General features: G+C 39.2%; 1 protein-coding gene and 1 pseudogene across 1 annotated transcript; both read left to right on the top strand.

Annotated features, from left to right (window-relative positions):
• Positions 1-17,125: 17,125 nt before the first annotated feature.
• Positions 17,126-38,476, top strand: LOC135429571 (uncharacterized). Its single transcript, XM_064683907.1, has 8 exons — positions 17,126-17,864; positions 34,018-34,114; positions 34,188-35,103; positions 35,164-35,670; positions 36,147-36,362; positions 36,416-36,568; positions 38,170-38,276; positions 38,442-38,476. Exons 1-8 carry the CDS (start codon positions 17,328-17,330, stop codon positions 38,474-38,476), a joined length of 2,568 nt encoding a protein of 855 aa, XP_064539977.1. The 5' UTR covers positions 17,126-17,327.
• On the top strand, positions 18,753-20,001 carry LOC135429561 (phosphate carrier protein, mitochondrial-like; annotated as a pseudogene).
• Positions 38,477-72,089: the final 33,613 nt, after the last annotated feature.

The raw sequence follows: 72,089 nt of genomic DNA, 5'->3' as shown, positions 1-72,089 counted from the left end.
TCCTAAAAAATGCAATGAGTCGCTGTCGCATGGCTCGCTGTCGTCTTCGATTTCGATTGCAGCGGCCTCCGCCGACTTTTGACATTCTTGCGAATCTGGAGCGCTCTGGACAACATTGTTCAGTCGCTGCCGCCTTGGTCCTGTTACCCTATCTGACGTGTTATGCCTTTTTTGGGCGTGTTCGCCACTAGTTAGAGGCTTCCATTGGCTCTGGGGCATGCCCTTGGTTTTCTTTTCATACCCTGAACCCATTAAAAATGGGTAAAAAGGGTATAATGTATTTGTGCAAATGTATGTAACAGGAAGCATCTCCGACCCCATAAAGTATATATATTCTTGATCAGCATCAACAGCCGAGTCGATCTAGCCATGTCCGTCTGTCTGTCCGTCTGTCCGTATGTATGAACGCAAGGATCTCAGAACCTATAAGAGCTGGAGACTTGAAATTTTAGTTTTTTTCGAAATCCAGTTTTTTGAGCAATTTTGGTAAAAAATAAGAGGTTGAGTCACCAAACTTGACATATAGCTTCTAGAATAGTATATACATATATATCAAGTATCTTTCATTTTATAGCTATCGCCACCTCCCCGCTTCCACCAAAAGCTATAAAACATGTTAGTAAACCAACTTGTATTGCCTACTTAATTTTTTATTTATTTTTAACATTTTATTTTTTAATTTATGTCTTAGACAATAAGTAAATTCAGTTAGCTATTATTAAAATTAACAGGAATAAAAAGTTTTTAGCGAAACCTACTATTATATTTTACAGGTATGTTAGGTTGAAGTTGTACTTATTTAATTTATATATCTGGGAGATCGAGAATATGCACTCTTTTAAGTCTTCTTATTGCTAGACCATTATCTGTTAGATTTAAGGCTAGGCTATTTTTGTGGTTGTGAAGTCTATCAATGTATTTTGTACTAATCTTATTTATATCTTCTTTTACATATGGAATTTTTAAGTCTTTGTGTATGTTTGCATTAGAGATGTAGATAGGAGCATTTATTATGAATCGCAATGTTTTTGTCTGGTAGCGCTGAAAAATTTCAATATTTGAATTGCTAGCAGTACCCCACAGTTGTAAAGCATATGTCCACACAGGCTTAAAACTTCGTTTTACCTGCCTAATTAAGCCACAATTTAAATGCAGTTGTCATTTTCAGAATATACGAATATTTCATAGTACAATAAGATCTACTACTGAAAATTTCATCAAGATCTGTTAAGAAACACGAAATAAAATGTGTTTTGGCCTGCAAACACGTGCAGCAACAAGCGCAAATTCCAAGAATTTCTGTATACATGCACACACACACATTCATGCGCGTCTTCTTTGAATTCTATCAACAGCATTCCAATTGCTATTTTATTGTTTTCTGTGCTGCTACTTTAATTCGTTTTTTTCTCATTAAGAATTAATTGTTGGTGTGGCTGTTGAGTAGAGGCGGCGGCAAGCAGCGAGATCAGTTACGAGTTCGAACTCTGCCGAGGGGACTACTTTTTTTTTTTTGGCTGGTGTGGCTATTGCGTAGACGCGGCAGCAGTAATGCGGTCAGTCGCGAATTCAAACCCTGCCAGGGGAACTTTTTTTTTTAAATTTATCTTTATTACTACTAAATCAAACGAGCGCGTAGCGCGAGGTGTATTTGGTGTATATAAGAATAAGAATTCAGGGTATCCCCTAGTCGGGAGCTCCCGACTAGAAACTCTTACTTGTTATTTCTTTAGTATGTTCGAAAATTATTTCTTGTGTGTAGGTAATATTATTTCTTACGTATGTATATACTTTGTGTGTAATCTGAGTTCAAATTGGTTATAGATATTTCATTAAGTATTACTGAGCAATTATGGATTTTTATTATGTTATTTCCCTCAATTAAGATATTATTATACCCTGAACCCATTGAAAATGGCTAAAAAGGGTATAATGTGTTTGTGCAAATGTATGTAACAGGCAGAAGGAAGCATCTCCGACCCCATAAAGTATATATATTCTTGATCAGCATCAACAGCCGAGTCGATTTAGCCATTTCCGTCTGTCTGTCTGTCCGTCCGTCCGTATGTATGAACGCAAGGATCTCAGAACCTATAAGAGCTAGAGACTTGAAATTTTAGCTGTAGGTCCTTCTAGTCCATGCGCAGATCAAGTTTGATTCCGATATTCGATAACTTGCCCCGTTTCCAAGTAATCGATAAAAATCGATATCGAAATCCTGTTTTTTGAGCATTTTTGGTAAATAATAAGAGCTAGAGTCACCAAACTTGACATTTTTGTTGGGATATTTCTAGTGTGCCTAAGATGCACATAAGGAAAACACACGTAGTGGTTCGGTTAAACGTTTAATAGAAACTTCAAAGCATGAGTACAAAAATCTGAACAAGTACTCAATTACAGAATGAGTACTATGCTGATACAATGTTGCCAGATTATAAAGATGCTTAACAGCTTATTGTAACTATTTTAACACTTGTTCTTAAACTAATTATTATCAGTTGCAAAATAACAAATTTAATTCAATCCAAGTGTTTTTACAAAGCCTACGTGCTTTTGCTTACTTAAACATTTTGTTAGTATATCTGCAACATTATTATTTGTAGGTACGTATTCTAATGCAATATCATTACATTGTACCTTTTCACGTATAAAATGATACCTTATGTCTATGTGCTTAGTGCGCTTATGATGGACTGGATTTTGCGCGCTTAGGTTGTCGCCACATATAGTCAACGGCTCTGTATCCTTTGACCACCCCATCTCACTAAGTAGCCTGCGTAAATAAACTGCTTCTTTGGCAGCCATGGACAAAGAATTATATTCTGCTTCAGTGCTGCTCAATGCGACAACGCTTTGCTTTGATGAAGTCCAAGAGAACGCACTACCTGCCAGGACAAATGCGTAGCCACTATAGGATCTTCTGTCCAGCCGATCGTTGCCCCAATCTGCATCTGCATAGCCTTTTGGTGGTTTGCCATTTTTACGGTATACTAATTTCATATTTGTACCCGCAAGATATCTTAGAATGTGCTTTGCTGCAGACTGGTGTTCTCCATGAGGATCAGCATTTCTTTGTGATAATTTGTTTACAGCATGCAAAATGTCTGGTCGGCTCAAAACTGCTAAGTATATAAGCGAACCAATTAATGACTGATATTGCGTTATATTTACCTTTACACAACTATCGTCGTTGCAGTCCACTTGAAAACCTGGGTCAGGCGGTGTGCTTACTGGACGGCAATTGCTCATGCCATACTTGTCCAATAGGCCTTGAATGTGCGTTTTCTGGCACAGCGAAACGGAGCCTCGATCGCCGTCGCGTTGGATTTCCATGCCTAGGAAATAGCTAATGGGGCCTCCATCGTGCATTTTAAAAATTTGATGCAATCTTCTTCTTAATCACGGCTATGCCTTCTTCGCTGGGACACACAATGATTAAATCGTCGACGTAGACAGCGATGTAGCTGAATTGTTGTTGCTTTTGCTTGACGTATAAGCATGTTTCATTTTTGCATCTTTTAAAATCCATGCTTCTTAATACCTCATCGAGCGTATTGTTCCAAACTCATCCGGATTGTTTAAGTCCGTAAAGTGCCTTTTCTAGTTTGAGGACTTTATTTGGATGCTGCTTGTCAATAAAATTCGGCGGCTGTATCATGTACACAGTTTCATTAAGCTTACTATTTAAATATGCGTTTGAAATGTCGACTTGATGCATATACAGCTCTTTTTCGGCAGCTATTGCGAATAACATGCGAATGGTTTCATATCGAATTACGGGAGAAAACTTTTCCCAGTAATTGACACCGAATTGTTGCCCACAACCTTGTGCAACTAGTCGAGACTTAAATTTTTCAATATTACCATCTTTATCTCTCTTGATTCGGTAAACCCATTTTGAACCAATGGCCTTTCGTCCAGGAGGTAGCTCACACACTGACCATGTCTCATTTGCTTGTAGAGCGTCGTACTCTATTTGCATAGACTTTTCCCAATCCTGCGCATTTTGGCCATGTAATGCTTCTGCAACTGACTGCGGAGTTTCAATGTCTTCAATCTGATTAAGACTATTGATCAATTGGTACTGCTTTCTGGGCCTGCCTGGCTGACCTGTACGTATAATTTTTGTCCTGCCACGCCCATGTTGTACTACAGCTTCAACTTGTGGCAGCGCTACTTGGTCGTTGTCGTCATCGTTGCTGTCTTCTTCTGGATCGCTTGCGCTCACAAAATCCTCCTATTCTTCTTCATTTGAGTCGCTGTTGTACTCTTGCACCTCTGCATTTTAACCTTGACGACTTCAAATTTGGGCAGCTCATCGCGTGTCTCAATCGCTATTACAAAATTTTCCCATGTGTCTGGTTAACTGCTCAAAAGCATGATGACCTGCAACTCGTCATTGAGTTTGATGTCTAATTCTGCCAACTTTTCAATTGTTTCAACAAATGAATTGACATATACGACCACATCGTCACCCTGCTGCATATTGAAACGTATTAATTTTTGATATAATTGGACCTTCCTAATCGGTCCAACTGAGACATGAATTTCCTTTAGTTTTTTCCATACGGCTGCAGATGTTGGGCATGACTTAATATGCATCAACTGTGTTGGCTTCAGATTTAAAATTATGTAAGCCATCGCTTTTTGGTCGACACTAACCCATTTTTCGATATCCTCACCATTTCCTTCTGGCTTAACATATTTTCCACACACAACATTCCATAGGTCCTCCACCACCAAGACACTTTTCATGGCCATATGCCATATGTCATAATTGTCCTCACCAAGTTTTTCTATTTGATGCGACATGTTCATTTTGACAATTTCACCACGTTATTCTTCGCACGAAATAAACTTTTCAAAATTTAACAAATGGAAGCTTTCAAAAACGTAGACACTTTGTGTACTTATTTAACCGAAACAACGAGACCTGGGCCCATTACCAATGTTGGGATATTTCTAGTGTGCCTAAGATGCACATAAAGAAAACACACGTTGTGGTTCGGTTAAACGTTTAATAGAAACTTCAAAGCATGAGTACAAAAATCTGAACAAGTACTCAATTACAGAATGAGTTCTATCAATAACTATACAATGCATAGACATGTCAAACAGCGGAATAATCGGATACCGATAAATCGTCAACGACTGAGCCCCATGGGTGTCCGCGACCATTTTAGTGTGCCTAGACAAAGTAAGACTGCTGAGAGTGGCAGCCGAACGCCGGCCTCGAAAGCCGAACGTTCAGTATGAAGCCGCATCTCGCTCAGCGCACAATGTCGCTGCGGCTGATGCCTTTTCATAATATATGTATGTTAGTTTTTAATTCCTTACATCCCAAAAACATACATGTGTGTATGCATGTGCAGAGTGTGCCTCGCTCTCACTTATTGATTTGCGCACTTGTGTGCATCTCCTTTTCCCTGCATAGCTTCTCAAAAACCCCGAGATCTACAAACATACATATGTTTGTGTTGTGTGGATGTGCGCACAAGTAGATCGCGGCGTTTGTCGCGAGCCAGAGATTTTTTCTTCAATTGTGTGCCCTTTCTGCCTGTGGCACACACATTCAAATGCTCTATCATGTATTTCTTCGTCCAGTCAGGCATAATGAGAAGAATCTGATATATTTATATTTATTAAAAACTTAAATGACCTAAATGATATATTTATACATTATATTTTAATTTTTCTGTTTACTGTATGACCAATTTTGCTTAAAATTAAAAAAAAAAACTAAGTCGTATTTCTGCAAGGGTAATTCTTCGTCGGCTTGTCGAATAATTTAAGAAAAGACCAAACATTGAAAATGTTCAGTTTTTGCGACTTGCTACTTGTACACACGCACACTCTTTCGAGTAAGCAGTTGGGTGACATTATTAAAGGGGTTGGCCTGTTCATGTGCAAAACTCCTATTTTCCATGCATGTTGTAAGGATAAGGGTACCTGAACGTTGGCATGTGTGCATAATAACTTTTTGGGCATGCCAAGCACACACACTTACACACTTTTCAATATGGATGGAAGCATTTATGCGTTTGTGTGCGTGTTGGTTGCCTGCCCCATGCAATTTGACAAGATTTGAAGTTTTTGGCATTTCTGAATTTCGAGCTCTACACACACACACACACAAATGTGTGCGAATGAGCCGATCAAGGGTTTGTCGTAGGACAGAGATATTATCATCAATGGGTGCGTAAATTTGAGCGACGGTGGGCTTGCGGCCGCGTAAGGCACAAATGTGTGAACAGGCAACGAAAACAGGTGAACCGCACTTGCCGCTCGTTTGCACTTTGATATGGATGCAGACGCATGCTAGACATTCTGATCGTTTATTGCCTGCCATAAAACCCTTTAACCCAAAATGTTTACAATCTCAAAAAATACATTAAAAGATCACTTGCATGCATTCGTATGTGAATACAAATTTGGGATAGGTGCATGATCAGCGCTAGAAAACTAACAAAATTGATTTTTTTGCCAGCTTAAGCCAGAGCTGTGAATAACAACACATTCAAATATGCTGTTATATGTGTATATTCACACACATACAAACATAATTGCTTGCACGGCTCTCATATTTTTAGCTTTTTGCTCTTTCGGCTGTGAGAGCGAATGATACTGATTTCTTTTTCGTTCTCAAATTTCAAAAAAGCAAGCTGCATAGTAGCATTTTGTTGTATGGCGTTATTCATCTTAGTGTTTATATTGTCTTTGGTGGTACTATGCTGATACAATGTTGCCAGATTATAAAGATTATCATTAATTAATTAACAGATTAACAGCTTATTGTAACTATTTTATTGTAACTATTTTATTTTGCTTCTAGAATAGTATATATATATCAAGTATCTTTTATTTTATAGCTATCGCCACCTTCCCGCTACTACCACAAAGCTATAAATCATGTTAGTAAACCAACTTGTATTGCCTACATAGTTAAGCCACAATTTAAATGCAATTGTCATTACACACGAATATTTTATAGTACAATAAGATGTACTACTAAAAATTTCATCAAGATCTGTTGAGAAATACGAAAGAAAATGTGTTTTGATCTGCAATCACGGGGGGCAGCAAGCGCAAATTCCAACAATTTCTGTGTACATGTACACACACACATTCGTGCGCGTTTTCTTTGAATTATATCAATCAAACGAGCGCGTTGCGCGAGGTGCATTTGGTGTATACATATAAGAATAAAGAAATAACAAGTAACAGTTTCTAGTCGGGAGCTCCCGACTGTATCCCCTAGTCGGGAGCTCCCGACTAGAAACTGTTACTTGTTATTTCTTTAGTATGTTCGAAAATTATTTCTTGTGTGTAGGTAATATTATTTCTTACGTATGTATATACTTTGTGTGTAATCTGAGTTCAAATTGGTTATAGATATTTCATTAAGTATTACTGAGCAATTATGGATTTTTATTATGTTATTTCCCTCAATTAAGATATTATTATACCCTGAACCCATTGAAAATGGCTAAAAAGGGTATAATGTGTTTGTGCAAATGTATGTAACAGGCAGAAGGAAGCATCTCCGACCCCATAAAGTATATATATTCTTGATCAGCATCAACAGCCGAGCCGATTTAGCCATGTCCGCCTGTCTGTCTGTCCGTCCGTCCGTATGTATGAACGCAAGGATCTCAGAACCTATTAGAGCTAGAGACTTGAAATTTTAGCTGTAGGTCCTTCTAGTGCCCGCGCTATCCGATATTCGATAACTTACCCCGTTTTCAAGTAATCGATTAAAATCGATATCGAAATCCTGTTTTTTGAGCAATTTTGGTAAATAATAAGAGCTAGAGTCACCAAACTTTTACACAATTTAAACGCAGTTGACTTTTTGATAATACACGAATATTCTATAGTACAATAAGATGTAGAAAATTTCATCAAGATCGGTTAAGAAACACAGAAGTTATTGAATACAGCATGTTATTGCTGGCCTCGAGTTTGGGGCAGCAAGCGCAAATTCTAAGAATTTCTGCATACATGTACACACACACATTCATGCTCGTCTGCTTTGAATTCCAGCAACAGCATTGCAATTGCGATTGTATTGTTTTCTGTGCTGCTAGTTTGATTCGGGAAGTGGTGCGGTTAGTTGCGAATTCGGACCCTGCCAAGAGAACAATATTTTTTTACATTTTAATTTTTCTTTATTACTACTTAAGCAAACGAGCGCGTAGCGCGAGCTGCATTTGGTGTTTGAAGAAAAGGGTTCGGGGTATTCCCTAGTCGGGAGCTCCCGCCTAGAACCTCTTACTTGTTTTACCTTAATTTGTTTCAATGCTAATGATATACCTTTTAACATACATCTACCTTTACCTTTCATATAAATCAGTATATTATATTGGTAATACACTAAAATTATTATTTATGTCATCCCACCATTGATTCTTTCGCTCTGCAATTTTGCTTTATTGAAGTAAATTTTCTAAGTTTTCCCTCTCACTGCACTCTTGTTCTTATCATTTCGCTTTCATTTTTAAAATTAGAAAGTTTCATTCAGTCTCCATATAGTACTACTAGGTGCTCCATCCTGCCGCTTGCTCCATCCTTAAGTGGCCCAGCAAGTTACAGCTAAAGTATTCCCGGCGTTACTGCATCGACCCCTTTTTCAGAATGTCGTCAGCTTTTTTGCTATCATAAATTTATCGAATGCCGCAAGCTAATGAGGGAGAAGGGGGAAGCGTTGCATGTGCACTTGGGAAATTGTCGTCGGGAATCCTTACGATTGTCCAAGCGAGACGAGCTAATACTTCGTTCTCTTTAGAACGCCGACTGGCTTCATAACGGTCATAACGTGGCACTGCTCCTTGCATATTCACTGGTAACTAGTAGTTGAGGCGTGCTGCCATGACGGCTTTGTTTGCGGTTCGTTTGGCCGCTAAAAAATCGTCTGCACCGATCATGCCTTTTCTGGTAATATGTATATTTCCTAAGCGATAGAATACCGACAATGTATGGATATCTTCGGCACGCTAATGATTCAATTCCCTTGCAGTCATTTCCGTTAATGAAGCTTGTAAATCCTGAATTTGATGAAAATATCAGGAAAGACGGAATATTTGTCATATTTTGCTATATCTACTTTTCAAAGCATTTTTCCTGTTTCTGCCTTTTGATATAGTGGTGCGATGTTAATAAGAGTTTACATATATATGAGGATCATATTGAAACTAATTAATCCGGAGTGTGGTCAAGATATCATGATAAACAAAAAAGTTTTCCATACAATAACCTAGTTTTGTGTCGATCGCTTCTATGGCAGCTATATGGTATAATGGTCCGATCTAGCCGGTTACGATATATGTACTATCTGCAACAGCAAAGCTGCTCAAAACCATAGCTTTAAAGCTTTAAAGCTCTAGCTGCATAGAAACAGCCAGACGACCAGACTGACGGACATGGATATATGACCACGGCCGTTGCTGCTGATCTAGAATACAAATAAATTACGGTGCGTCTACGATGAATCCAGTAATTAGCCGCAGGCGTCGTGCTTAATGTTTGTCATTAATTTAACTGTGACTGACTTCAGCAAGAGTCGATGTTCCACCTCATTTTGCGACATGTGTCTTGCCACTAACCATACAATGCATAGACTTGTCAAATGTCAAAATAATCGGATACCGATAAATCGTCAACGACTGAGCCCCATGGGTGACCGCGACCATTTTAGTGTGCCCAGACAAAGTAAGACTGCTGAGAGTGGCAGCCGAACGCCGGCCTCGACAGCCGAACGTTCAGTATGAAGCCGCATCCCGCTCAGCGCACAACGTTGCTGCGGCTGATGCTGTTTTGTAATATATGTATCTTTTCAGCCCAAATACATACATATGTGTATATGCGTGGGCAGAGTGCCCCTCGCTCACACTTATTGCTTTGCGCACTTGTGTGCATCTCCTTCTCCCTGCATAGCTTCTCAAAAACCCCGAGATCTACAAACATACATACATATGTTTGTGTTGTGTGGATGTGCGCACAAGTAGATCGCGGCGTTTGTCGCGAGCCAGAGATTTTTTCTTCAATTGTGTGCCCTTTGTGCCTGTGGTGGCAAAAGGCACACACATTCAAATGCTCTATCATGTATTTCTTCGTCCAGTCAGGCGTAATGAGAAGAATCTGATATATTTATATTCATTAAAAACTTAAATGACCTAAATGATATATTTATATAATATATTTTAATTTTTTTGTTAACTGTGGGGACCAATTTTGCTTAAAATTAAACAAAAAACTAATTCGTATTTCTGCAAGGGTAGTTCTTCGTCGGCTTGTCGAATAATTTAAGAAAAGACCAAACATTGAAAATGTTCAATTTTTTCGACTTGCTACTTGTGCACACGCACACTCTTTCGAGTAAGCAGTTGGATGACATTATTTAAGGGTTTGGCCTGTTCATGTGCAAAACTCCTATTTTCCATGCATGGTGTAAGGGTAAGGGTACCTGAACGTTGGCATGTGTGTATAATAACTTTTTGGGCCTGCCAAGCACACACACTTACACACTTTTCTATATGGATGGAAGCATTTATGCATTTGTGTGTGTGTTGGTTGCCTGCCTGCCTGCCCGATGCAAATTTAACCAAATTTGAAGTTTTTGGCATTTCTCAATTTCGAGCTCTACACACAGACACACACACACACACAAATGTGTGCGAATGAGCCGATCAAGGGTTTGTCGTGAGGCAGAGATATTTTCATCAATGGGTGCGTAAATTTGGGCGACGGTGGGCTTGCGGCCGCGTAAGGCACACATGTGTGATCAGGCAACGAAAACAGGTGAACCGCACTTGCCGCTCGTTTGCACTTTGATATGGATGCAGACGCATGCTGCACATTCTTATCGTTAATTGCCAGCCATATAACCCTTTAACCCAAAATGTTTACTATGTCAAAAAATAAATAAAAAGATCACTTGCATTTGTTCCATATCAAAGTGCAAACGAGCGGCAAGTGCGGTTCTCCTGTTTTCGTTGCCTGTTCACACATGTGTGCCTTACGCGGCCGCAAGCCCACCGTCGCCCAAATTTACGCACCCATTGATGAAAATATCTCTGTCTCACGACAAACCCTTGATCGGCTCATTCGCACACATTTTTGTGTGTGTGTGTGTGTCTGTGTGTAGAGCTCGAAATTCAGAAATGCCAAAAACTTCAAATTTGGTTAAATTTGCATCGGACAGGCAGGCAGGCAACCAACACGCACACAAACGCATAAATGCTTCCATCCATATAGAAAAGTGTGTAAGTATGTGTGCTTGGCAGGCCCAAAAAGTTATTATGCACACATGCCAACGTTCAGGTACCCTTACCCTTACACCATGCATGGAAAATAGGAGTTTTGCACATGAACAGGCCAAACCCTTTAATAATGTCACCCAACTGCTTACTCGAAAGAGTGTGCGTGTGCACAAGTAGCAAGTCGAAAAAATTGAACATTTTCAATGTTTGGTCTTTTCTTAAATTATTCGACAAGCCGACGAAGAATTACCCTTGCAGAAATACGACTTAGTTTTTTTTTAATTTTAAGCAAAATTGGTCCCCACAGTAAACAAAATAATTAAAATATAATGTATAAATATATCATTTTGGTCATTTAAGTTTTTTATTAAATATAAAAAAATCCGATTCTTCTCATTATGCCTGACTAAACGAAGAAATACATGATAGAGCATTTGAATGTGTGTGCCACAGGCACAAGGGCACACAATTGAAGAAAAAATCTCTGGCTCGCGACAAACGCTGCGATCTACTTGTGCGCACATCCACACAACACAAACATTTGTATGTTTGTAGATCTCGGGGTTTTTGAGAAGCTATGCAGGGAAAAGGAGATGCACACAAGTGCGCAAATCAATAAGTGAGAGCGAGGCACACTCTGCACATGCATACACACATGTATGTTTTTGGGATGTAAGGAATTAAAAACTTACATACATATATTATGAAAAGGCATCAGCCGCAGCGACGATATGCGCTGAGCGAGATGCGGCTTCATACTGAACGCTCGGCTTTCGAGGCCGGCGTTCGGCTGCCACTCTCAGCAGTCTTACTTTGTCTGGGCACACTAAAATGGTCGCGGTCACCCATGGGGCTCAGTCGTTGACGATTTATCGGTATCCGATTATTTTGACATTTGACAAGTCTATGCATTGTATGGTTAGTGGTCTTGCTCATAATTTCGAAAGAAGGAATATGCATTGGCCTTGTCATTTTCGGACTATTTTTAAGACTTTGCCAAACGTATAACGCAAAAATTTAAAGTTATTTATTGAGTATAGTCTAAAATTCCTGTTGCTCCTTAATGGAAATCAGATATCCTCCATACGTATTGCCCATGATATTAGTATGAAAGAATACTATGAGTCACGGCTTTACTGTTTGAATATATAACAAGTAAGAGGTTTTAGTCGGGAGCTCCCGACTAGGGGATACCCTGAACGCTCTTCTTGCTCTACTCAAAACCCAAACCAATAATTGAGTTTTAATGAGAACAAAACGAATTAAAATAGCAGCACAGAAAACAATACAATCGCACTTGCAATATTGTTGATAGAATCCAAAGCAGACGCGCATGAATGTGTTTATGTACATGTATACTGAAATTCTTGGAATTTGCGCTTGCTGCCCCAAACTCGAGGCCAGCAATAACATGCTGTATTTAATAACTTCTGTGTTTTTTAACCGATCTTGATGAAATTTTCTACATCTTATTGTACTATAGAATATTCGTGTATTATCAAAAAGTCAATTGCATTTAAATTGTGTAAAAGTTTGGCGACTCTAGCTCGTATTATTTATCAAAATTGCTTAGAAAACAGGATTTCGATATCGATTATTATCGATTTCTTGGAAACGGGCAAGTTTTCGAATATCGGAAACAAACTTGATCTGCGCGGTCACTAGGAGGACCTACAGCTAAAATTTCAAGTCTCTAGACGGACGGACAGACAGACAGACGGACATGGCTAGATCGACTCGGCTGTTGATGCTGATCAAGAATATATATACTTTATGGGGTCGGAGATGCTTCCTTCTGCCTGTTGCATACATTTGCACAAATACATTATACCCTCTTTACCCATTTTCAATGGGTTCAGGGTATAAAAAAAGAGCATGCTGCATGCTGCGATTTAAAAATTATAGCCATCTGCATTGCAAATGCTATACATAAGCTTAACCTGGGAGTCGAGCCATTCGTGAGCATTACTCAAGGAAACAGCGTCCAAAACTTGTAGCACATACTTTGGGAGATCAGAATTTTCGATATGTACCTCTAGTGAGTATGGATGATATAGTATTGGCACCATTGCAAATCAAGTTTGGACTGAAAAAAAACTTTATAAATGCTTTGGATACAGAAGATGAAGCACTAGGTATCTAAAAAGTGGTTTGCCACTTGACTATTTTTTGACCTTTTTAACTATTATTTAACATCAGATGAAAATTCAGACTGCAAATTATTAAGATAAGCCCCTGCACCCTTGGAGTCTTAGGGAGAATCTTACAATATTACCAAACCAATACTTGAAAATTTAAATAATAAGGTATAAAATGACCTTAAGAAGCAAATAAAACAAAAATTTCAAATTAATCATATATATATATATATGGATAACGACGTATCTACCCTTTCAATGTTGTCAAATCACCGTCTCTCCATCGAAATCAATGAATTATTTATTAAACGGCCTAAATAATACAAAAAGTTTAATACAGGGGTGAAAAACAATCGTTTCCCCGGATCCTAAAGTCAAAATATTATTATATTAAAATAATATAATTTTCTAAACCCAAATTTTACAGTTGCTAAACTTATATATGTATATATTTATTAGCGTTAAGGAACAGCAAATCTTTTTCAAATTGGGAATGAGATGCTTAGTGAGTAACTAATAAAAATCCAAGCTAACCTCAGCCAAAAAGTACAAAATATTGCCATATTTAAAACATTAAAAAAAAATTTCACTTTATATAAGTGTTTCACGTATTTTTTATAAAAAGTTTGTATTTAAAAGTAGATTTGGTAACAGTTATTTAATTTGGTAACCTAGTGTTATCAGTCCCAAAGTAGGATGAAAGAGGTTTTCAGGACGAGAATGTAGATCAATCCTGTGCACAACACTGTTAAAGAGATTTATCTTTTGAGTAACGCAACTCGTGTAGGGAGATTGATGGTGAATTGCGGGCGTTTATGCGCCAGACTAGGACTGGCTCCATGTGTCTGATTGTTGGTTTTCGCAAACTAAACGATCAGCTCACAGCGCTAGATACCCAATTCAATAGCCTAAAACTGTTAGATAAGTCTCCAGGGCCTAAAAAGTCCACTCCCCGTGACTTGCAGTTGCCGAATACCCCCAGCCTCCTAAATGCAATTCAGCAGCCAACTATCCCCATCACACAGCAGCTCATATCTTTTGCTACTACGGTAGCTGTGAGATCTACTGTGGACACTATTTCTTTTCCTAAAATCTTGTGACATCAGTACGAGAAAAACCAATTGATTTATCCAAGTAGTCCGCTACCGAAGAAGTTCCGAAAGAGCGACAGCAGCAATTAAATTTACAGCGGCCGCTAGATGGTTCGTCGTCCGGACTAACAGCTGTTTCAGGTCCACAGATAATAGTGTTCCCACCTGTGGCGCCTAAGCCTCTAGTGGGCGTTCCATCGAAGAAACCTATTTTTATTTGCGTGCCCTTCACTTCTCATCAATTGATGTTAAAGCCTTTATACCAGCAAAAATCCAAGACCCAAGCATAACGGTGGGCAAATTTAAGCTTGCATGTGAAAGAGATATTTCCTCCTTCAAAATAAATGTTCCGCCAGAAATATTTACAAACATCTGTTGTAAAGAGCGCCTCAACTTTAGTTGCTGCGTCAAAAAACCAAATTCTTCTCTTGGGCTTGCCTATCAGAACGTTAGAGGTCTTAGATCTAAACTTGTTGGCTTGTTGTACTTAGATTCTCTTGCATTAAGTTTTCACATTAAATGCTATTATTACTGAAAGTTCGGTTCTCAGCGACCTTAACACAATCAACCCGCTATACTCACCCCGAAGTTGTGCTGCAGCATTATGTAAGCCTGTCTTAAATCTTTTTGAATTGTCTGAAAACACTTCATCTTTCCAACTATTTAAAAAAAAAAATTATACATTATCCCTCTCCATTTAAAAAGGAGTAAGTCCGATGTTGAAAACTACAGAGGTATTTCCAAATTTTCCGCTATACCTAAAGCTTTTGAGAGAATCAGAACATCTCAACTGTAACATTTATGTAGTTCTATGATTTCACTATTCCAGCATGGGCTCGTGAAGCGCATATCTACAACCACTAACCTTTTTGAGTTTACTTCGCTAGTAATTGATGGAAACGAACGCAGACTGACGTCTGCTGATATACTATACTGACTATACTGATTTCACTAGGGCTTTTGACTCTGTTAACCACTCCTTACTGCTTCATAAATTATGCCTTCTCGGCATCCCAGTCAATCTTTAAAACTGGATCTCAAAATATTTGCTTATCAGAACTCAAAAGTTTCATTTCATAAATTCGTTTTCTTAAAGTATTATTGTCACTTCCGGTGTTCCTCAAGGTAGTCATTTTGGCCCGCTACTCCTTACTCTTTTCATCAATAATCTTCCCTTGATACTGTCTCACTCTTGAGTATTAATGTATGCTGATGATGTGAACATATAAAGATATGGCATCATGTTATCTTTTACAAGCCGACATTGATGCGTTTCAGTCTTGATGTCTAGCCAACCTCTTAAATTTGAAGTGTTCTAAATGTAAGGTAATGGCTTTCTATAGATCAGAACTTGTAATGAAGGTGTCATTCTTGATAATAAACTTAAATTCGACACTCATGCTAATTATTTTATTTACATCTTTGGTACGGCCTATACTAGAGTGTGCCTCATGTATCTAAATTGAATCTGTACAGAAGCAATTCCTGTTCGCCCTTGGTGGCTCAAATTGGGATCCGTGTGTGTGGATATATCCACATATCCGTCATATCCAGTAGACTTTTGATGATTAATCTTCCTCTTCCTCGTATAAAGTCTTCATTTCTAAACTATTTAGCAAGAAAATAGTCTTGCATATAGTCGTAGTTTGTATTCCCAACGGCCGGTTGGGCGGGAGGTGGGATGCAGTACATTGGGTTTCGCGCCAACAATAATAAAAAGAACATCGAACTAAACTCTTGTATGAACAAATTTTTTTTTTTTCAATATATCTTGACTAAGCTCGGCACTTGTAAGTAAAACTATGGTATAAATGAAATCGTATCAACATCGGACTACTATATAATATAGCTGCCATAGGAACAACAAACCCGACATTTATAAGTTTCATTATTCTCCCTATATATATGCAAAATATATCATATAGCTGCTTTATGAAAGTTTGGTCAAAAGTAGGTTCTTTCGTTGCAAACAATTCTGTTTTGCAAGATGTTTTCATCAAAATCAGCTGCAAAAGGGGAAAAGTCTACAAGGGCATTAAATCTTAGGCATGGTATCTTAAGGTATCTTAACTATATAATTCTTTTATTAAGTTTTCTATTTTGAAATTTCTTTTTAATTTGTCTACAAAATTTTATCATCAGTAACTTTAGAACTTAAAAAAGCATTGTGGCCTGTTGTGGACCTGCTTTATTAGTTACATTTCCCTTTAAAAATCTCTTTGGTAAAATTAGTGTTGGTTTGTTAGATAGTGATAGTTTATTTCACATCGATAAAATTGATTGGTAAATGATCAAATGCCATATTATTGGGTCATTAAACAACGGGACTATTCATACAGAATTAACTTAGGGATTTAATTCAAAATATTCACAGTCGAGCATAGTAGCATGCGGGACATGTGAAGTGTGTCTAGGCGTGTATAATAGAGTTAAAATGAATGCTGTAACATAAATTCAAGCTGATTATTATAACCTTGTAGAGGGTACTATAATTTTGTCATGAAATGTGTAACACATAGTAGGAGACATCTCTGTCCCCAAAGGATATATTTATTCTAGACCATGCACTCGCGACTGAAGCACTCTTTCTTGTTAATTCTGTTAGTAATTCCAAACTCTGTTCTTAATTTTGCAGCAAGCATACATATTTAAAATGGAATTCGGGTAAATTAATCAATCTCCTTAACAATTTTGAAAAAAAAAGAAGTAAATAAAAAAAATGAAATAAATCGGAAGCCAAACACAGCTGTCTACGGGAAGGCTTCAAATTAAGAGCACTAACCATAGCCCGAAAAAAGGCAATCAAGTGATCAAACTCCTTTTTAGACGGCAGCGCAGCCATGGAGCCGACTGGTAATCCATCACCAGATAGAGAACGGCAGATGGTTCCTTGCAATCCAGCTATTGCTGTTGAAACACCACTAACGTCGACAACTGAGCATCAGACACAGCCACAACAGCAAACGCATGCGGAATTTGTGAGAATACCACAATGTGGAAATACTACAATTTCGAAGCAGCCTTCAGGGAAATTTCTGACCCCGACACAATTGAAAAATAATGTAGAGACACTAGCAGTATTAACACACAGCGCCAACAACAATTCAAATAGAGAAAGAAATTCTGCTTTGGTCTCCACTGCAACAGTTATAAATGCTACGAGTCAGGCAGTGGCAGCTTTGAGTGGCAGATCCTTGGGGCATCACCATCCGCAGCAACATTCCCATGAGGAGCAGCCGACGGGTGCAGCAGCAACTGCTTTGCATCAACATCACCACCATGCGAGTGACAGTATGCTTCTTTGTGTAAGTGGCATCACCCAACAGCCTCAGCAGCAAACCATTGATAAGCTCTCCCGTCCAATGGCCTTTGATAAGGTGAGTACGGCCTTTTTTCCACTTTACTTTCATTCGTGAGAGAAGATTAAGTTTAATGCTATACAACAACACCAAAAGAACAAAATGTATTATACAAGAAGTGTAAACATATACTTTTATTTATTAAGTTCAAACTTATAAAGTAAGCAAGGCTACAAGTAAATACTATTTATAACTCTGGCTGCAATAGGAACACCTATGTGCAAATACTGATGTAAGACATGGGGGATTCTGCTGTTGATGCTTATGAAGAACATGTATTTATTTCATGGGTTTGGACTTTCACACCCCATTATAACCATTATTTAAACAATTTTTTCAATGGGCATTGTGTAAATAAATTATAATGGGCAAAAAGAACAACCAAGTAAAATGGTGGTTTGAGCTGAAAGCTCATATCAACACGGCTTAAAGTTACTGTTTAAAGTAATAGTTTGCTGTATACAGGTGTGTAAGCCCTTTATACCCATGCCGAGTGTATTGTAATTTTGTCAACAAACTTTGGAATGTATTGAAAGAGATTGCAGACACTGTAATCAAGTATTGGCAAAGCCATACATACATTTATATGCGTGTGTTCTTCTTCGAATTTTATTGCGATTTGTGTTGTTTATTTGTAAGCTGTTAATTTAAATCATTTTAATTCGCTCAAAATCCAAATAGTACCATAGCAATAGGTCTGAAGAGATGTCATTAGTTCAAGCCCATAAAAAGGTATGAAAATGGTGTATTGCTTTTGTGCATATAACATGCGTGTATATAAAATGCAGCAGGAAACCTCTCCAATCCCAATCATGGCTGTATGAATCGAATTCCTCGCCACGCCAAGGACGGCAGTAACTTCAGATACAACAGCACCACAAAATAAACAACAAAAGAGATGACAAAATGTTCTAGTCATTCTTTCAAGCCGCCAAGAATTCGACATTTAAATCGACATTTACCCCAGTCCGGTGCGATGACGGCCAGCCTGCTGGGGAGAGTGAGCCAGAGCTTGGAAGTGGCCCTGGCCCAGTAGTTGGACGTGAAATCGCAGCTGCAGCATCAGCTCAATCCGATTCTTGTGAGTTTGACAGCGCCAAATATTTTGCTCTGTGTGGTATCGGCGGTATTGTGAGCTGTGGTACCACGCACACCTTTGTGGTTCCATTGAATTTGGTCAAGTGTCGTCTGCAGGTCGACCCAGCCAAGTATTAGAATCTGATCCATGGCTTCAAGGTCACAGTAGCTGAGGAAGGCGCTCGAGTCCTGGCCAAGGGTTGGTTCCCAACTTTGATTGGTAATTCCACTCAGGGTCTGTGCAAGTTCGGTTTGAACCAGGTGTTCAAAGTTAAGTACGCCGACATTCTTGGCGAGGAAAAAGCGTATTTGTACCGTACCTATGTGTGTCTTGCCGCTTCGGCTTCCGCTGAGGTCTGTGCCGATATTGCGCTGGCGCCATTTGAGGCAGCCAAGGTAAAGATTCGGACTGTTCCCGGATTTGCTAACACATTCCGTGAGGCAGTGCCCAAGATGTATAGGGAGGAGGGCATTACAGCCTTCTACAAGGGTTTGGTGCCATTGTGGATGCGTCAGATTCCGTACACCATGATGAAGTTTGCATGCTTCGAACGCACCGTCGAGCTGCTCTATAAATATGTGATATATTTTTCAAGCCACGTATTGAATGCAGCAAGGGCGAGCAATTGATTGTGACCTTTGCCGCTGGTTACATTTCTGGCGTCTTCTGCGCCGTTGTCTCGCATCCCGCTGATGTGGTTGTTTCCAAGCTGAACCAAACCAAGGGTGCTAGCGCTGTAGGCATTGTCAAGTCTATCGGCTTCACGGGCATGTGGAATGGATTGGGGCCCCGTATCATCATGATCGGTACGCTCACTGCCCCACAATGGATCATCTACGATGGTGTCAAGGTTGCTCTGGGAATTCCACGCCCACCACCACCAGAGATGCCCGCCAGTCTGAAGGCCAAGGAGAAGAGCAAGTAAATGACTCTCACGAAATTACAAAAGAAAAACAATGCAAAAAAAATTAAAAACATCTAAATTAAGTCCAACTCAAAGTGCAGATCAAGCAAATAGCAGGAAACGGAACGGCAACATCCATTAGTAGCATAAATGAACTGTCAAAACAAACAAACCAAATTTACTTTTTAATATCTGTTTTCAACTGATTTTACCTGTTCTAACTTTACACGCGTATTTTTCGGTTCATAGCCATTCCAAGGTAGCTAATAACTACAAATGCATTTTTCAAACTGTTCTGAACAATATACATTCTTAACTTTATATATTCTATTCTATTAAAATTTATGTGTATGTGAACGTCGATTGCCGTACGTATGCATATTAAATTCTTAGTTTACACTGAAAAGTCTATGTGTATGTTGTTTCTCCAACTTCAATCATTAGTGTTGAATTGTAGGGATGAGAATATAATAAGTAATAGATATGATACGACACTTAAATGCCGATTAGAAAAATTCCCAGACACTCTGAATAAACTAAATTATAAAATTCTAACCAATCCCTTAGTCTTAAAGCTTATGTCATAAAACTTTGCACAGCTTAAACCTTCTGTTGCAGGCTGTGGATATCGTGAAACCGACCATAATATTATAAGCTGCCATAATAACGATTGCTCGAAAATTATGTTCTTGTATAAATGCCTACGTTTCTTCTACATGAAAAAAATCTAATTCGGAACTATTATAGCATTTCGCATTTATTTTGATATGTATATATATTTTAAATCTACTGATGGTTTTGGCAACTTTTCCATATTTAAAATATTTGTTGGCTGTTGAAACTATTTTAATGCCCTGAACCCATTGAAAATTGGTAAAAAGGGTATAATGTATTTGTGCAAATGTATGTAACAGGCAGAAGGAAGCATCTCCGACCCCAAAAAGTATATATATTCTTGATCAGCATCAATAGCTAAGTCGATCTAGCCATGTCCGTCCGTCCGTCCGCATGTATGAACGCAAGGATCTCAGAACCTATTAGAGCTAGAGACTGGAAATTTTAGATGTAGGTCCTCCTAGTGCCCGTGCAGATCAAGTTTGTTTCCGATATTCCATAACTCGATATCGAAATCCTGTTTTTTGAGCAATTTTGGTAAATAATAAGAGCTAGAGCCACCAAACTTAACATGTAGCTTCTAGAATGGTATATATATATATCAAGTATCTTTAATTTTATATCTATCACCACCTCCCTGCTTCAACCACATATCTATAAATTAAGTAAATAAACCAATTTATGCTGCCCACCAATATAAACTACAATTTAAATACAATTGACTTTTTGAGAATGTACAAATATTCTATAGCACATTAGAAAATTTCATAAAGATCGGTTAAGAAACACAAAAGTTATTAAAGAAAACGTGCTTTGGCTGGCAGCATTCCAAGAATTTCTGTATTCATGTACACACACATTCATGCGCGTCTGCTTTGAATTCTATCAACAGGATTGCAATTCCGCTTGTATTTCTATGCTGCTACTTTAATTGTTTTTTTCTCATTAAGACTCAATTATTGGTTTGGCTCTTGAGTAGAGGCGGCGGCAAGTGGTGCGGTTAGATGCGAGTTCGAACACTGTCAAGAGAAGAATATTCTTTTATATTTTAATTTTTCTTTATTACTACTAAAGCAAACGAGCGAGTAGCGCGAGCTGCATTGGTGTTGGAAGAAGAGGGTTCAGGGTATTCCCTAGTCGGCAGATCCCGACTAGAACCTATTACTTGTATTTAATGTTTTGCTTCCAATATATTTCTGTTGCACATCAGCAAACAGTGTCCAGAATTAGAATACCTTAAGTTAAAACATAATTTTGAACATTTTACACACATTATTTTACACGTGGAGATTGAAACTGAGGCTGTTTGGTTGTTTAAGAGGTGTCTGTACAAGTGAGCGCAATTTTCTGTGTCTGTCTTGTAGTTTAGTCTTTTGTTGGTTGGTGTGCTAATTATGTGTAGCATTTCCAATGTTAGTCGTTTGTTGTAGTATTATTATTGTTGTAAGATTGTTGTTATAAAAAAATTTTGTGTGTGGTTGCTTCTCATACAGTGGGTTATTAGTGCTGTTTTCTGTATATTATTTTGATGTCTTAATTTAAAGTCCGATTTTTGTTGGCTGATCCTTGTTATACCCTTGCAGAGGGTATTATAAATTTGTCGTGAAATGTGTAACGCATAGAAAGAGACATCTCCGAACCCATAAAGTATGTATAGCCATGTCCGTCTGTCTGTTTCTATGAGAACTAGTCTCTCAGTTTTAAAGCTATCTTTATGAAACTTTGCAAAAGTCCCTCTTTCTGTTGCACGCAGTAAATATGTCGAAACCAGATGGATTGGAACACTTTATCATATAACTGCCATAGGAACGATCAGACGAAAAGTAAATTTTTGTATAAACAAAATTTTTGTTTTTCACGATATCTTGAACAAACTCGGCATTTATTAGTTTTACTATGCTCCTTATATATATATGCAAAATACTCTTAAGATCGGACAACTATATCTTATAGCTACCATAGGAACGATCGGTCGAAAATTAATGTTGTATGAAAACTATTTTCTTTTTCAAGATATTTTGACCAAGCTCGGAATTTATTAGTTTTACTATACTCCTCTATCGGTCGAAAATTAAGTTGTTGTATCGAAAACTTCCTTGTTTTTCAAGATATCTTAACCAAGCTCGGCATTAACTATTTTCCCTGTGCTTCTTAGATACGGGCAAAGCACTATGAGCATTATGAAAAGGTTGGGTGTGCAAGGGTATTAAATCTTCGGGGTGCCGAAGATAGCCCTTATTTCTCGTTTTTATACCCTGAACTTATTAAAAAGGGTATTATGTATTTGTGCAAATGTATGTAACGGGCAAGAGGAAGCATCTCCGACCCCATAAAGTATATATATTCTTGATCAGCATCAACAGCCGAGTCGATCTAGCCATGTCCGTATTTCTGTCCGTCCCTCCGTCTGTCCGCCCGTCCGTCCGTTAGCTGAAGGTCCTCCTAGTACCCGCGCAGATCGAGTTTGTTTCCGATATTCGATTACCTGCCCCGTTTAAAAGTAATCCATAACAACGATATCGAAATCCTGCTTATTGAGCAATTTTGGTAGAAGAGGGTTCAGAGTATCCCATAGTCGGGATAATTGATAACTTGTCCCGTTTCCAAGTAATCGATAAAAATAGATATCGAAATCCTGTTTCTTGAATAATTTTGGTAAATAATAAGAGCAAGAGTCACCAAACTTGACATGTAGCTTCTAGAATAGTATATATATATAAAGTATCTTTAATTTTATAGCTATCGCCACCTCCGTGCTTCTACCACATAGCCATCAATCAAGTAAATTAACCAATTTATGCTGCCCACTAATATAAGCCACAATATAAATGCAATTGTTATTTTGAGAATACACGAATACTTTATAGTACAATAAGATGTAGAAAATTTCATCAAGATCGGTTAAGAAACACAGAAGTTATTAAATAAAGCATTGGGGCAGCAAGCGCAAATTGCAAGAATTTTTGCATACATGTTCACACACACATTCATGCGCGTCTTCTTTGAATTCTATCAATAGCATTGCAATTGCGATTGTATTGTTTTCGGTGCTGCTATTTTTATTCGTTTTTTTTCACATCAAAACTCTGGCAGCTATATGATATAGTAGTCCGATGTAAAGAGTTTACAAAAATGAAGGGAGCATAGTAAAACTAATAAATGCGAGTTTGGTCAAGATATCTTGAAAAACAAACAAATTTTCATACAACAACTTAATTTTCGATCGATCGTTCCTATATCAGCTATATGATACAGTGGTCCGATGTTGATATGATTTTGCTTATATATGAAGAGTATAGTAATACTAATAAACGCCGAGTTTGGTCAAGATATCTTGAAAAACAAAAAAGATATTTCGGCTTTAACTTTTTGGTGTTTAATGTAAGCGGACGTGCTCGCGGAAAACAATTAAAAACCAAAACTAGAGTGCGCGCCCAAACAGCCAAAGCGGCTATTGCAACTCTGCACAAAGAGTGCAAAGCACCAAAAATTTCACAAAAACGACAAAAAAATTTTAAAACAAAACTAATTTCTGATTAGGTGGATCGAAACAAAATCAAACACAAAATAAGGTGGTCACAAATTGAGCAAGTCGTCTGCGTTGCCGTGCTGACATGCACCCAACCAGCGGCAATGCCAATAGAGCCACCATGCCAGTGAGTGCTGACAACAGTAATGCAACCACAATTAGTAACAAGGGGCCGTCTCGAGCTAATGAGGTAGGCCAACTAAATGCTGACGCCGTTACGCCTCCGAGCACCTCAATGCTTAACAGCCGCTTAGCAACAGCTGCTAATAAATTCTCCGCACTGATGTCTGGAAGAAGTACTTCAGTTTCCCCTTCCTACCCTCTAATGGAATCCGAAGACCCCGGCAGCAGCACACATGCTGCTGCTAGTGCAAATCGAGACGTTGACGCCCTAGTGTGTATAATAGATATCATCAAACCCAATTCGCACGCCGCAGCCGCGGCTCGAATAATTCACACACGCGAAAAAAACAAATGATAAGCGCAAAGTATCAGACAGCAGGACCCCACCTGCCGCGCGGCGAAAACTGAACAAAACTGACACCAGTCCAGATGGCACTCATGCTTCCAATAGATATGCACTCTTGGCCCCACCCGATAATGTGGTGCCATGCCATAGATGTCAGGAGTACGGGCACACGGCCACATACTGTAGAAAACAACACAAATGCCATAAATGCGGGCTCAATCATCGCTCTGCTGATTGCACACGGCCCGGCTCAGTACCGGCAACATGCGTTCACTGCGGTGGTAACCACCCTGCCAACTATAAGGGCTGCGAGTGGTTTACCGAATATACAAAGCGTGCGGGAGCCCCAAAGCCCGCCAAAATGAAAAATCTCCCACCGACTCAAGCTAACCGAAGCCGCAGCAATAAAGTTCATGGGCCTACACCTGTTGTCTTCCCCCGTACAGCACCCACTGAACAAGTAGAAGGGCTTTCATACGCCTCTGCCACCAGAAGAGGACTAGCTGCATTCAGCAAAGAGAACAACGTCCCCAGCGCTAGCCTGCGAGAAGGACCAGCGTAAGCATGGCTACATAGATAGCTGAGGGAACAGCAACAGGAGAGGCTGACTGCGCAACAACAGCAACAGCAGACATCTGGAAACGGGGAAGGACTTTCCTCTGCCATCAAGGACATGTGCAGAGCTATCGAGAGGATGACAGAAATGCAACAGCAGGTTTTGGGTATGCAACAGCAAATCCTTACCCTTCTAACCGCTTTACTATCCAAATGAACACACCACTGAAGGTGCTAATCTGGAATGCCAATGGCATTTCAGGTAAAGTACTAGAGCTGGAGGCCCTAGTACAAAACCACGCAATCGGAATAATTCTGCTGTTAGAAACTAGAACCAACGGTCAAACTTTCCCAAAATCTTTGGCTTCGATGCATACCCTGTACACTGGACTCAAAATCGCTCAGCTAGCGGTTGCTGCGCTGTCCTCGTCCGGAGTAACTTGGCTCATTTCCCGCAATTGAGTATTCCTAACCGTGTTTACCAATACTCGACTGTGAAAGTCTCCACTGATGCTGGTAACGTGGACTTTGGAGCAGTCTATTGCAGACCAAATGAGCAGACGTCGACTGATGACTTCAACGTCATACTCAACTCGGCTGGAAGCAGATATCTGGTGGGAGGCGACTGGAATGCACATCACTGGCTGCGGCCTTCAACTAGCTAGCAGCCTAGCGCATCGTCAAGCCAAGGTACTGGCCACAGGTTCTCCCACAAGATACCCGTACGGCAGCAGAGGCACTCCGTTTTGTATAGACTTCGCCATCTACCAGGGGATCCCTGACCAGTGCCTCTCAATCGCTGACGATTGGGATCTCCCCAGCGACCACCTGGCCCAGATAGTTACCCTGGAGAGCAGGGCCAGGGTGGGCAGCGCAGTACCGAGGCTGATCAGCGCACGCACTGATCTCGGTGTCTTCCAGAGACAGATGAAATCTGCTCTGGACGGGATGTAGAGGACGTGATTGAGCTGCTTAATGGATTTAGACACTCCAAAACTTGGCCTTGCGCCGAATTACCGGTGCTGACTGGTACGTCAGAAATTCTACCTTGCACAGAGACCTCAAAATGGTGACCATAGACAGCCAAGTCGGAGCATTCGCCAACCGGTACAACGAACGCTTGCAGCGACAATGCAACCGGGTAGCAAGAGAACTCGCTGGGAGGTGTGTAGTCAGGAGGCTCAAGAGAAGATCGTTCAAGGACCTCCTCCAACCACGACATAGGAGACACCCCACAGTCCCCCGACTACCTACGTGACGATGCAGCCTTATTCAAAAAAGCCGCCTTTGACGTTTGTCCACGATAAAGCCTGAGGACTCAACCAGGCTTGGCGAAATATTACCTTAGCCAACTGTGTTGTAATAAAAATGTATGCTATTTTTGATTTAATACAATAAACAAATTTTACAAACAAAAAAAATTAAAAAAAAAGAATGGCCAAATTGCAATTGAGGGAATAATATCTCCACTCTGCTCAGCACCATTCGCAATAAATCCTAATCTTAAAAAACCATTCATCACCATTCATCATCAATAGAGCCCAACCTATACAGTCACGGAATTGGAATGTCTTGCAGTGGTCCTGGCCATAAAAAAGTGTTGTATTTTTATTAAGGGACATTCGTTCAGAATGTCAGTCAGATTGTCCAGTCAGATTGGTCGGAGCCAGACCAGAATATAGATTGTATGCAAAAATGGATTGTGAATACTCTCTTTAAAGCAATCCAATGATTTTGAATTAATTTGCTTAGGAGTATAGTACTGATGAGATATCGGTGCTATTTCAGGTATTGACTTTTAAAGTTTTACTACACTGGCTTAATAAAATCGAGACTGTGCACCTTAGATTATTTCGATACCTATTACTTATTGTAGTTTCAGTAGTATAATATATGATTTTTAATATCTATAAAACTTTGTGGTGTTATCCTAAATGATACTTGCTGTAACTACCGTATTAATTACTGTTTTAATTATATTAGCTAAATTATTATATCTTTTTTGTGCGTAAAATGTCTGTTAAGCGTGGCGTTGAAGATTTAGTCTCCATAGCAACCAAAGATAGGGTGCATTGCTCTATCTGCAATAACACGAGTACTGAATCGGAGTTGACCAAAATCACGTACAAGCACACATTTCATAGGTTGTGTCTTTTAACTTGGATTCATAATAATGAGGCCTGTCCAGTGTGTAAACAATTTTGTACTCGTTCGCACATGCGAAGCAGAGAATCATCGGTTGAGGAACCAAGAACCTTGACTACGAAAACATGAATAAATACTGTTACTGTTCCTAAATCTCGTCCAAATAAAAGAGCAAATACTCAACTTTGGTTTACAGAGAGCCACCACTAATTCTAATGATTTGTCAGAAGACAAAACACAGCATATTATTCCAAAAACTCCAGAAAGTTATCAGGCTTGTATACATTTTAATCTATCTATTCGAAAACTCCGGAGAGTTCCTTAACTTGAATGGGACAATGAGATCCCTCACACGCGTCCACATTCAAACAATATGCGCAATAGCTTTCCGAAAAATAGGCATGTTGTAGGTCAAGCTAATGTAAGCGACTTCACAGTCGATCGAACCAATAGGATCTCAAATATGATTTCGAACAGGCATTTGAAATTAAGTAGTTTCGCAAAAAATATTTATATTGAAAAAATTATTTATAGAGTAACTTGTTTAAGTTCGCAGTATCTTAATAGGAACTTTGAGTTGTTGTATCAATTTGCAAATCTTTTGTTTTCGGGTTTTGCTTTAACCTTCACTTGTCGAATCCATCGGGCCTCAGAAAATATGGGCTGCTTTAGCCTATGTAATCGTTTTACGGAAAGATATCAAGATCAGCGTTCTGATATACATAGATATAAAGAATGCTATACGGCGTCGTAAACAGGGTGGCGATGAATCTTTTAAGGATTTTCTGGATGAATGATTGTCATTGCTGATGCTTTAAGAGAGTCAATGCCTGAGAGCGATATGCCCAAAGGCTCGTCATGTGTTTTGTTATGGGTGTGGTGCTCCAAACACATACAAACCCACCTGTGTAAAATGCAAGCCAGCTTCGGAAAACTCGGCATCGGATGTGTGTTGGCCTCCGAGAGAGGATGTCCATAATTAATCTCAACTTAAAAATAAAGTACCCCGCTATTTCTGAAATATCACCGGACTTACCACATACCACAAAATGTACCCCCTTTAGACCACTGCATATACGTCTAGAAGAATATTATTTGCGCAGCTCAAAAATAGATCGCTCTAAGAAATAAGTGTATCTTAGGAAACGATCCGCAGATCGAATGCGGAAATTTTGGAGCAATATTTAGTAGCAATATATAATAGCTGCCACAAGAAGAGGACTAGCTGCATTCAGCGAAGAGAACAACGCCCCCAGCTCTAGCCAGCGAGAAGGACCAGCGTAAGCATGGCTACATAGACTGCTGAGGGAACAGTAACAGGAGAGGCTGACTGCGCAGCAACAGCAGACATCTGGAAACGGGGAAGGACTTTCCTCTGCCATCAAGGACATGAGCCGAGCTATCGAGAGGATGACAGAAATGCAACAGCAGGTTTTGGGTATGCTGTCAGAAACTAGAACCAGCGGCCCTTCTTTCCCCAGAAACTGTGGCTTTGAGGCGTACCCTGTACACTGGACTTAAAATCGCTCAGCTGGTGGCGGCTGCACTGTCCCCGTCTGGAGTAACTTGGTTCACTTCCCGCGATTGAGCATTGCTAATCGTGTTTACCAATTTTCGTGTATTGTGAAAGTCTCCACTGATGCTAGTAACGTGGACTTCACCCATGACTCAAGATACTCTCTTTGGCGAGCAACAAAAAATCTGAAGCGCCAACCCTGTAGAACCGTTCCCCTTCTTCATTACAATGGTTAATACTTCCTTACAGACAAAGTGCTAGCTGACACCTTCGCCAGCCAACTGGAGGAACGGTTTACACCATTCGATTCGGCCTCCCCAGAAGAGCTCAACGAGACTACCCGAGCGTTGGAGACTCCGCTACAGATATCATCCACCCGCGTGGAGGAGGTAATCAACGTCGTCAAAGTCCTTCCTAGGACTAAAGCTCCGGGCCATATGCCACACCGGCCTAAAGGCACTGCCAATGTGCGCGCTCCTTTTTATAACGTTGATCTTCAACGCCATATTAAGGACGCAACATTTTCCTGTCCAGTGGAAGTAAGCGAGGATCCATATGATCCATAGGTCGGGCAAGCCGGAATATAACCCTGAATTAATCGGCCGATCAGTCGCCTGCGTTTCTTGTCGAAGGTCTGGGAAAGTCTGATTGTCGCCCGACGAGCAAGGCTTATGGATCACATGGCCGTCTTTCCTGATCATCAATTTGGGTTCTGGGGAGGGCAACCACGACATAGGAGACGACCGAGAGTCTCCCGACTACCCACGTGACGTTGCAGCCTTATTAAAAAAAACCGCTTTGATGTTTGTCCACGATAAAGCCTGAGGACCCAAACTGGCGTGGCGAAGCAACACCTAAGCCAACTGTGTTGTTATAAAAATGTATGCTACTTTTGATCCAATGCAATAAACATTTATTTAAAAAAAAACCGTCAAGTTCAAGGCAAGGTGTTATATGTGGAATGGACTTTTGGAAAAATTCGGTATTTATATTTCCTATTCTCGTCACGTAAATGTACTTCAATCTGATTTGGAAGCGGGAGCTTATACATTAAGGCTGACTTCTATTCAACAAATAAAGTTACAGTCCATAATTGATTTCTTTCTTTCCTTCAAAAGATATGGTTGCCCACTGTCTCCAGCGAACGAAAAAGTTTTATGCAAAGTGATTGATCACATGATAGAGTTAAGTGTTATCAAAAAGGCCCCATCGTCGCCCTTGTCATCTCCGCTTACATTGATAATAAAACCTGGCAAGTTAAGAATTTGTTTTGATGCGCGTAAATTAAATGCCGTCACCATAAAAGATATTCAATGCCAATTTTGGTTGGATTGCTTAGTCGACTACCACCTGTGTATTGCATCATGAAAATAGACCCCAGAGATGCGTTTAGGCATATTTGCTTAGATTTCTCGTCACAGTCATAAGCCGCATTTACAGTTCCAAATCGTCCAATATATCAATGGCAAATGCCGTTGGGATTAACAAATACCCCCAAAACGATGAGTTTTATGGACAAAGTTATTCCATATCAGTTAAAGTCACATGTCTTAGTGTATCTTGATGATCTATTGGTATTATCATAGGAGTTTGAGGAACATTTGTTGCACCTTGCTGAGTTGCCACTCAACATCGTAAAGCAGAATTGACTATAAACATTAAACAAAGTCAATTCTGCCTCAAAAAGGTAGACTAGCAGGCATATTACGAAATCATCCCGATAAAATTCGGGCTGTTGCGGAAATTCCGGTCCCTAAAACTCATAAGCAGCTAAGCAGAAATTTGGGGATGATTACGTGGTACAAGAGATTTATTGCTCAGTATGCAACTAGCATTTTTTAAATCTCAGAACGTCAAGGCAGTAAACCACACGAGTGGAATGAAAAGGCCCAAATTGTATTCGAGAGAATAATATCTCAACTCTGCTCAGCACCATTCGCAATAAATCCTAATCTTAAAAAACCATTCATCGTACAATTTGACGCATCTCTTCATGGAGTAGGTACGCTTTTAGCACAATCCGATGAATCGGGATATGACGAAAAAGCTAAAAAAGAGCCCAATCTATCTATACAATCACGGAATTGGAATGTCTTGCAGTGGTCCTGGCCATAACAAAATGTCGTATTTTTATTAAGAGACATTCGTTCAGAGTAGTAACTGGCCATAGAAGCCTTCGTTGGTTGTTTAATCAGTCAGACCTGAGTGGTAGGCTAGCACGGTGGGCGATAAATTGCAGTGATTTTGTTTTGTAATTGAGCATTGAGAAGGAAAAGAAAATGTAGTACCCGATGGTATCTAACGCTGTTTGAAGAGATAGCTAAAATCGCTACTGTTAATATCAAAAATTTTCCCGTAATTGATATACAATCCGAAGCCATTTAATCACCAAAGTATTCGAGCTTGAAAGAAAATCGTAGCTTATCTATATAACCAGACTTTCAGTTAGTCGATGACAACATCTATCACAGAAGTTGTTTTCCAAGCACTGCGGGATAGCTAAATGTTTAGAGCGCAATCGACGTGGTTTTTAATGGACAAAAGTAGTCACAGATGTGCAAAATTATAAAAGAAAATGCGAACTATGTCAAACTTCTAAACATCCTACGTGCATTCTTAAACCTCCTATGGGTAGTCAAGTATCGAGTGAAAGCCCATTCCAATGATTATTCTTTGATTTTATTGGACCTTTTCCCCGCATTAAGAAAGGAAATATATATTTATTTTCGTATATTTGTCGAGATCACTTCTCTAAATTTACCTTTTTTTAAGTCAGTAAATAGGTTTAATTCGGGTGTCGCGACTGCATACCTGATACAAATATTTTCCTGTTTCGGTGTTTCTAAAATCAGCGACAATGGAACTCAGTTTAAAAGCCATGAATTCGCTACCCTGATTTCTTAATATTCCGTAAATTAAATTTAATTAAATTGTTTTTAAAGAAATTCGGTTCACCAATCAATTAGATTATATTCTTTTTTTGTAGTCCTTGTTTAACGTACGATCACCTATGGCCATAACTACAAACTGCTGAAAATTTTACATTTACTTAGTGAGAGTGTCATACAATTAACTAGAACCGATGAATTTGCAAAGATTCGTTCGTACATCGAAAAGAATTTACGAAAAGCATATAAGCAAAATCAGCGAACATATAATTTCATGCGAAACCCTGTTCGTTTGAAATCGTTCTCAAAAAATTTTTTGTCTTTAGTAATTTAGCGGTAAATTATAATGTAATATAAGCATCGACTGCAATTAAGGCCCGTGTAAAACAAAAATTGGGTCAGTCCATTTTTCTAATCGAATATATGAATGGAAAAGAGTTGAAAAAGTTCAAAGCAAAAGACAATTTTCCAGCTTATATCTTCGTCTCTTCGCCAAAGAACAAAACTGTGTTTGAGGAGGTTTGTTCTGATTGAACAGAAATTGGAAATTACCGCATGTGCGCTTTAAGCAGTATTCCTGCCATGACTGTCATTAGCATCCACATAGGCTTTCATGCTGCACGATCAAGAACACATGATATGATAAGGTTGTGGTTAGAGAAGCTTGTAAGCAGGTGTGGAGTAGAAAGTTTGTATGAATGGGTCATTAAACCACTCTCACACATTGCATTTTTGAGCTGCCTATCTTTTCCGATTCTACTGAGGTCCAGTGCAGAAGTGTCACGATTCAATTTTATAAGTCGCGTGGGACATTTAAGTTCCCATTTAACCGAAAACTTAATCCGTGTGTCTTATTGAGAAAAGAAAAGGTTTGTCTTCCGGTCAGAAGGGCGCATTAATATATATTTTCGTTCCTAAATTGGAGAAATATACTTTTTACCGAATATAACCTTAACCCAAGGTATGAAAGAGTGTTGTGTCGAAACTCTGTCTCATGCGCAGTGTTCTCTTGACAGGTACCCATAAAGCCGTTGCAATTTTGGCATCACTGCTGTACGTTGTATATTTTCGTTGGGAATGTGGTGATGGCTGCCGGCCCGAGGATAGCATGTGGCTAGATCTCTCCCTGGCCTTAGACCAGTTATGAGCCACTAAGGTTCATATCATCATCATAGAAGATTAGGCCTTGCCAAAAATCTAGAAAAATACCTAAGACCATACATGCATATGTTTGGTTAAGTCAGCTATTGGCTTGTGTATTTCTGTCCCTTTTCTGTGTCTACACTTCATTAAGTGACGACTAACACAAAAACCCACACCTCTAGACCCAAGTAAGGCCGGACCCATTCTTAGACTGAGTGTGCCCCAAAAGAGATGCTGGTGTTCGTTACATTACAAAGATCTCAGAAAATGACTTCTAAGCAGATCCGATGATTAAATAATAATCTTTATCGATTTAGCTTTTTTTCACTTTAATATTTTGTACCTTTTTCATGCATCACAAGCTTCAAAACCTAGATAATTCTTCAAAGACGATCCGTTGAAGAGGACGAACAATCAAATGGATAAACGATCCTTGTTAAGTTTAATATGCTTCGACTTTTCGTGCTAGGAAATAGCGCCTCAGAGGTAATGGGGCACCCTAGTACATCCGTAACCGGGTCTTAGCAAGGGATCTAAAGGTTCCCTTGCTAGGCGATCTTTTACGACATCATTCCACCAGCTATATGGTCCTTCTTTCTGCCCACCCTTATATACTGGCAAGAAGGGTTTGCATAAGAAACCGACAGAGACTTCGCTGGATCCACCCTATCGATCTCCCGAACTCCCGGGTACTTGGATAGATATAAGCTAAATCGTATAATAAAAAGAAACGACGTATAAGACTTAATAATTAATGTTAAGTATGTTAATTCCCTTATTGCACATATAGATTAAGATGCTTCAGAATAGTATCAACAAGATAGCTAATAAACAACAAGATAATAATAAAAGAAAAAAATAGCTTAGAAAATATTTAATGGGCTTGTAATACGTAGTTTTTATTGAAATATCTTAAAGAACCTGAACTGCTAGGGAACTAGGAAGACGTTAGATGCATACATTTTCACAAAATCATTGTATCATTTTTACTCATTTTTAATGTGTTAAGGGTATAAAAAAAATGGAGCAGTTATAATTTTCTTAAGGGTGGCTTAAAAACTGCGCGAGCATGGGTAACAGGTCATATTTATAAAAACATTCATGCGATAATTTTTGAATCCCCGGATATTTTTTATCAAAGTAACGTCGACTCAAGAAAATACGATCTGTCCTAAAATCTTTATTTAGTAAAATATTGAAAATATATAGAACGGACCGTACCGTTTAAGATAGCCTCATTTTATTTGATTAACATTAAGCCCGAACGATAGGTCTCGTCTATATAATATGCTTCGTAATATTTGATATTTCACAATCCTGGCATTTCAGATGGAAGTCCTGGTGCGAGAGATGCAAGACCAGGAGCATGGTGTGCCAGTGCGTCAACAGAAGATGTTCCTAACATCCATTCCATATGCGTTTATGGGTTAGTAAGATATTTATAGAATAAGTGTGAAAAAACTTGAAAATTTTGATATAACACGTTAATAACCACACAGGGTACGATCTTATTGAGTGGCTAATGGACCATCTTCAGATAGAGGAGTCAGAGGCACTGAATATTGCCAATCAGCTGTGCCTGCATGGCTACTTTTTCCCTGTCAATGACTCCAAGACTCTCACAGTAAAAGACGACTCATCTCTTTATCGCTTCCAAACACCTTACTACTGGCCCTGGCAACACAAGGCACCGGACAATGTCGAGTATGCCATTTATTTAGCAAAGCGGTCACTTCGCAACAAGCAGCGTCATGCACTAGAGGACTATGAGGCAGAGGCTTTCGCTTCACTACATAAGAACCTGAAAGGCAAGTGGGACTTCATTTCTATGCAAGCCGAGGAACAGGTTCGACTTGCCAAAGAGCGGAAAAAAGGTGACAAGATTGTTGGCGACTCCCAGGAGCGCGCTTATTGGCGCGTTCACCGTCCACCACCGGGCCTGTTTACGCCTCTCGAGCCTTGTCCGGTACCGTCACGGGATCGCCAGGGTCAGAAACCTAATAAAAGAAAGACTCCAGATGATATTCAACGTGAGGTGGAATTTCTGATTAAGACTTTAAATCGAACACGCATGAAAATGTCACAAGCCTGTCAGTCTCTTGTTTGTTACTCGGAGACGTTTAATGAGTACGATTTCTTTCTGCAACCAGCGCTGCCCTCAAACCCTTGGGTTACTGAGGATATTGCCTTTTGGCAGTTAAACAGCACCTATGTAGATATTCCCACTGAAAAGCGAGTGAAACGCTGGGCCATTTCCATAGAAGAGCTCGTCTCTGATCCCACGGGATTGCATGAGTTTACAACTTTTCTGGAAAAAGAGTATTCTCACGAAAATATACGTTTCTGGATTGCAGTAAATCGTCTCCGCCGCTCCGCACACTCACAAGTGGCGCGCAAGGTTAACGAGATATTTGAGTAAGAAAATAATTGTCATGATTACTTGTACCGTACTCGCACTGTATAATTATGTTTCAGAGAGTTCCTTAAGCCTGGAGCGCCGTGCGAAATCAACATCGATGGCAAAACCATGGAAAGCGTTCTCCGTGGTCTTAAAAATCCCTCGCGTTTTACTTTTGACTCGGCATCGGAGCACATATATATGCTGCTGCTGAAAAAGGATTGTTATCCACGCTTTGTCCGTTCCGAGCACTACAAACGTCTTGTAGACAGTGGTATCCAGCCTTCACACAAAAAACGATTCTTTTATTTTGGCGCTGTAAGTGGAGCCAAGAAAAAGATGACTGCTGCCCTTTCATGTCAACCAAATCAAGGCGAAGTGACTAAGGTCACAAATAACGCCGTCACAGCTAGCGGTTCCATTACCAATGTACCACCATCTGGTGGTACCCCGTTACGTCGGGGTAGTGATCGTAGCCTTACTAGCTCGGCACTTGAGCTAGCCGTCATTGCTGTCAATACAAATGCTGGCTCCCAAGTCCCACATTCTCACTCCCAGAATAACCTACGTGATATTCCATACAGGTAAGATGCTAGCAGTAGTCTTTCTATGAATGTGTTTTATTGAATTCCACATCTTTTTAATTATCGGCTAAAATATCATAAATGTTGTGTGAGCGCTTGGCGCTTCCCTCAGCAAAGGTATTAGGTGAAATAATTAGGTAAAATAAAACTCAAACGACGTAAATCTCAAATTGAACGACTCTGGTCATTAAAATAGAGCAACAAGTAGAGAAACGAATGTCTGGTACAACGATTTTTGCCAATGCCCACAGTTTTGGATTTACCAGTGAACCACTCTCGGCTTCCGGGATCGTTACATGGGTAGCCATTTTCCCAAGACCTTTGATTTGAGATTAGGATTTTTAGATAAACTTTTTACTTAGCGAAGAGTCGTGTATAATCGAGAACCTTTATTATCGTGCTGGCGATATAAATAAGCAAATAAATTTCCAATACTGTGCATATTCTAAAAACAATTGTTTTTTTTAACAATGCAGGCAATCACCTAACACAAAGTTTGCCCACTTAGAGACTACCGTGGATATCTTGGCAGCAGAATCTGGAAGTTCCGTGTGTCCAAGCGATGAGTCAACTACAAATGCCCTACAAGATCATACTGCGCTTACGCCCAATAAAGTTGGTATAACAGTTTTACCTTTATCTTCATGCTCGAGTGAGGTTAACGCCAAAGAAGTGTCAATGCCCCATACCAGGTAACAATTTTACCTAATAATTAGTACACTTACTTATTGACTTACTTTCAAAGCCGCAATCCGGTAGTCTGTGAAGTTAGCAAACGCATGCAACGCAACCTGTGCGTACGTCCCCAGAACACTATAGACAGTGAGGAGGCGGGTATAAAGTGTCAAATGCGTAATTTAGCCGAGCAACGTCGTGTCTCTGTTTCTTTAACGCACAGGTATCCCACCTTATCAATATCCTCTAAAAAAGTCATTGAATTTAAAAAGCTTATAATTTTATATGAATGCTATATTTAAATCATTCGACTGAATTTACATATTGAAATGTAGCTTGCGTTACGCGCTCGCTTCCTTAACTTTACACATTAAAAAAATATATTTTTAACAAGTAAGAGTGCCCGACTAGGAGGTTCCCTGAACCTTTTTTTTATCAACACCAAAATCGAATCGCGCTACGCGCTCGTTTGCTGTAGCATTAAAAATGTTTTTTTTTTTTAAAGTTAGATCCCTGTACCGGAGTCGAACTCGCAACTCCAATCAACCTCGCCACCCTCTCATACCCCACATCCATACAAAAAATGTAATTTTTCATGAGAAAAACGAAACGAAAGCTCGGCACGATACTATCGCAATTTTTTTTCTATTTGGATGTATACTTGTGTGTTCATGTGTGAAAATGTACACAGAAATTCTTGCGCTTGTATCTCTCTTTAATAACTTACGTGTCTCTGAACCGATCTGGATAAAAATTTTAGATGTGTATCCTATTGACCGATTCAATATTCGTATATTCACAAAAGGACAACATTAAAATTGTAGTTTAAATTAGTGGGTAGTGATTTAAATATTTAATTATTATACGTTATACATATACGTAATAATAATTATACGTACATACATAAATACAGACGTACGGATAGGCGAATCTCTAAATGTAGTTGGGTTCTAAAACAATTTAAAGGGTTTTTGACGCTTATATTGTATAGGTTAACGATGGTTCACTATAGATAGCGGCTACGTCGGATACTGCTGGTTCTGCAATCGATGGTAGGACTTACTGACAGACGGGCATGGCTAGATCAACTCGGCTATTGATGCTGATCAAGAATATGTATATTTTATGGGTTTCTTCTGCCTGTTACATACATTTGCACAAAATCATTATACCCTTTTTACCCATTTTCAATGCGTTCAGGATAAAAAATAATTTAAACTCTCACCCTTTGCCATTACGAAAACCATACCCGATCCATAGGTGAAAACTAAAATTACTCAACAGACTGAAAACTTATAAAGATGACTCATTTTACCCTCGACGTACCCATCACTGTTTCGGCAAATGATACCCTTAATACTAGAAAGGGTCATCTACTTAAACAGTTTTGCGCGGTGTGGCCAAAGAGATAATTCAATCAGAATTACAAGACCAGAACGTGCGCAAGGTAGATGGTAAGTTGACAGAAACAGTATTGCATATTATAACAATTCCCTCGACACACCTCACGGAGCACATAATGATGGATATGAAAAACTCAACATAAGTCCCTATATTCCAAGTCCCTTTCGCTGCAATAACTGTCATCGCCTTGGACATACCTCGACGCCAAATGCAAGCATCACACAAATGAAGAGACCCAAACTTGCAAGAACAACAACTGCGATAGTTATAATGTAAGTAAGTAAACTAAAAACCAAATAAAATTAAAAGAGCAACACACATATTTCCACTGAAAAGAAGTGCCCAATTTATATAAAACAACAAGAAATAATCGCAAAAAAAACCGACTTGCAAGTTATTTAATATACTTACATTCATAAGCGAAAGCACATTAATGGTGGCCCAGCATACTCTGGAACAACGAAAGCGACTCAACCTGGCCATAGACTACGATGGTCTCGACGATGTCGTTACCTTAACACAACCAAGTACATCATTAACCCTCCCACCAGAAAAATTGAAAGTGCAAATCTTACCTTGCAATACAGCAAAAAGAACTTGTAGACAGTGAAAGTCTCAAACTTAAAACAACAAAAATAAAAAATATCTCCGATAACATGGAGTGTCTCTAAACACGTAATCGTATGTCACAGGTCCCTCAATGGCTGACAAGGAAGACATCGCTTAAAACCCTTTTTAGTCAACCGGGGACTCTAAATAAAACAAACGCAGAAAATAATAATCTAAACGAAACTAAGTTTTCAAAAATACCTCATATTAATTTCCCTTTTATACAGCCGCTCAAAAAGGCAATGACATTAAAATTGTCGCCTTAATTTGTGGGTAGTTCCAATTGCTTTATTTATTGATTGATAGCTATGGGGCAGAGGCGCGGGGATGCGATAGCGATAAATAGAACGATACTTGATCTATATATTCAATTCCAGAAGCTACAAGTCAACTTTGGGGGTTCCAGCTCTTTAAACCTAATATTGTTGCTCCAAAACATCATTTGGATATCGATTTTTATTAATTGCTTGGAAACGAGGCAAGTTACCGATTATCTGAAACACACAAATACTAAAGGCTCTTGTAAGTTCTAAGATCTAGTAAGGTCTTGTACTCTACTTACTCTAATAAGAAAAATATCTAAATATTGTTAAAATTAAACAATATCAATTTTATATATTTTTTCTTATATATTCTGTTCCACAATAAACCCGAAGATTGTTAAAAGAGCATGTTTTTCTTTTATTTTTTTAATATCGTAATGTATATCTCGCCATCTATAGCTCAGCCTAGGCGCTCATATATCGTATTGAGGCATTAACAACCGAGACACTAGATGGAAACACTGAGTTGTTGGCTCGTTATATAAGCCATCTAATTGCGTGATCGATTGGTTCTAGAGCTACCATAAGAGTGTCCCAACTATTGTATATTTATGTGTCGCTTTACGTGTTCAGTGCAAAGAAGAACGACAAGATGTTTACATACGTGTGGCAATCGATCGTCGTATACAAAAAGAGGGTGACTTCTTCGATGATTTTTATGACCCAATCATTATATTTCGACCCGTATCGAATTCCTTCTTGCTGGAATCGTTGCGCTAAAATTTGCTGCCAGAAATGCAGTACGAGCTTCTCTATGAGCCCATACATTCTTTTTTTTCTTTTAATTATGTTTTATTTTGCGGAATCGATTAGAGCCCTCTGATCTCTACCAAGCGAATATAAAGGGAAAACAAGTGAGTAGCTTATATGATATTTACCATGCTTATATGATTATTAACAAAGAAGGGTAAGGAGATATTTAAATAATTGACCTCGTAGGTAGTTCGCCGGGGTGAAACCTTCAGAGGCGTCTCTCACTTATGGGGTCCGCCAGGGCCCTGGCGGCCGCGTTCGGGTGATGCAGCAGCTTGTCGGCGTACCGGCTGCTAAAGAAGTTCAACTGATCCCCGACGTTTGTTAGGCGGAAATCACTTTCGATGGCGTCGGTAGTCACGTACCATGGCAGGCCGGCAACCTTGCGATCTGCCTTGGCTTGGACCACCCTTATGCGACGCAGCTGGTGTGCTGACGCCGTTCCCCAAACTTGAATAGCATATGTCCAGATAGGTTTTACCATCGTCTTAAGTAGCAGTGCTCTCGTGGAAACATGCAGCTTGGTTTGGGGCTTTAGTAGCCAGTCGAGCATTTGAATCCTTCTCAAGCATTTTGCACTCGTTGCCGCTATGTGGGACCCCCATATGAACCATCGGTCCAAGTGGACGCTCAAGTAGCAGAATGAGCTGGTTTGCTCAATGGTACCTCCATCGCACCGTAACCATTTGTTGCAGCTTGTAAAGATTCGTGCGAAGCCAGGAAGGCGGTGTCATCCGCAGAAGTTTGAACCTGCAGTCTTGCGGGGCTAAGGGCTGCACTGGTTTGTCCTTGTGTGGGGAGGTCCGGCGTGTACAGCGTGTTCAGCATCGGACCGAGGACGCTGCCTAGTAGGACAACTGCTTGAATGCCTTTGATAGCCGACCTTTGGTCTTTAACGGCCACGTCAAAGGTGCGTCCTGCTAGAAGGGAGCTCAGGATGCTAAAATGTGGCGCAGGGAGTAGGGCTTTGATTTTGGAGAGAGGGCCATCGTGCCAGGCCTTGTCGAACGCCTGTTTGAAAGGTCCGACGCAGTATTGCGTCTGTTCATGCCTCCAGTACAGGGTTGACTATCCGGTGAACCTGCTCGGGGCAGCCGTGAGACTTTCTGAAGCCAAACTGATGGTCCGGGACCAGGCGCATGACCTCGTCGAGCTCCAGAAGTCGACTTAGCAGGAATCGCTCAAAGACTTTCGAAAGCGTTGGCAGCAGGCTTATAGGGCGGTAAGATTCCAGCTGTGTTAGCGGCTTACCGGGTTTGGCGATCATGATAATCTTCGCACGTTCCATTGCTTCGGGAAGTGACTAAGCCTGAGCAAGGAGTTGAAAAATATCGCGAGCGCCATGACACCTTTGCGTCATGTGCCTTGGCTGCTTTGTTGTCAATTTCGTCTTCTTCAGCTCGAGCGCTTTCAGCTGTGTCCCGATTGTCGCAGGGAATATGCTTCTACTTGGGAGAGTCATCTGCAGTGGCGCATTAAGTGATACAGCCACTTTACGGCGCTTAGCATCATCTGCGAAATGAAGGGGCGTGAAGGTCGCCTCCAGGTGGTGAGCAAACGCATTGGCCTTCTCCTCGTCTCCCCAAAGGTGCCTGCGACCAATTTGTTATGCCCTGGGAGAGTAAGGCTGCTGAGATGGCCAAGTTGATTATTGGCGGATATACCTCTCGATACCCTTTCTTGCGAAGCGACAAATGAACAGGCGAATTCGTTTCCCTTTGCGGCGAATTCAATATGCGAGCATGTATACGCGCTCCCATGCTCATCTTTACTCTCCCACGCACGAACACCAGCAAGCAGCGCAAAGCAGACGAAAGAACAATCACGCCAGTTTACAGTTATCCTCGCTCTAACGGTCCGTATATCTGCCCTGTGCTTGTAGAACATTCAACTACGCTGCCCATAAAGAATTTTGCAAAGCCAAATTCACTTTCAATCGCACCGCCAGAGAAGGTAGAAGTGTCAATTAGAAACTGCACAATTTAGGATTTGAGACAGTGTTCTAAACTCGTGGCCGTTATGTAAGACCCCGTTCTTCTGTAAAGCGCAAAATTCAAGTTCTCGAATCACGAGACAGCCACTAGGTGATCGCATCCAAATTACAGTAGTATTGAGTGGTGAGCCAAATAAATTGTGAAAGGTGATAATGGGATGTGAATATAAGTGATATTGGAGTCAACCAAAATTTGAATTACAGCGTTGAAATTTAAATCACGCGACCGGCCGGCTTCTGCAAGTGCCTTCGTGCTGCCCCCTTTTTGTGTGCTTGCACATTGCGGATAGGTCCGGTCGGCCGCCTTATCCCACGATAGTTTCTTATCTGGAAGAGCAAGAGATTCAACGAGCTGTTCACGCACAAGGAACAACGGAACTGTCGCCACCAGCTTCACCTCCCGCGCAGCTGCCAGAGTACCGACGCTAGTTAGCGCTTGCGAGCGCCCTTCATAAGCTACTGTTGCACAAAGTGAACCGAGACTGGCCGGCGAGTGTGACTTCGGGTGTAGTAAAAGTGAACGCAGCTGCTTCAAATGGGCTCGGCGCTTTTGAAAGGCGACCCGTCGTGTCCATCAGCCATTCGTACAGTATCGCAGCCATTACCTTTGACATTTAATTTAACATATACATTTTCAATACCAATAATAGTCCGTCTTTTATTTAGCCTTAAAGCACGCACACAATTTTTGTAAAAATGCCCAAATGAGAATAGCCCAATCTGCCATAGCTTCTCGCATAATCATATGAATTTCAGCATATATATCTTTTAATCCGGATCTACATCACTCTGCTTCTGCATCGATGGGCCCAACGAGCACAACGAGGGAATGTATGTGAGTCAATAATTACCTGGCAAGTACACGCATTGTTTGTAATTCGTATGACTATTTGCGACCAAATTTAAATCAGGGTAACATAGCTATTCTTTCTTTTTGCGATTAAGAAAGTCAGATTCCTTCCTCTTTATTTGATATTTTGCTATATTTAATTGATAATGATATGAAGTCACGGTTAGTTACAAGATTTTGCAATGAAATAAATGAATGCTTCGTCAGATGTTAAATTGACATGAACGTTTAATCTCTTTGACGGGTTCGTCACCGGTATGACATAAATGATATTATGCATAACTATTAGAACAAATGTGATCTAGAAATAGGGGCGGCCCAAGACAGATAATAGGTGCCGCCAAGGTAGGGCGGGTAGAGAACAGGGTACTATTAACGCCTTCAGTACTCCAATTCATTAATATCAGTTTGACCTTTAGCCATTTCATAGTAACTACAGAAAGTGCACTTATTCATTACATTTATGGTGTCAGTATAGTGTGACAAGGGAAAGAATCCACGCCCCATCTGACGAGCATAAGCAGCAAAAGCAAGAAGTGCACGACCCCCGAAATCCTCTATACGCCAGTAGATTTCCTTAGCCAGTGGTACGCCTAGCTCAACGACTAGGACAGTACAAGACAAGCGGTAATCCACAGGGACTAGGCAAACACTACGCACACACTATATAATGTAATTTGCGCCCAACATGGTGCCCGAAAAGCTAACAACAAATTTAGGCCCACAAGGTGCAACATGCTCTGGTAAATCCAACTGTGCGACCTTACTCGCATATTTTATTTATTGTAAACAAAGTATGAATATATTTTATATGAATAAACAATTTTCATGACTGTCTCTAGTAAGTAGTTTTTGGGAAACGAGAGCTGATCCAGTTCCGAACTCGTTCACGACTAAGCTATGATTTATCGATTATAGATATTTTATTAAGGCGATGAGACTGCCACACAACCAATTAATTAGCAAATTTTTATCTACACACGAAACCAGTTTTCATACCCTGAACCCATTAAAAATGGGTAATCAGGGTATATTGTATTTGTGCAAATGTATGGAACAGGCAGAAGGAAGCATCTCCGACCCCATAAAGTATATACATTCTTGATCAGCATCAATAGCCGAGTCGATCTAGCCATGTCCGTCTGTCTGTCTGTCCGTCTATCCGTCCGTCTCGTCCGTCCGTATGTCCGTATGTATGAACGAAAGGATATCAGAACCTATAAGAGCTAGAGACTTGAAATTTTAGCTGTGGGGCCTCCTAATGCCCGAGCAGATCGAGTTTGTTCGATAACTTGTCCCGTTTCCAAGTAATCGATAAAAATCGATATCGAAATCTTGTTTTTTGAGCAAATTGGGTAAATAATAAGAGCTAGAGTCACCAAACTTGATATACCCATCATTCCATCATTTCATTTTGTACCCATCACCACCTCCCCATTCCATCATTTCATTTTGTACCCATCACCACCTCCCCGCTACCACCACAAAGCTATAAATCAAGTAAATAAACCAATTTTCATATGCTGCCCACCAATATAAGCCACAATTTAAATGCAATTGTGAGAATACACGAATATTTTAAAGTACAATCAGATCTTTTGATGAAAATTACATCAAGATCGGGTAAGAAACCCACCACGTGTTTGCGGCAGCTAGCGCAATTGCAAGAATTTCTGTATACACACGTTCATGCGCGTCTGCTTTGAATTCTATCAACAGCATTGCAATTGCGATTATATTGTTTTCTGTGCTGTTATTTTGATTGGTTTTTTTCTCATTAAAGCTTAGTTATTGGTGTGGCCCTTGAGTAGAGGCAGCGGCAAGTGGTGCGGTTAGTTGCGAGCTCGAACCCTGCCAAGGGAACAATTTTTATTTGGTGTTTTGGTGAAGAGGGTTCAGGGTATCCCCTAGTCGGGAGCTCCCGACTATAACCTCTTACTTGTTTTTTATTCGATCTAATCGAGCCCAGCCAACCGTCCGTGGAAACGCGATTAGAAATCAATCTACTGGGTTGATCGACCAGAACGGATCTGCCAGTTCGCAAGTAGCATTCAAATTGGAAAATTGCTGTTTTGAATAGCGGACGCAGCGGATTGTCAAATTGTAGTTACAGTGACGAAGACAATACTGCAGCCTTACCGCAACAAGACTCCTTCTGCGGGGCCTGTCACGACCCTTAAGGCCTACCGACTTATGTCTATTTAATAAAAACTTAAATGACCCAAATTAATTAAAATTAATAGTTTATATTCTAATTTTTTTTTTTTTACTGTGGGGAAAAAAGCTAAGTCGTATTTCTGCAAGGGTATTTCAACGTCGGCGTTTCGAAGAATTCTAAGAAAAGACCAATTGAAAATGTTCAATTTTTGCGACTTGCTACTTATGCGCACGCACACTCTTTCGAGTAGGCAGTTGTGCAATATTATTAAAGGTTTTGGCCAGTTCATGTGAAAAATTGCTATTATCCATGCTTGTTGCTGGTAAGGGTACCTGAACGTTGGCATGAGTGCATGATATCTTTTTGGGCCTGCCAAGCACTCACACTTACACACTTTTCTATATGGATTGAAGCATTTATGCGTTTGTGTGCCTGTTGGTTGCTTGCCTGTCCGATGCAAATTTGACAAGATTTGAAGTTTTTGGGATTTCTGAATCTCGAGCTCTACACACATATCTAACGCCCCTGTCTAACGCCCCAAATTGATGGACAGAATAATTCCTGATTATTTGATACGTTCGACCGTTATCTTGCCGTGTTAACTTAATTAGCTTGCAAAATAAAGGATGCCGGGTTAACTACTAACGTCGAAAAAATCAAGTTTTGTCTAAAAGAAGTTAATTATCTTGATCATGTAGTTGGTCAGGGTATTATTCGAATAAGTGCTGATAAAATAGTTGACTAACTAACATAAATTGCTGAGTACTCAGCGCCTCGCTCGCTTAAACAATTGCATCGCTTCCTCGGCATGACTGGGTGGTACCACAAGTTCATTCGAAATTTCGTTATAGTTTCGCCATTGACTGATGCCTTGAAGACTCGAAAAAAGTTTGAATGATCAGAAGCGGCAGAGCAAGCTTTCCAGGCGCTTAAAACTGAAATGTGTAAAGCCCCTGTGTTGCATGCACCGAGTTTTAAGGCTCCCTATTTGATATATTGTGATGCAAGTCACACTGGCGTTAGTGGTGTTCTCGTCCAAATGAACGATGCAGGTGACGAGTTCCCCTTAGCACTTATGTCCCGTAAGTTGAATAAGTGCCAAAGTAATTATTCAGCTATGGAGAAAAAATGGCTACCTGCACATTTAAGTATCCGCTAGCTAGGTTACGTGGAAGGCCATCCATTTACTGTCATTACTGACCACTCATCCTTTTAATGGCTCATGAGGAAAGTGGATCTGAGTAGTCGTAAATCTCGATGGGCTCTCAAGCTCCAAAGATATACATGCTCCTACAACATAGTAAGGGCATTAAAAATACTGTACCAGATGCTTTATCCCGTACTCATACGGACGATTTATCGGCTCTAGATGTGGATAAACTTATTGATATGCACTCTTCATATTATAAATCCCTGGATTATGAGTTTTAGAAGTCTAAAGTTTTGCATCATCAGACTTAAATGCCAGATGTCAACGTTCTCGACAGCTTTATTTATTGAGCCTCCGAGCATACCTCGGGAGACAGAGTTGCCGATGACATGCTTGGGTAATTATAGATACCCAAATAGTTGGTTCCCAATGCCTATAAATTGACCACGATGATCCCTTAGCGTCGCATTGTGGGATAAATAAGAAACTATTTACTGTCCAAAATATGTTTCGAAAGTCAAAGAGTATATCAATAAATGTGAAATTTGCAAAGCGACTAAACATCCGAATTGTGTTCTAAGACCTCCTATGGGAAAAAGTGGAGAGACTCAGCGCTTCTTTCAATAATTATATGTTGATTATCTTGAACCGTATCCCCGTTCTTAGGCTGGTCATATTGGCATATTTATTGTACTCGATCATTTTACAAAATTTCCTTTTACGCAAACTGACCGAGGATGACCTTTTTGAAACAAGAGTTAGTTTACAACAAAGCAACTTCTCTCAGGGTTTTAATGGTAAACTAGTTCCTACTTTTATCAAGGCTAGAATAACTCGTAAGCTTGGTACTAGTTACTATGAGTTGGAAAAACTGTAAGGGCAGTTCGTGGGAAAGTACCATGCGAAAGACATTAAACATTAACCGCATGGTACAAAATAATCGCTCCACTCGCGAATCGCTCTTTGGTGGTTTCTAGAAAAAAAACCCAAAAGTCCGATCTCAGCGGATATATTTGTAGTGGCGTTTGTAGCAAGAAAAATTAATTTAAATTTAAATAAACAGCCAAAAGTAGGCAATGTAAATTTAGTTAAGGTCTTTAGCTGTAAATAGCCTTCCCTACGGCGACCGGAGCTCAGATCTTGCTATTACATTCTGTCCGCCGTGGAAAAGGGTTGACTCAAAGAAAGTTCGAAGTGCGCCAATTTACAATCGCGTTTAACCTCGGAAGAAAAGTAATTTGTGATCTGAAGTGAATTTTAATAAGGGTGATTAAAGAAAAAGAAATAAGTGCGCGTAGAGCTGAGCGAATTTGCCAGCCGCCAGTTGGCCGCAACAATTAATAAGAAAACAAAACTCAGAAAGTGTCAGACCCAATCAGGGGTAAGCTAAATTTTTGCTAGATCGCTTTTTCTTTCGACCAAAGACTAAATATCACTTTTGTCTCCACCTGTCTATTGCAGGTGCGGCGTGTTACTCCAATGAATTAATATAAGAATGGTATTCTCTCGGCTTAGTGCAATTAGCAGCAGCACAAATTTCTTCTTCGACTGCCCAAAAATCGAAAAATGGAAAACCAAAAACATATTAAAAGTATGCAGAACACCTATATTACTCCTCATTAATTCGCCTTGACGCTAGTAGCTAAATCAGCTCAATCCAGTTTTATTACATTCCGTCGAATTTCGTACATTCTCTCTTGCCTGCTCGAAAATGGGAGTTCGAAAGTGGAGTAAGGAAGCGACGATCGCCGTCGTCGAAACTTCAAAAGTCAGTTGGAAATCGCTCGCTGGTGGCCGACGTCGACAAATCAGCTGCACTTATCTTTATCGCTCAATAATTTTCGCAACATAAAAGCGAACCGGAATTTTTTGTTTTTAATTTAATAAGTGTTAGTTTTTTCGGATGAAATGAATAATAGCTTATCTATCCAAAAAAAAAGTGAAAAATGTTATAATCTTTATTGTGATCGCCATTGGCGTAGTAAAGTCGAATTACGGGCATTATTTTAATATTCCGGTACTTATGTGTTTTTTTTGCTCGACAAAAGAACCGTGTGGTAAAATTTTAATACTTTTCTTTTTTCTTTAAATCGTTTGGATTTTTCGCCTAGCCCTACATATTCGTTCCATTAGCCTATATTTTTTAAAATCCTTCTCTCCTTCCATGCTCAAAACTTTTATCGCTATATAGCCGGTGAGACCCAAATTTCTAAGTAGTTCAATCCGCAACGAAAGAAGAGAAAGAGAGAGAATGCAAAGTTTTGTCTATCGAGGTACTATAAGACTCTTCTTAATAATAATAGATTGACAACATGAGTTTTTTTTTAACGACTTTTTGCGTGTATCGCCCTGAGACAATCCAGCCAACAAGAGTCTTTTGCAGAATAGGCGATTCGGACCTTGTTTGATCTGCCCGATAGAGAGAAGTTCAAAGAACGTCTCAGCTCCGAGGAGCATGTCGATTTTCTGTTGCTTGTTAAAATATGAATTAGCCCATTGCAGGCTTTCAGGGATTTTTCCAATCACTGACACTGAACACTGAACCCGAAATGGTCTTCAATATCCACAGATCTATCGAGACCTCCCCGCAATTGACTCGCGACTATATCGCCACTTCTAATTTAGACGCAAACGAGTGCTGAAGCTAGGATTACATTGTCAGATACATTCGCATGCATAGCATGTGAGATCGATGGTTGATCCTGTGCGGAGTCAGTGTGTTATGAGAACGACTGCATACTCTGCACTTGTTTGACTAACATCGGACAACAGTGTGTTTCTTTCAAAGGCAATTGATGCATAAAGGAGCCACCTTATCGAAGTGATGTACTGATAATGTGGCATATGCTGAGCAATTCAGTATCGAATGACCTACAGAAATGCAACATAAACATTTGGGGGTCACCTGATCACCTGACTTAGAGCCATCGGTTTAAACTTTATCTGATTCTTCAGCAAAAAGGTGTTGATACCTACGATTCAAGGCTGTTTCGCAATCACTCCATAATGGAACGATTGCATAATCGAGTTGATCCTCCCATTTTCGTTTAGTCATTGGGCTAACTAAGTTCATAACGGGGTGATTGCGTTTTTCTCGTGACCTATTGAAAGGAGCGAGCTATATATGGAGAAGACAGTATCATGGATCTCAATGATGAAGCAGAAGGCTGCGCTATTTTTGGCAGGCTAAAGAGAGCCGAAATATTCTCGTTGATTGTTAGACATTCATTGTCGTATACTATCTTAAGGCTGCCCAATGCTTTCAAGTAAGTGTCCTCGGTGACTTCGAATGTTCTAACAGTGCCTTGAGCTTCACCGGACAGACAGGAGATCAGATAATTGAATTTCTCTTTACTCGGAATCGCATGATCGTTAATAAAATAAAATTTTCCATTAAACTTGGAAAGTGACAGATGCGGAAGACGTACGTGTGGAGCAGCAACGGGAATACCCGCGTTGCAGCACTTAGCGACATTATAACGGACCTTAATCGAACTTTTGTCGTTATACAGAGTTTCTGCATTGGAAAAATCAAAAGTAGAGTTTAGATCTTGTTATAAAAAAAAAACAAGTAATAGGTTCCAGTCGGGAGCTCCCGACTAGGGGATACCCTGAACCCTCTTCACCAAAACACAAAATGCAGCTCGCGCTACTCGCTCGTTTGCTTAAGTGGTAATAAAGAAAAATTATAATAAAAAAAAAATTGTTCTCTTGGCAGGGCTCGAACTCGCAACTAACCGCACCACTTGCCGCCACCACTACTCAAGAGCCAAACCAATAATTGAGTCTTAATGAGAAAAAACAATTAAAATAGCAGCATAGAAAACAATACAGTCGCAATTACAATTCTGTTGACAGATTTCAAAGCAGACGCGCATGAATTTGTGTGTGTACATGTACACAGAAATTCTTGGAATTTGCGCTAGCTGCTGGTAACACGTGCCCAAATAACTTTTGTGTTTCTTAACCGATCTTAATGAAATTTCCGACACTACATCTTATTGTAGGATAGAATATAGAATATTTGTATATTCTCAATTGTATTATCAATTGCATTAATTGTGGCTTAAATTAGTGGGCAATACAAGTTGGTTTATTAACTTGATTTATAGCTTTGTGGGGGTAAAGGGGAGTGGCGATAGCTATAAAAGAAAGACACTTGATATATACATTCAATTCTAGAAGCTACATGTCAAGTTTGGCGGCTCTAGCTCTTATTATTTACCAAAATTGCGCAAAAAACTTGATTTCGATATTGATTTTTATCGATTACTTGGAAACTGGGAAAGTTATCGAATATCGGTAACAAACTGCGCGGGGACTAGGAGGACCTGCAGCTAAAATTTCAAGTCTCTAGCTCTTATAGGTTCTGAGATTCTTGCGTTCATACATACGGACATACGGACAGACGGACGGACAGACGGACGGACAGAAAGACGAATATGGCTATATCGACTCAGCTGTTGATGCTGATCAAGAATATATATTCTTTATGGGGTCGGAGATGCTTCCTTCTGCCTGATACATACATTTGCACCCATACGCACCCACATTAACACGTCCAACACCTGCACCCAGGAGTGAGGGCTAAAGCAACTGCTGAGTGTCAACTAAAATTACCATGTGCTAATAAGTCTATGAGTTAAGCAAGTCAACTACAGTAGTAGTATCCACGGATTCAATCGTCCACCAAACAAACCCACGCTAGCCACCGAAAATGGTCTCATAACCCACAAAAATAAAAAAAAAAAAAAATGAAAATACTAATAATAATTTACCTAACTTATTAAATAAAATTGGCTACAAATGCCTTAAATGCTATAGTAACTCACAAAAAACAAAAAAAAAAAAAACAATTATAATAGCAAAAATAATTACGTTCCAAAGTGCAAAACAAATAATGTTGTAATTTTTTTTGGTGAACAATGGTCCAGAAATATCTGCTACGACCTAATCGCCCGTGTTTTTAAGTTACACTTTTGTTTAGTCTTATTTTTCTCGTTTAATAACCAGCCAAGTGAAAAGAGAACAAGAGTAAAGGCTTGTTGTATTGAATTAAACCCATAAAAGAAAACAAAAAAAAAGATCCAAAACAAAGCAAACGAAATGAGAATATGTGCATTATCAAAAATTTAACCCTAACTTGATTATGGAATCTCTAATTTAGCCGCAGCAATCCTGGAGAAAGATCTTTCGCCGATGGAGACAAAGAAAATTGTAAGTGATATATCTCATGTTAACACACGTATCTTCTTTTTGGTCACTGGCAAACCACAGCCAAACCACGGCCGGAACCTCGTCGTTCAGTTCAGGCTATAAATGTCGAACCAGAATGCGAAGTAGCAGAAAGCGAAAATTATATTTCAGCGGTCAACTTGACATGTTGGAATTGCAATAAAAGCGGTCATGTGTATCAAAATTGCGAGGCCGATCGACATAAAAGCCATCCTGTTCTCGTTGCAACGAAAACGAGTGGCTTCGAAAGCGACCAATTCCGATTAGAAGGAAATATGCCAGACGCTCTAACTATACCAGACTTCACGTGTACCGGAATTACACTTGCAAGAATGCCTAGCATATCCAATTCATCCAATCGAATGCATGAATAACAAAAGAACTTCACGTTCTGCATTGCGAATAAAACAGTACTACAAGAACCGCCAACTCGAGCAAAAGACTTTAATATCTGCGATCGACGCGTCTCATATTCGACCATATGCAGATGTAATGATCTTAGGCCGATCAATTTCAGGCTCACTAGATACAGGTGCATCTATAAGTTGTATAGGTGGCGATTTCGCCAAAGACGTAATAAGAGATAACGTGCCCCATAAGACTATTAATTCCACTGTGCGTACTGCCGATGGCAAAGCACAAAGTATTGTTGGAAAAATACGGGCTGAAGTGCAGTACAATGGAAAAAAGAAGCACATAATGTTTTATATTGTCCCTTCATTGAACCAGTCTCTGTATTTAGGCATTGATTTTTGGACAGAATTTCAACTCTTGCCCTGACAAATTCTTAGGCAAGATCAGGTGGCCCGGGTTGCAGAAATAGACGCTGACGACTACCGACCGTTGTCGAATGCCCAATGCGTTCAGCTGGATGAAACCATCCAATACAGTGTCACCCGCGATCGAGAAAATTATGTTTGAGGTATTAGATCGCAAGCTGTCGCTAGGAGTTATTGAAGAATCGGAAAACGCCTAGTCATCACCGGTAGTGCTAGTGCGCAAGCCTGCCAAGGTGCGGCTTTGTTTAGATAGCCGAAAAGTTAACGAGCTCACTCGAAAGGACGGATGCCAATAATCGATGGCATCCTTAGCCGCCTACCGAAAGCTGAGTATATTAACAGTATAGATTTGAAAGATGCCTCACGTGATAAGACCGCCTTTATTGTCCCAGGTAGAGCACTTTATCAGTTTACGGTAATGCCGTTTGGTCTTACAAATGCTCCCTCAACAATGTCCAAGTTGATAAATAAGTTGACAGAATAATTCCTGTTGTTTAAAAAAACGAAGTCCTTTATCTACTTAGATGACCTTTTAATAATATCCGAACCCATACGCCACGTATGGGTGCTTAAAGAGATCGCCTCAAGCTTAACCAAAGCTGGTTTGACCATAAACGTTCAGAAAAGCAAGTTTTGTGTTAAAGAAGTTCATTATTTAGGTCATGTGGTCCGCCACGGGACGATCACTATGGATGCGGACAAGATAACCGCTATTTCAACTTATCCCGCTCCTCAGTCCGTTAAGCAGCTTAGTCGATTTTTAGGTATGACTGGATGGTATCAAAAATTCATTCATTACTTTGCCGATATAGCTACTCCTTTAACCGATCTGCTCAAACAAAAGCGTAAGTTTGAGCGGCCGCATGCAGCCGAGCCGGCTTTTCAAGCGCTGAAAGCGAAAATGTGCAAAACTCCTGTCCTTCACACACCTAACTTTAATTTACCATTTTATATAGATTGCGATGCCAGCCACACCGGTGTTGGTGGTGTCCTCATGCAAATTAATGACGAAGGTGATGAGGTTCCCATTTATTATATGTCTCGCAAGCTCAATCCGTGCCAAAGGAATTACTCTGTCACTGAGAAAGAGTGCTTGGCTGCAATACTAAGTATCCAGAAATTTTGACCTTATATGGAAGGGCATACTTTCACCGTGATTACAGATCATGCGTCGCTGAAGTGGCTTATGGCGCAGACTGACCTCAGTAGTCGATTAGCCAGATGAGCTTTAAAGTTGCACATTTTCCATCCAGCATCGCAAATGCAATAAAAACATTGTTCTAGATGCATTTTCCAGAACCCATCCTGACGACCTGTCAAGACTAGAAATGTATCAAGCAGTAGATCTACAGTCGTCTAATTTTCAAACTCAGGCTTATCAAGATTTGAAGGCTCAAGTTGAAGGCAGCCAAGCTCGAATGCCCGATGTCAAAGTTCTTGATGGGTTGGTCTACCGACGAACCGAACATGCAACTATAGACAAAATAGCAGATGATTGTGCTTGGAAATTATGGCTCCCACGAGAACTAGTTCCAATAACATTAAAAAGGTCCCATGACGACCCTTTATCCCTCGCATGGCGGTATTAACAAAACACTTGAAAGAATTCGCCGCTATTTTTACTGGCCAAATTTTGTATCTGATGTACGAGAATATGTCAACCAATGCGCGATTTGCAAAAGCACCAAAAATCCCAATAAAGTGCTTAGACCAAAGTTGGCGAAAACCGGCGAAAGTTACCGTTTCTTTTAGAAACTATACATTGATTACTTGGGTCCCTACCCAAGGTCCAAGTCCGGACACATAGGTATATTTATAGTAGTTGACCATTTTACAAAGTTTCCATTTTTTAAAGCAGTTAAAAAGTTCAGTGTTAACGCAATCATGCAGTTCTTGGAAGAGGACTTAATTCACTGCTTCGGGGTAACAGAGACCATAGTATCCGATAATGGTGTACAGTTCAAGTCACATACGTTTAACAATTTGTTGTTAAAGTATGGTATACATCAGTCATATACAGCGGCGTATGCTCCGCAAGCAAATGCCTCAGAGCGTGTGAATCGGTCGGTGATTTCTGCGATTAAAGCTTATATTAGTGGTAGTCAGTCAACCTGGGATGAGAATTTCAGCAAGATATTCTGTTCGTTACGATCCAGTTTGCACACCGCCCTTATCGATTAGCTTTTGGTCAGCATATGATATCTAATGGCTCTACATATAGGCTGTTACGAGCCTAGAATTTGTTAGAAGACCGTTCTGTTTGTTTTAACAGGGACGACTCTTTTGATCTTATGAGAAATCTTTCCGCCAAAATCATGCGACATCAGCATGCGCACAACGAAGTCGAGAGGTGACCTTTGCAGTGAATCAGGAAGTTTTCCGCCAGAATTTCCAGCAGAGCAGGTTTTCTAAAGGATTTAATGCTAAATTAGCTCCCACTTTTGTAAAAGCCCGAATCAGGCGTAAGTTAGGAAACAGTTATTACGAACTAGAAGACCTTCAGGGCAAACTAATAGGAAAATATCACGCAAAGGATATAAAACAATAGTTCCAAGCGCTGATACCGCTTGTTGTTACCACAAGCGTAATTTTGGCCGGAGGGACTTGTAGTGGCGCTTGTCACTTGAATTTCCGCTATGCCTAAAATTAGGTCATGCCTTTCGTCAACCCTTCGTTTTAGTTTTAGTAGTAGAATTCACCCAATCGAATCAATAAGCGTATGATCATATAATATTTTTTCAGTGTAAACTTAAAATAAAAAAAAAAAATAAAATAAAATAAAACAAACTAGGGAAAAGACCCTGATAAAGCGAACATAAAAGGTTATGTTTGTATTCCTTTCCGTCTTATATGGTTGTATTTACTCTAGCAGTAGCCCTCTAGCGTTCAAGAATATATTAAAATGCATCAGTGGCCTCATATATTCGATCCAATAAGAAATGCAAGCCTAAATGCCACGCACCTCCGGCTTAATAGATTCCATACATAACCACGTTCCTTTCTGAAGTAACCTCCGAGTCGAACAGACGAACCAGCTAAGGAGAATAAAAGTATTTGGTCGCTAAAAATGTTTCTAGGCAGTACCAGAAAAAAACTATTATTTTTATCTCAACAAAGTTAGAAGAAGTAAAAAAAATCCCGAGTCACAATAAGACTGCGGAAAAATATTTAAATACAGTGCCAGTCCTTCCACGGATCTGGCACTAAGCATAGGTCAATTTGAGTGCTTGTGCACCCACCTTACGGTGCCTAGCGGAGTACCTACGCACCCATATTAACACGTCCAACACCTGCACCCAGGAGTGAGGGCTAAAGCAACTGCTGAGTGTCAACTTAAATTACCATGTGCTAATAAGTCTATGAGTTAAGCAAGTCAACTACAGTAGTAGTATCCACGAATTCAATCGTCCACCAAACAAACCCACGCTAGCCACCGAAAATGGTCTCATAACCCAGAAAAATAAAAAAAAAAATAAATTAAAATACTAATAATAATTTACCTAACTTATTAAATAAAATTGGCTACAAATGCCTTAAATGCTATAGTAACTCACAAAAAAAAAAAAAAAAAAACAATTATAATAGCTAAAATAATTACGTTCCAAAGTGCAAAACAAATAATGTTGTAATCTTTTTGGTGAACAATGGTCCAGAAATACGTGCTACGACCTAATCGCCCGTGTTTTTAAGTTACACTTTTGTTTAGTCTTATTTTTCTCGTTTAATAACCAGCCAAGTGAAAAGAGAACAAGAGTAAAGGCTTGTTGTATTGAATTAAACCCATAAAAGAAAACAAAAAAAAAGATCCAAAACAAAGCAAACGAAATGAGAACATGTGCATTATCAAAAATTTAACCCTAACATGATTATGGAATCTCTAATTTAGCCGCTGCAATCCCGGAGAAAGATCTTTCGCCGATGGAGACAAAGAAAATTGTAAGTGATATATCTCATATTAACACACCTATCTTCTTTTTGGTCACTGCCCAAATGGGTTTAATCTTTGATAAAAACACATAACCAATCGTTTTTTAAATAACTGCTTCAAGCTTCGGCAGCAACAGAAAAGATCTCAATCGTCTGAGTGAGCAAGTTTTGTTCTTTTTTTTTCTTTTTCTCTCTTGCCCTCTTCTTCGCTTATAAGTAGTAGTTATTTGTAGAAAAAAACATATATTGTACAGATAAAAGTCGTTGGTCATAAAATAACCGCAGATTTCATTGTTTACAGTATGAAGGGGCTGATCGATTAGCTTCAGCTTACACATATGTTCTAACAAAAGAACATAAATACAAGAATAAAACTACAGTCGAGGTCCGAATAATGCGTACACTAAATACTTCCCATAAGAATTTAGTATAAGTCCATTACATATTATATGATATGAAGTACACGTTAAATCAGTTATAAAAGAAAAAGGAAAAAAAAAAAAAATATATATATATATATATGTATGTATATATATATAAAATAATATAATGAATATAAAAATATAGTTCTATTATATAGTAATTTTCAGTAGTGAATCTTTTGAATTCCCTTAGTATTATTTCATTTTTTTAGTATGAGCTATCATGTTCCGAAATAAAATGTTTATAATGAATCTTGAATAAGATCCCGTTTTAATCTGGAAATCATGTCGCACCGAAGTACGCCGTCACTAAAACAATAACGCCATAGTGTGTCGCAGGGGTCACTACTAATCGTAAGATAGGCGATAGCCTGGTGACCATGGTAGGGTGGGGCATACGGCCACGGTATCCCAACATGGGGTGGCCATAACACCACTATGGACGCTTGAGAAAGGTATACATTTCTAAATCTCTTTCTTCTCCTCTCTTACCCTTCCCCTGCCCCGACTCGAGGTTAGTCATTCGGCTTCCCAAATATTCTCCCTTCAAAACAGTACGCGAGTAACTACTTTGAATAATTAAAAGAACGTGCGAGAAGCACAGTGGTAAAAGTTTCACTATGTTCCCTATATTTATACAAGGTCTTATTTACATCGGACTACTATATTATATAGCTTCCATAGGAACGGTCCGTCGAAAATTAAGTTGTATGAAAAACGTTTTGTTTTTCAAGACTATTTACTATTTACTATTCTATTTACTATTTACCTGTGCTTCTTAGATTCGGGCAAAGCACTGAACATTATGAAAAGGTTGGGTCTGCAAGGGTATTTAATCTTAGTCCAAGCAAGGAGCAAGATTATGTAGCCTAATCGTGGCTGCTCACTGCTACTCGTAGATGTAGCGGCATGGCGGGCGAGGTTTTCTGGTTTCGTGCTCATTCGGTGAGGTGGGGGGGTTGTTGCCAGCCTAGATCTACAGACGCACACACATTTAAAATAAGACTTCTTGCTGCTACTGGGAGCTAAACTCCACGAAAACAATTAAACTACCGAGAACAGGTAATAATGGACGACAAACACACTTGCTGATTATTAACGGCGAGGTCTCAGATGTTGTTCGACACTCGCGTTCTCTACCCTACCCAACCATGATCTTCGTGCGCATAATTAGCGAAGGTCCCAAAAAAATCTTCTTCTTCTTCCTTATGTCACCACATCTTCAGGATCAACCAATTAAATAAGCAATGCTCGTTTAATTCATAATACAATTTCACAATTTATTGGTATTTAAATGTTTAAACTTGATTTGACGGACTTTCTTTAATTAGCATAAGTAGATACTACAAACTGGAACATTGAGATTACTTTTACTTATTTTTACTACGTTTTTTTTTTCTTGCGTTTTCTATAAAAATACGTGACGTTAGATAATATCTAATGTGGTTTTTTGCTATTCATACAAAGCGTGATTTCATTGCCACAGTGCAAATCGGTGGTCTAAATTGAGGTGGACATGTTTTATGGTCTACGTCTGTGCTTTTCATTAACTTTTAGGCGTGCGCATTCCTCAACAGCGCGACAGCTGGTCGGATGCTCACTAACGGAATGTTGTTGGTTGTTGTGGGTTGTTGGTGTTAGAAGAAAGGGCAAAAATTTTGTTTTCATAGTTTTGTTTCTGATTAACGTTAAAATTTTGTTTTGGTTTTTTTTGTTTCTGATTTACGTTAAAATTTTTCCAGGGGGGGGCCATCGGGATAATTCGGTTTGAAGGGGTAAAATATTTGAGCAAGCTCCAAATTGTTGTGAGATTACTTATAGCATTTACATATGCTGGCATATATGGCTGTGTATATACGCATTAAAACTTGTATATGTCCAGTGCATGTCCTTACATATGTACAACGATAAGGCCCAAGTTAGATATATGTATATGTATGTACGCTTGTGCAGATGCATACGCTCATACTTATATTTTTGCCTACAAATTTGGCAGTAAGCTACTGCGAAATGAAAAAAAAAAACACAAAAAACAATACAACAATTGTAGCACTTACATATTCCTCTCCTCGTAAAATGGCCTTCCCACGGTGTAAATATGTTGGGTTATTTGTATTTTGTATTTTGGTGAGGCTTCGCTTTAGCGATCTGTTTTATTTGATTAGACACAATCGCGAGCAGACGTCAGTTGCTAATCAATAGTGCTCTTATCAGTTCTTTTTCCATCTTCGCTTTGATCTTCTCTTTTGTACCCACACTACGTAACGACCAGCAAGGTACCATGAGTGGCTCGGGGCCCCCAAATCTGGGGCACAATCGGTTCAGTCTTCTGACCGATGGCACAGCAACACACTTTTCCACCCATAGAACGTTTTCACATATAGTCGCTACTACCTACACCCTCTTTGCAAAAGGAAGGTCCTGGCTGATCTTCAAGGTAGTGACCATTTCCCAATAGAGTCTCAATTGCTACAAGTCAATTTCGAAAAAAACAATTTCTGTCCAAAATACAAAACTGAATCAGCAAATTGGGAGCTGTTTAGTAACATTTATGAAAAACACCCTCCAATTTCGATCAATGCAGACATCCAACGCCAAGTCGCCCAAACAACAAAAACTATCCGATCTGCCGCCAATATTACAATACCACAGACCAAACAACATACATTTAAAACAAGTAAGACGTTCTAGTCGGGAGCTCCCGACTAGGGGATACCCTGAACCCAACCCCAAAGTCAAGTTTGGTGACTCTAGCTCTTATTATTTACCAAAATTGCTCAAAAAACAGGATTTCGATATCGATTTTTATCGAATACTTCGAAACGGAGCCCGAATATCGATTATCGAATATCGGAAACAAACTCGATCTGCGCGGGCACTAGGAGGACCAACAGTTAAAATTTCAGCCTCTAGCTCTTATAGGTTCTGCGATCCTTGCGTTCATACATACGGACGGACGGACAGACGGACATGGCAAGATCGACTAGGCTATTGATGCTGATCAAGAATATATATACTTTCTGGGGTCGGAGATGCCTCCTTCTGCCTGTAACATACATTTGCACAAATACATAATACTTTTTTACCCATTTTCAATGGGTTCAGGGTATAAAAAAGAAAATTGTAAGTGATATATCTCATTTTAACACACCTATCTTCTTTTTGGTCACTGCCCAAATGGGTTTAATCTTTGATAAAAACACATAACCAATCGTTTTTTAAATAACTGCTCTTCAAGCTCCGGCAGCAACAGATAAGATCTCAATCGTCTGAGTGAGCAAGTTTTGTTCTTTTTTTTTCTTTTTCTCTCTTGCCCTCTTCTTCGCTTATAAGTAGTAGTTATTTGTAGAAAAAAATATATATTGTACAGATAAAAGTCCTTAGACCTTAGGCGTGCGCATTCCTCAACAGCGCGACAGCTGGTCGGATGCTCACTAACGGAATGTTGTTGGTTGTTGTGGGTTGTTGGTGTTAGAAGAAAGGGTAAAAATTTTGTTTTCATAGTTTTGTTTCTGATTAACGGTAAAATTTTGTTTTGGTTTTTTTTGTTTCTGATTTACGTTAAAATTTTTCCAGGGGGGGGGGCCATCGGGATAATTCGGTTTGAAGGGGTAAAATATTTGAGCAAGCTCCAAATTGTTGTGAGATTACTTATAGCATTTACATATGCTGGCATATATGGCTGTGTATATACGCATTAAAACTTGTATATGTCCAGTGCATGTCCTTACATATGTACAACGATAAGGCCCAAGTTAGATATATGTATATGTATGTACGCTTGTGCAGATGCATACGCTCATACTTATATTTTTGCCTACAAATTTGGCAGTAAGCTACTGCGAAATGAAAAAAAAAACACAAAAAACAATACAACAATTGTAGCACTTACATATTCCTCTCCTCGTAAAATGGCCTTCCCACGGTGTAAATATGTTGGGTTATTTGTATTTTGTATTTTGGTGAGGCTTCGCTTTAGCGATCTGTTTTATTTGATTAGACACAATCGCGAGCAGACGTCAGTTGCTAATCAATAGTGCTCTTATCAGTTCTTTTTCCATGTTCGCTTTGATCTTCTCTTTTGTACCCACACTACGTAACGACCAGCAAGGTACCATGAGTGGCCCGGGGCCCCCAAATCTGGGGCACAATCGGTTCAGTCTTCTGACTCGAATACGGCTTTACAGAACTTGTACACGTAACTGCGCTACAAAAAGCCTGGGGTAAAACACCCGGTCATGGATTAATGAAGGATTTATGCCTTCCCAACATCCCCAATAAGGTGCATTCTAGCGAAACTTCGTCTGCCGTCTATCGAGGACAAAATTACAGAAACGACAACAAAACTTATACCAAAGCTTTTCTGCTCTCTAACCCAACAATTGTCCGGATTCGGGACTCACTTACAAAACCCCTGTAAAACTCCACATTTTTTGGGTACCGAGTCACATAGGTATTATAGGAAACGAGCTAGCCGATACTGCAGCTAAATCCATGTCGAAGTATCCCACCTTCACGGTAATTCTATCCGCTGAAAAAGACATGCAAAATGTTATGTTTGAGCTGGTCATCTTTTCAGCACAGGTATAAGGAGGTCAATCCACATCTGGATAAATTGCGCTTCCCCGTCAACTTTTCTCGATCGAAATGTGCAATCTTCGTTTTCCTCCGGATCGGCCATAGCAGCATCACCCACGCCCACCTGCTGACTGAAGACTGCAACCCTTATTGCCCGTTATGTGGTCATGAGCAATGGACCACCCACATTCTAAATACCTGCCGAAAACTGGAAAAGATAAGGAGAACCCACTTCCCTAACTCACTACCATCGACCTACCTATCCTTAGTCTCACCCTCTAACATAGATTAGATTTACAACTTTATAAAAGAATGCAACTTAACCAGTCAAATTTAAAAGAAATTATTTTGAAGTAGAGCTGAAGGCCTGGACGCTAGCGCTCTTTTGTTGTAATTAACTATAGTATTATTTATAATATGAATGTATTTTAGTTAATCTTAATAATAAATAAAAACGAGAAAGATGTGCTATCTTCGGCACACCGAAGATTTAATACCCTTGCAGACCCAACCTTTTCAAAATGCTCATAGTGCTTTGCCCGTATCTAATAAGCACAGGGAAAATAGTTAATGCCGAGTATGATTAAGATATCTTGAAAAACAAAACAGGTTTCCATACAACAACTTAATTTTCGACCGATCGTTCCTATGGCAGCTATATGATATAGTAGCCCGATGTGAATAAGATTTTGAATAAGTGGAGGGAGCATAGTAAAACTAATAAATTCCGAGTTTGGTCAAGATATATTGAAAAACAAAAAAAATTCCAAACAACAGCAAAATTTTCGACCGATCGTTCCTATGGCAGCTATATGATATAGTTGTCCGATCATAATAGGATTTTGCATATATATGGGGAGCGTAGTAAAACTAATAAATACCGAGTTTGATCAAGATATCTTGGAACACATAACAATTTTCCATACAAAAACTTAATTTTCGACCGATCTTTCCTATGGCAGCTATATGATATAGTTGTCCGATCTTAATAGGATTTTGCATATATATGGGGAGCGTAGTAAAACTAATAAATACCGAGTTTGATCAAGATATCTTGAAAAACATAAAAATTTTCCATACAAAAACTAAATTTTCGACCGATCTTTCCTATGGCAGCTATATGATATAGTTGTCCGATCTTAATAGGATTTTGCATATATATGGGGAGCGTAGTAAAACTAATAAATACCGAGTTTGATCAAGATATCTTGGAACACATAACAATTTTTCATACAAAAACTTAATTTTCGACCGATCTTTCCTATGGCAGCTATATGATATAGTTGTCCGATCTTAATAGGATTTTGCATATATATGGGGAGCGTAGTAAAACTAATAAATACCGAGTTTGATCAAGATATCTTGGAACACATAACAATTTTCCATACAAAAACTTAATTTTCGACCGATCTTTCCTATGGCAGCTATATGATATAGTTGTCCGATCTTAATAGGATTTTGCATATATATGGGGAGCGTAGTAAAACTAATAAATACCGAGTTTGATCAAGATATCTTGAAAAACATATAAATTTTCCATACAAAAACTTAATTTTCGACCGATCGTTCCTATGGCAGCTATATGATATAGTTGCCTGATCTTAATAGAATTTAGCATATATATGGGGAGCTTAGTAAAACTAATAAGTACCGAGTTTGGTCAAGATATCTTGAAAAACATATAAATTTTCCATACAAAAACTTAATTTTCGACCGATCGTTCCTATGGCAGCTATATGATATAGTTGTCCGATCTTAATAGGATTTTGCATATATATGGGGAACGTAGTAAAACTAATAAATACCAAGTTTAGTCAAGATAACTTTATACACAAAAATGTTTTTCATACAAGAACCTACTTTTCGACCAATCGTTCCTATGGCAGCTATATGATATAGTGGTCCGATCCAGATGGTTTTGACATATGAACTGCGTGCAACAGAAAGAGGGAATTCTGCAAAGTTTCATAAAGATAGCTTTAAAACTGAAAGACTAGTTCGCATAGAAACAGACAGACGGACAGACGGACATGGCTATATCAACTCGGCTGTTGATACTAATCAAGAATATATATACTTTATGGGGTCGGAGATGTGTCCTTCTATGCGTTACACATTTCACGACAAAATTATAATACCCTCTGCAAGGGTATAAAAAAAAATATAACTTATCAAGCCAAACAAAGTTTAGTTTATAAAGATAGCCGCCTTGACCCAAAAAGAGTCTCCGGCGTGATGGTGGGACGTGGATTTAGCTGCAGTATCGGCTAGCTCGTTTCCTATAATACCTTTGTGACTCGGTACCCAAAAAATGTGGAGTTTTGCAGGGGTTTTTATAAGTGAGTCCCGAATCCGGACAATTGTTGGGTTAGAGTTGGAAATGTTGCTTATGGCATCGACAGTAGACAGACTGTCGGTGCAGATGATAAATATTCCAGATTTTTCTTGAGCGTATAGCTTTTTGAATGGCTATTGCTTCCGCCGAGAATATCGAGCAATACTCTGGGAGGCATCCAGTTGTTATACTTGGTTTTGCCATTTTATTCGACACCTGCAAACGCAGTGATATCGGCTCTCGGTCAGAAGACTGAACCGATTGTACCCTAGATTTGGCAGCCCCGGGCCACTCATGGTACCTTGCTGGTCGTTACGTATTGTGGGCACAAAAGAGAAAATCAAAGCGAAGATGGAATAAGAGCACGATTGATTAGCAACTGAGTGTTAGTCGGCGACTGAAGTTTTATTAGTTCTTTGTCGCGATTTGGCCCGTGTAGCGTTTAATAGTTTTCACTTTTTACGTGGGCTAGGTAAACTCGCGACTTGAATTTTGTTAGGCGATAAATTCTGACCACGTACTAGGCTCGAATGACCAGTTGAGCGGAAAAGCGGCAGCATGCAGCGGCAGCGCTGCTTTAATAGGCCGGGGAGAGCGTTTTTTGGGGAAGTTGGGTGAAGTTGCCTACGATCTAGGTGCATATCGCTGCAACTCATTATCCGAAGCTTGAAGAGCAACTCGGAAATACTCTTAAGAATGGCTGTCGGAACCAAAACAAGCTTACTGGTGCGGCTTGCGCCAGCAAAAGCTTTGTGGCTGTGAGAATGCGCACGCATGAAAAAATTGACAATTACGCTGTCGCGACGTTCAGCAGTATATCAACATGGGTCTGGGCAAAAGGTTGCGCACGTTCTTGTTATCATGTTGCCAATGCGCACATGCATACTTATATGCTGCATTAACCAGCAACAACAAATTATTTTCTTTGCTTATTTAGCGGCAATATAATCTTATAAGATCGCGACCATTACAAGGGATCAAAGGATATGTAATGCCCAGATGCTACCACTGAATTCATTACTGAGTATTCCAGGTTGTCCAAAAGATCATTTTTTTATATGAGATACTAATAGTTTCGTCAATTTACTGAACCTGGGATGTATTATCCTTTAATGGTTCACACATCACTGTTTATGTACTTAAAATACACTTTGACCTGGAACTGAATTGTTCTTGAATGGTCAACAACAACATTGTTTTATAGCGGATCTGTATTAGTGGACTAGCACCGACCTACGGTTACATCAGCCACGTACGTTAAAAATCTCGAACACGATTGTCCTTAAGCGAATTCACTCGCTCACTACAGATCGTACCGGCTGCGCCAATTTAATAGTCGCTTAATTTAGTTTAAAAAAATATAAAATAATTTTTTTTTGGAGCTGAACAAAACTACCGAAAGACTTACCATAAAACAGCTAGTATATTCACTTTGAAGTCCACAATATGACTCAATTATTATAATGTGGCTGTCGCTTATCAAACTTCGGCTGAAAGCTCAAATATAAACTTTCTCTAAGCAAAAGGTATCGATATAGCTTACTCTGTTTATTTGTTCATATCGCCTCAGCCTGCATTTGTGTGTGTGACATAATATCTGGCGGGTGTTTATCTTTGGATTGCCAGAATCGTTAAATGTAAGCTTATATTCCAAAGTGGTATATAAAGTAAGTTGATATATGAAAATTAAAATTAAAACCGTTTGATTATTATTATTTATTAGCCAATCCGTCTGGATTGTTACGTGGGTATGAGAAAACTAATTTTACAATGATATCTTAAGATATAATTTCGTTGCTTTCGAAGGCCTTATTTTTGCCAAAGTGATGGCGAGGATTAAATTTTGCAAATCTGTAATTATCATTCTATTTTTTGCCAAAAGTGTCTCGTAAAGGTGTATCTGTCCCGTCAGTTTTATGTATCGAGTTTAGGGTCTTTGTTAGATCGTTATGTCTCGTTTGTGGCTTCGTATTTATTTCTATTTGTCTGGTTTCTGAATCTATTAAGTGCATGTGCCTAAACTTTATTTGCTCCCAATCGCCAAAGTCGGGAGTTGTTTCCAAAAGATTAATACTGCGAAAATGATTATGATTAACTTTTAGTGTTGCTATTATCGAAGACAAATGTCGCCTGTGAAGAAAACACAGAATCGTCTCGATACGTCTTTTTTATTCGAATGTTTGATCGCGTCTGACTCGGCGTTTGTTTTATGCTTACAGACTAAAGGAGAATCGACAATAAGTTTATGCATGTATGAGCGAGACAAGGAGTATTTGGCCTTGTCGACCTCTTCTTGCAAGAATTAGGGTACCAAAGGAATGGTACAATTGGGCGAACTTGAGCTAAACGGGATATTGTTGACTAAATGGCCTTGACTATGTGTCTGAATGTATGTAAGTCTGTATATATGTACATGTTTGCATTAAGATCGGTTAAGAAACACAAAAGTTATGTGCGCACGTGTTAGCAGCATTGCTGCTGCGCAAATTCCAAGAATTTCTGTATACATGTGCACACACACATTCATGCGCGTCTGCTTTGAATTCTATCAACAGCATTGCAATTGCGATTGTATTTTTTTCTGTGCTGCTATTTTAATATTTTTTTTTCTCATTAAAGCTCAAATATTGGTGTGGCCCTTGAGTAGAGGCAGCGGCACGTGGTGCGGTTAGTTGCGAGTTCGAACCCTGCCAAGGGAACAATTTTTTTTTTTATTTTCATTTTTCTTTAAATCAAACGAGCGCGTAGTGCGAGCTGCATTTGGTGTTGGAAGAAGAGGGTTACGGGTATCCCCTAGTCGGGAGCTCCCGACTAGAACCTCTTACTTGTTCTCATTACTTCTGATCTAGCTGGTAATAATATTAAGTTATCAGTATCGTTATGTAATAGTGGTACATGTTTTTGAGAATTTAGAGATTGTGATTCATGACGAATTCGTCATCTATTATACAATTAAATTTTCTTATGAAGTCGAGTCCAAGAATTCGATCACATGGAATGGGGTACTCATTTTTGACTATTTGGAAATCGTGACTGATTATGAAGTAATCGAAAAGTAAATCAATTGTAGCTTGTCCAATTGACTGTATTGTTCCCTGTCCAATTCCTGTTATATTTGTTTTATACTCTTGATTGATATTTGAATCTAATCTGTTATTCTTTAAAATTGTTAATGGTACGTTATTTGTTCCATTTTGTATTTTACTGAGACTTATTATGAAGTATTTTTATTGTTGGGTGCTTAAGGGGGTTTGTTGGTTTTCCGAGTTGCCTTGTGTAACTCGGATCCGGTTTTGCTGTCTGTGTCCTCTGTTTGAGCTCCCTCTATATGAGTCGCCTCGAGGATTGACTCTGTTATTGTTATATCAATTATCATTATTGTAGAAGACAAATGCCGCTTTCAAAGTAAACACACACGATTTATCTCGATACGTCTTCTTTATTCGACTGTTCGATCACGACTGACTCCGCGTTCGTTTTATGCTTACAGACTTATGGAGAATTGACAATAAGTTTATGTATGTGTACGCGAGACTATGAGTGATTCTACTTGTCGAGCTCTTCTTACAAGAATTAGAGTACGCGAGGAATGTTAGAGTTGAGCGCGCTTAAAACAAACGGGAGATTGTTGCCTAAATGGCCTTGAGAATGTGTCTATCTGTATGTGTACGTACATGCATGTATTTATCCTACTACAACACGGCCATCCTGCGATCAAGATCCCCTGCTTATTTATTTCTTATTTATATGATGAATTTAACTATTTATGATTCTTAAAACTAAAAGAATATTACAATGTTTCTTAGCTTATTTCTTATTTTCTACCCATGGTCTTACGTTCTGAGCGTTCCAAACACCCTTGTAAGGATTCCGAGAAACTTGGAAACACTCCTTTAACAGAAACCTGTAATTCCGCAATACCTTTTCTATTACATATGGTCTTTATTTTAAGAATTAGTTTTTTGGCAGCTCCTACCGTACTATCAATCTATTTTACCATTACGGAGTGTCCTTTCTTATAAGCTGTTGCCTTTCTCTTCCTTTTTTTAAATATGATTCATTGTAAGATTGTGCTTGTAATTGGTTTTTTTTCTTTCTTTCGTCCTAGGTGCTTCATTGATTTCTTCCAGTTTTTCCCTTAGTTCATCTATAACTTCGCCCTTTTGCTCTACTCCAAAAAGTACCTTGCTTGATATCTGTTTGATGATACGGTGTAAAGTATTGTTCAAAAAATGTTTTACTTGTTCGATATCCGAATCCCAGTAGATTATTTTATCTGGCTCTGTAAGCTTGGCGATCATTGGACCTAAACTCCTGTTTATACGCTCAACTTGGCCGTTTGCTTGTGGGGAGCCTGTGGCTATTTTCATGTGTTTTATGTTGGAATCTGACAAAAATTGCTCGAACTCTCTGGACGTGAAACAACTGCCCCTGTCTGAAACTATGCATTTTGGCCTATTGTATGCCCTAAAATAATCTCTTAGTGCTTTTATGGCTTCTTTTGTGGTTGTTTGCTTGTGGTTCTGGTTGTGTACAGCCTGACAACCTTGGTGAGCCCGTCGACTATCACATATATGTGTTAATTTGCTCTTCCTGTAGCTACTGGCCCATAATGATATACATATGTACATGTATTGACTCAAACAGTTTATCTCCTTTGGGTATGCTATGTAAAAATACCTCCGCTTTACAATTTTTGGGGGAAAACGCAACACATTTAAATCAGTTTTCAATGTATTTATTGAATTTCTCCTTGGCATTCGATATCCAATAACTCTTTGAAATCGTATCAATCATCTTGTCTCTGCCTATGTGCCCCAACTTATTATGATACTTATGCAATACTCCATGTCCTCTGGCACGCAAAGCAGTAACCTGTCGTCGTTCGTTTTCCTATAAATAATCCCGTTTCTCTGACTATTTCTCTTGACTATTTCAAAACGTCTCGACTTTATAATCATAAATTGCAAACACTGGTGCTTGAATGAGTCTTTCTTTAAGAGTAACAAAGCATTCTAAATCTTTTTCATTAAATGCGAACTGTTTTTTTTTTTTCAAAAGATCATACAATGGCTTAGCTATTGTTGTTAAATCGTTGATGACTCGCCTAAAATATGCGCACAAACCTAAACAAGTGAGAGGTTCTAGTTGGGAGCTCCCGACTAGGGGATACCCTGAACCCTCTTCTTCCAGCACCAAATGCAGCTCGCGATACGCGCTCGTTTGATTTAGTAGTAATAAAAAAAATTAAAATAAAAAAAAAATTGTTCCCTTGGCAGGGTTCGAACTCGCAACTAACCGCACCACTTGCCGCCGCCTCTACTCAAGAGGTAAATAATAAGAGCTAGAGTCACCAAACTTGACATTTTGCTTCTAGAATAGTATATGTATATCAAGTTTCTTTTATTTTATAGCTATTGCCACCTCCCCGCTATTACCACAAAGATATAAATCATGTTAGTAATCCAACTTGTATAGCCTACCTAATTAAGCCACAATTTAAATGCAATTGTTATTTTGAGAATACACGAATAATTAATAGTACAATAAGATCTTCTATTGAAAATTTCATCAAGATCGGTTAAGAAACACGAAAGAAAATGTGTTTTGGCCTGCAAACACGTGCAGCAGCAAGCGCAGGCGCTAGCGTAAATTGCAAGAATTTCTGTATACATGTACACACACACATTCATGCGCGTCTCTTTCAATTCTATCAACAGCATTCCATTAGCGATTGTATTGTTTTCTGTGCTGCTATTTTACTTGGTATTTTTCTCATCAAGACTCAAATATTGGTGTGGATGTGGAGTAGAGGCGGCGGCAAGTAGTGCGGTCTGTTGAGAGTTCGAACCCTACCCAGGAAAATATTTTTGTTATACCCTCTACCCATTGTAAATTTGTGCGGTCTGTTAGGGGTTCAAGTCTAATTGACGGAACTTAAATATATTTTTTTTATACCCTGAACCTGTTGAAAATGGGTTGAAAGTTACTGTTGAAAGTTTTATCAAGATCGATGAACACACACAAAAGTTATCATGTTTGCGGCAGTTAGCGCAAATTGTAAGAATTTCTGTCTACATGTACACACACACATTCATGCGCGTCTTTATTGAGTTTTATCATTAAAATTACATTTTCGATTGTATTATTTTCTGTGCTATGTTTATGCGCTACTATTTTAATTCAGTTTTTTTCGTTTGGAAACAGTTCTTGGTATGGTTGTGGAGTATGGGGCGGAGCAAGAATTTCGATAGATTGAAGTTAGTTGCGAGCACGTGGAAAATCAATTTTATATTGCGAACGGTACTAGACAGATGATCTGTGAAGAAAAATATATGTAAAGGAGTAATGGTTTTTTTTAGCACGAAGGGATATAATATTATATATGTATATATTCTCGGCGAGGTGCGAGCTCAAACCATAAAATTTAAATTGGGAGCATGTGTTTTTTATACCCTGAACCCATTAAAAATGGGTAAAAAGGGTATAATGTATTTGTGCAAATGTATGTAACACGCTGAAGGAAGAATCTCCGACCCCATAAAGTATATATATTCTTGATCAGCATCAATAGCCGAGTCGATCTAGCCATGTCCGTCTGTCCATCCGTCCGTCTGTCCGCCCGTATGTATGAACACAAGGATCTCAGAACCTCTAAAAGCAAGAGATTTGAAATTTTAGCTGTAATATAGCGCGTAGCGCGAGCTGCATTTGGTGTTGGGATAAGAGGGGTCAGGGTATCCCCTAGTCGGGAGCTCCCGACTAGAACCTCTTACTAATTTACTAATACTATGGGTGTGGCATACTCCGAATCGCTGGGACGTATGATTCCGGCCTCTGGGTAATCGTCTAACATTTTTTGGAGCTTGTCTTTTTCCGTGAGAGTCATGTATGTGAGCAACTAAAAGGCTTATAATTTTCTTGCGATATTTTCAATTCACATTTAACGATTGGATCATATGGCTTCTTTGCATTAACATACGTTTTCTCAAACATTTTCATGGATCGATATTTAATACCAAAGCTTAAATTTTTACACAGTTGTAATCCGGAAATTGATCATCCACTACATTAATGCAAAACATATCTTTGTCCAAATTCCCTTTCATTACTTCATTTAAAATATGCTCATTCTTATCTTTTCTTTATAGCTGTCATTAAATTCTTTATAGCTGAAATTAGAAGAAGTGTCCGAAGTTGTGTTTAAAATAGTTCAGCTTTAATAACAATAAGCACGTCTATTGCGTTGGCATGCATTTATTCGAACGTTCTTTATGTCGTTCTTAAATGTTAGCTTAGCCTAAGGCTACATGTATATACTTATGCTCTTATCGGTTAACAGCTACAAAGATAGAGAGTGTGGTATGTGCATGCATTGGTGAGTACGTATATGGTACTCTTGGTATGCGCTACTTAAGCGTAGCGTGGGATATGCGCCGTCAGCTAGAGTACTAGCGGTCCGCGCTGCGTAATATGAGCCTGAGTCAATAAACTCAAGTGGCTCTGCGCTTTTGGCTTTACATATGTTTGTTATTGTATGCAGCAAAGTATCGCATACCAAAGTATCGCATACCTTTAAATACAGGGTGTTATTAAATGCATATAGACACTACACCTTCCCTTTTAGATGAATAACGTTATATAATGTAGTTGTTCAATTAACTTATATATATAATTTTGTATTGATAAACTTAATGGATTCTTGATAAATGATGAGTGAGTTGATGTAGAGAAATAACATTTTTATTTTTTTTTTGCATTAGGATAAATCTTAGATTTTAACTTCATATTATATGTTTTTAATATTGGTGTATATATCCTTTTTTCCCCGATCGGACAAAGAATGTATTATAAAATATGATTTTTGTAACAATAACTTTTTTTTTTTAATTATATATTGATAATTACTTTGTAGCTGATCAGACCTAAAAATGTAATATGTTCTATGCTCGTGCTAAACTAAGTTTTGAATATTTTTTAGCTGTTCTTATTTACTACTTGGGGTTTCTTTTTTCCTACGTCTACTTCTATGTTGTTTCTATCTTCTATGCTTATAACTTTATAAGGACCTAAATATTTATTTTCTAACTTTTAACTTAAATTCTATGAACTGTCTTGGTAATCTACCATAATCAAGTTCGTATGCACAGTATTCATGTACTGTCGATGGTGTAGTGTTGAAACAATATGTGAAATAATTCAACCTTATGTCCCAATGATCTTTGTCAATCGAAATATATGAACGAATAAATTCGAATCGAATATTGACGATGACTTTTGTCTACTGTTCCTAATGTCTGGTGATGATGTGCTGTTGATTGTATACTACTTATATATATAGTAGCACAAGTCATTTATTAGCGAATTTTTGTATTTAGTACCCATGTCCATTATGAACGTCTTCATAGGACAGTACTTTAGTACAAGAGATTCAAATATTGCTTTAGCTACTGTTTTTGCACTTTTATCTGTTACTGGTATTGTAACTAGTTATTTAGTGAGATCAAATATTATACTAAGTAACTGCGTACTAATTGCCATTCTCTGTACGAGGTAATGGACCGATTGTGTCTATTAAAACAGTGTCAAATGCAGTATTTGGAGTATTCGTTAATATCATTAGGGTTTTAGTATGTTTTGTGGTTTTTGCTTATTGGCATTTCACACAAGTTTTCACATACTTTGAAATTGTCTTAGTCATTTGCTACATCTCCTGCAGACAGTTTTACACTTAGTGCGGTGATGCTATTTCATCTATAAAGAACATCAGAGCCGGAGTCCCACAAGGCAGCGTTCTGTGACCTCTGTTATACACGGTGTACACAGCTGACATGCCTGTCAGCCCGGATCAGAGCCTCTTCGTTGCCAGGTACGCGGATGATACTGCCTTTTTTACAACGGCCACGCACCACAGTACGCGTCCTCCATTATGCAGCGTCAATTGGACTCCCTGGACAGCTGGCTGAAAAGGTGGAACATCGCGGTCAACCAGGAAAAGTCCACCCATACCACCTTCACGCTGTGCAAAGGGAACTGCCCTCAAGTTTTCCTAGATGGATTACAGATTCCGGTAAGCACAACGCCCAATTATCCTGGCATCACACTCGAAAGACGGCTGACATTGCATGAACACATTGTGCGCAAAAGAAAGCAGGCTGAAAACAAACTGAAAAAATATTACTGGCTGATTGGTAGACAGTGCAAATTGAAGCTTCGCGACAAGCTTTT

Source organism: Drosophila montana, unplaced genomic scaffold, assembly GCF_035044405.1.
Source record: "Drosophila montana isolate Dmon_TW-CO22-7 unplaced genomic scaffold, ASM3504440v1 contig_140_1, whole genome shotgun sequence".
NCBI lineage: Eukaryota > Metazoa > Arthropoda > Insecta > Diptera > Drosophilidae > Drosophila > Drosophila montana.
This window is presented reverse-complemented; position numbering and strand designations above follow the sequence as displayed.

Coding starts and splice junctions, on each gene's coding strand:
- LOC135429571 (XM_064683907.1), top strand. CDS start 17,328: ATGGAGCCGACTGGTAATCCATCACCAGATAGAGAACGGCAGATGGTT. Junction 17,865..34,017: donor GTCCAATGGCCTTTGATAAG/GTGAGTACGGCC, acceptor CTGGCATTTCAG/ATGGAAGTCCTGGTGCGAGA. Junction 36,569..38,169: donor TCTGTTTCTTTAACGCACAG/GTATCCCACCTT, acceptor TACATTCATAAG/CGAAAGCACATTAATGGTGG.